This window comes from Monodon monoceros, unplaced genomic scaffold (genome assembly GCF_005190385.1).
Source record: "Monodon monoceros isolate NGI ecotype Baffin Bay Population unplaced genomic scaffold, NGI_Narwhal_1 Super_Scaffold_4, whole genome shotgun sequence".
NCBI classification, from domain to species: Eukaryota; Metazoa; Chordata; class Mammalia; order Artiodactyla; family Monodontidae; genus Monodon; species Monodon monoceros.
The window spans coordinates 79,787,474-79,859,346 of record NW_021703781.1 but is presented as its reverse complement, the minus strand read 5'-3'; the positions used below and the strand labels follow the sequence as shown (position 1 = coordinate 79,859,346).

General features: G+C 46.4%; 2 protein-coding genes and 1 pseudogene across 3 annotated transcripts in view; 1 reads left to right on the top strand and 2 right to left on the bottom strand.

Annotated features, from left to right (window-relative positions):
- Positions 1 to 662, bottom strand: part of LOC114908585 — a 943-nt pseudogene extending 281 nt beyond the window's left edge.
- A 13,224-nt stretch (positions 663 to 13,886) lies between these two features.
- GLRX3 (glutaredoxin 3) lies at positions 13,887 to 43,289 on the bottom strand. The gene is made up of 11 exons (XM_029245742.1): positions 43,175 to 43,289; positions 37,245 to 37,353; positions 29,139 to 29,213; positions 28,228 to 28,429; positions 23,215 to 23,387; positions 22,915 to 22,976; positions 20,700 to 20,757; positions 19,676 to 19,728; positions 18,117 to 18,156; positions 17,947 to 18,039; positions 13,887 to 14,558 (listed from the first exon to the last, which is right to left on the bottom strand). The coding sequence occupies exons 1-11, from the start codon at positions 43,261 to 43,263 to the stop codon at positions 14,508 to 14,510; spliced, it is 1,005 nt and encodes a 334-aa protein (XP_029101575.1). The 5' UTR covers positions 43,264 to 43,289; the 3' UTR covers positions 13,887 to 14,507.
- A 16,792-nt stretch (positions 43,290 to 60,081) lies between these two features.
- The window catches only part of CUNH10orf143 (chromosome unknown C10orf143 homolog), a 58,940-nt gene continuing 47,148 nt past the window's right edge, over positions 60,082 to 71,873 (top strand). For both annotated transcript variants that reach the window (XM_029245533.1, XM_029245534.1), the window contains exon 1: positions 60,082 to 60,229. In XM_029245533.1, coding sequence (XP_029101366.1) covers positions 60,161 to 60,229 — 69 coding nt within the window. In that variant the 5' untranslated portion in view covers positions 60,082 to 60,160. The remainder of the gene's footprint in view (positions 60,230 to 71,873) is intronic.

The following is a 71,873-nucleotide window of genomic DNA, read 5'->3' as shown; positions in this document are numbered from 1 at the left end:
CCCAGGGTGGTGGTGCAACCCCTGGCGGGATGTGGCAGTCGTCAATTCCAGCCATCAGCAGTAGCTCCCTGGGCACAGGGGCTGAGATGACGCCAGTGCCCCGGGGGCAGAGACGAGGTGCGCCAGCACAGAGCCACAGCGGCCAGTCACCTGGGAAGGGACGGTATGGGGCCTGCCGATCTCATTCCCCCCAGGAGCCTCGCCACACAGGCACGATGGGGAGCTTGGCCAGAATTATGGCCCCATGGAGAGCAGTGGCTACCTCCTTAGAGCACTTGATACCCAAACCGACATGTCCCTTGTAATCCCCGATGGAAGCGAATGCCTTGAACCCGATCCACTGGCCAGCACAGGTCTGCTTTTGACCAGGCATAATCTTCAAAACCTCGTCCTTCAGGGATGCCCCCAGGAAGAAGTCAATGATCTCAGATTCCTTGATGGGCAGAAGGAAGAGACAGATCTCCTCCAGGGACCTGATCTTCACGTCCTTGACCAGGCGGCCCAGCTTGGTGACAGGGAGCCACTCCTTAAGCTCCAGGGCCTCAGCCCCGGCCCTGAGCCCGGCCCCAGGTGCCGCTGCCAAAGCCTCCGAGGAAGCCACCGCAGCCTCTCACTCCAGGGGCCCCTGGGGCCTCTGGGCTCTCCCACAGCACCGGTGTCATCCGCCCTTCGGTGTTTTGACGGAGAAGCAGCGGAATTAGGCTTTTATGTTGATGTTTATGAAAAGAGCGCGCAGAACATGTCCCTAACTGGGAAAAAGCACGCACACAGTGTACCTTGTTTCTACCTAAATCTGTGATGCATCGTCTACATCAAAGTGGTGACACCGAAATGCTTTCACAATGGTCTGCAACTCGGACCTCAGTGAGAACCGTGAGGTGTTTATAGGAACTTGACCTTGGCAGGCATCTCTGTGGGAGAGATTTGTCACAGTGCACCCAGGTGTGCCCTGCAACCCCAGATGGAATTTCCTTCCCCACCTCCAGATGGAGGATAAGAGAGAACACAGTTCTCAGAGAACTCCAAGGGCTGCTTCTAGCAAGAAAATAACAAACTTCTATTAGCCAAAATTTTATTACATTTTCTGTTTGGAGCTATATTTGAAATCAATTATTCACATTCCTGCACAGGCAGCCAAACGTGTCCCCAGCAACTTGTCAACAGCCATTTGCCTTGGTCACTGTGTTGACTTGGGTGCTGAGGGACAAGGATGCCTGCCACGCGGGGCTTAAAAGAGGGAGCGAGCACCTGGTACCTTCGCAGGTGATGCTTCCCCGGCTTCCACTCAGCTCAGTAACACACAACACTCAGAAGGTCTCTCCCCGTTGCTGGGGTTTGTGGAGAAGCTGGTAGCATCGTTATCCCTTTCCCTGTTTTATGTCGAGGGTCTCAGCCGTAAGCACTAAAAGGAATCAGTTCCCAGTTCTTATTTCCTAATAAAAGAAAGGTTCTCCCTGCTCACACTACTTCTCTGTGCCGGCAGAAGGAAGCTCCGTCAAACCCGACTGATTCCAGCCGACACAGAGGATTCAGGGCGGACGGGGTTGTAGGGGCCAGGGGGCCTCCCCCGACATCAGGGCCCATGGGCCCCTCCACTTGGGAAGGGGCGGCCTGGTCAGCGTTGGCTGGAGCCCAGCCCACACCAGGCCACCACTGTCGGGAAGGCAGAGCCCAGATGCCCTGAGCCTCCAGTGGGATGGACGAGCCAGCCGGATGCTGCCCTGGCCCAAGTCAGACAAGTTGGCGCTTGGTGCCCCCCTGTAGCCTGCTGTGTCCACAGGGCCTCATAGGATCCTGTCATGGAAAACGTGCTCCCAGTGACACTCTGCAGCTGAGGGGGTGTGCGAGCATCCTCGGGGCTCCCGTGGGCAGCACAGAGGGACCACGCGCTGTCCAGGGCTGCAGACCCCAGGCTGGAGCTACCACCCGGGCCCGCATCTGGACGAAGATGCTGGCTCCACAAGACACGTCCCAGGGTTGTAGGCGGGAATGCTAAAGAGACGTGTCGAGAATGGGATGAATCTTCCCACACCCGTGCGCTCAACGCACCTCTGCAGCCCCCACTAAGAGGCAGAGTTTCCCCCTGCCCCTGGAACCCGGGCTGGCTTTGCAGCTGCAGAGGAAAGGACAGGGCACCAGCGCCTGCCTGAGCTCTGCACGTGTCCGCCCACTGTCTTGGACCCTGTGACTGCTGCGAGGACAGGCCCAGGCCAGCCGGGGGTGGCGGGGGGAAGGCGAGGGGGTCACTGGCGCACCAGCCAGCCCCGGCTGACCCCGCGCACCCCACCTGTGGGAGAGCCCCCGACCCCCGCCCCCACAGAGGCACCCAAGGGCCCAGAGGCACTGAGCGTGGGGGCGAGGAGGGGCGGGTTACAGCTACGGTGCGGGAGGTGACAGCAGCACTGTCCTATCTGCAGGATCGACACCGAGCGCTCCTAGCAAGGAGGAGTCTCATCAGATGGCCAGGCCCCCCAGAGTGGTGTCGCCCAGCTCCCCCGCTCTGCAAACCAGAGTCCCGCTGTGACGGTCAGGTCAGGGCTGCCCGTCCAGGTGCAGCTTTGCAACGAGAGATCAGAGGAGACCACACACGGGCCTGCTGAGAATCACACGGGTAAGGAGACCCTGCAACACTCCTCCCCCTCCGACCCCCGCCACTTCCGGCAGGGAGGTGGTTGGCAGGGGTCCTGACACTGATGCGCGACACGCCCTTGGCCCTGCATGGCTGTGAGGACTGCCGCCTGGGGCCTCCCCGGTGACCTGGGCTCACACCTAAACATGGCCTTTACCTCTTCCGTCGCCCGTCCACAGCCGCATCCAGCCCGCCTGCACCTGGACTCCCGCCACAGCCTCCTCGAGGCCAGCCTCCCCGGCACAGTTCCCCCCGCCTCCCCTCCCAGGCCAGGCTTCGTCAAGCAGAGTGTTTGTTCCCATCACCACCATCCAGGGGCCTGCTGGGGCTCCCCGTCCCCCTGCAGGCCGAGGTCCAGCCCCACACTTATGACAGGGGGGCCTTCAGCCGCTGCCCTGACTCCCCGAGTGGCCGAGGGACCCACGTGGATGCCAGATGCTGACAAGCAGGACGAGCCTTGTGCCTCCGTGAAGGAAGGGAGGCCCGGGGAGAGAAGGGGGAGGACGCTGGCGGGGGCAGTGGGCGCCACTCCAGCAAAGGCACAGGGGCAGGGGGCCGACTCCAGGACTCCCGTCTCCTCCCTGTCCCATCCTGTGGGCAAGTGCAGGGGCAAAGGAGGGCCAAAGAGACCCGCTGGGCAGCCTGGAGCCAGGAGCCGCATCCGGCACCATCACCAAGAGCCCACTGGCTGAGCCATGGAGGTTGAGGGTCAGGAGACAAGGGGAGAACCGGGGAGTGGCAGGGATCTGGTTAGAAAAGGTCTCACTGGCCAGGTGGGGGGACGGAGGCAGCTGAGGCCACAGAAGAGCAGCAGGGGCAAGGCTTGTGGGGGATGGGCTGTTCTGTGTCCTGACAGTGGAGCTGGGTACGTGAGTTTACACATGTGGTAAAGCTGCAGAGAACTAGACACACACGCTCCCACACGCACACACATGCATGCACACGGGGCACGCGCAAGAACGCACATGAGGACTGGTGGGATCTGATGGAGGTCGGGGACAGAGTCGCTGCTGTCAGTACCCTGCACGACGCTCCCTGGGGGAAACCGGGTGAGGGTGGCCAGGACTCCTCTGTTATTTCTTACAACTGCATGTGAGCCTACAATTATCTCAAGTTTTGTCAAAGTCCCGCTGGCTGGCACTCGGAGAGGAGGCTAGAAGGAGGTGGAACCCCATGAGGGGTGAGCAAATGGGGGCACATCGGGACCTGCTGGGGGTCAGGGGCCGCAGGAGGGGGTGACCTGGAGAAGCGAGGGTGGGATGGCTGCTGGGGCTTCAAAGGGAGGAGAGGGACCAGTTCCCCCAGGTGCCCCCCAAACAGACAGCAGAGGTCACTTGACAGGTCACTTGAGTTTGGGAACGAGGCTAGTTTGCCAGAATGATTCTTCCCTCTTTAATTAAAATCCTTTATTAACTGCCAAACTAATACCTTCCCCCAAGACAGACAAGATAATGAGCCCACATCCTTCAGCCCAGGCGGGCAGCCGTCCAAGCAGGCAGGGTGGGCTCAGGAGAGAGGCCAGGCCACCACAGACCTGCCTCACTGGGCTGTAGGCATGGCCCAAACCCAGGGTAGGGGTCCCATCTGGGGCAGAAATCACATCTGACCGGACCCTGAGTACGACAGGTTCTGGACGCCAAGGGATGTCCGGCCTGCGCCCCAGGAGCCCTGGCTGTGACCACAGACAGGGAGAAGGGGGAGGTACGGCCACCCTGCCATGGGGGCACCACGGGGGCAGTGACTGTCCACCAGCCTGGCTCAGGGCCTGGATATGGGCCCTAAATTCATCTTCTTTTCATTTGAAACATTCCAAACAGACAAGAACAGGGACCCATATAACAAAAGCCATGTGTACAGACCACCAGCCTTACCCAATGTGAAACCATACTCTCTCCTACCCTTTAAGTATAAAATAAATACCAGTGTCATGACTCCACGCTGATGTAAATGTTATTGCAAAAAATAAATACATGGGAAAAAGAGACAAATCTCCCCAAACTTCCGTGTAGAAGAACCCCAAGTAGTTAGTTAGATACTCTCCCTAACGATGTCCCTTAAGTGTGGGCCGTGCACAGTGACTTCCTCCCAGAGGACACTATGAACAGGGGGAAAACAATGACCTGACAGGGGAGGCACCTGACAGACAGACCCCAGGCAGGTGATCAAGGTCACCATCAGCAGCCATAAGTCATGTGGCAAGTACAGCCCACACCCTGGGTAGGACGTGATGAGAAGGGCACTTACCTCTGCGGGTTTCTTCTCCGAAAACCACTGTGCCCCTGTCTAATCACGACAAAAGCCTCAGCTGAATCCCAACAGAGACACGTCTTACAAAACGCCTGACCGGTACTCCTCAAACTGCCAAGTGGATGGAAAACAAGGAGAGTCTGAGAAACTGCCCCAGCCAGGAGGAGCCTCAGGAGACACTACCCCTAAGTGTCATGTGGGGTCCTGGGTAGGACCCTGGGACAATAAAAGGACATTAGGCAAAAACTACGGAAATCTCAATGAAGTATGGACTTCGGCTCATGATAATGTATCGATATTGGTTCATTAATTATAGCAAATCAGCCATACTGGCATAAGTTGTTAATAATATTGGAAACTGGGTGTTGAGGGGGATATGGAACCCTCTGGACTTTGTACCCCATTTTTCTGTAAATCTAAAACTAGTCTAAAAACTCAAGTCTATTAGTTTTTTAAAAAAACTAACCCCTGATTGTCCCCACTGTCCCCCAAGGTCCCTCAGCTCCTCCTTTGGAGAACACTGAAGGTTTATTGAGGCTAAAAAACAAAAGACTCAGGAGAGGAAGCTGGCCCCAAAGAGGCCAGAGGCCTGTGTGTGCTGAGGCCCGGGCGGACCTGTCTTTGCGTCCTTAGCACCAGGTACGGTCCCCTCTGCGCACGGGGAGGGGCGCACGGGGACACCCGCTCGGGAAGAGCGGGGCTCGACCCTCACCCCCGGGAGTCGTCAGCATCACCCGGGTGGGCTGCGAGATACACGCAAGCGCGATGGGGGTGCCGGCTGCTGCTCCCCGCTGGTAGCGAGGCCAGGAGGGGTCGCAGGCGTTCCCCCTCGCAGAACCGCAGACACCGGGGCGCGGGCTCCGCACCACACCCGGGCCCCCCGAGGACCGGGCAGGGCGAAGGTCTCGGGGTGCCCGCCCTGCTGGGGTCCCCTGCTCCCCAGACACTGCCGCCCGGACCACAGCGGCCTTCGAGGGCCCAGATCCCCGGACGGGCCCCGAAGGGCCGCCTTGCCACGGGGGCCGCGGGGGTGGGGGGCGCCCCGAGCCAGGCTCTGGGTCCCAGTCCCGACTCCCTCGGCACCGGGGCCTCCGTGTCCCGGGCGGGAAAATGAGGCCCACGGTCGGGCCCAGGGCGGAACCTGAACACGGGTAACGCGGCCAAGCGGTGCGCCGGGCACTCTCTGGGGAAGTTTCCGGCTTCTGGTTCCTCCCCCCGCGCGCGCACACGGCAGGACGCGCGCTCCGGGATCCGCAAGCCGGCTCCCGCGCGCTCCTCGGTCCTCGCGCGCCCCCTGGCGCCCGGCGGCCGCCCCTGCAGGCGGTACGGGCCGGCCGCCAGCGCAGTGAGCAGCGCCCTCGCGTGGACACGCGCCGTCTCCGCCCGCCCGGAGGTCCGCGGCCAGCGTGGAGGCCACTCCGGGGCTGGCCGCGCGCCAAGTCCGAACGGACCTCTACAATCCAGCAGGGGTCGGAAAACGAGCGCACAGGCCTGGGTCGTTCTACATTCGACAGAACTGACGCTTGAGAACCCCTGGGGGACCTCTTTCCGTTTATGACAGCCGTGGGGGGTGGAAAGCTCAGCGTCACGCGGGGCCCTGGGCATCGCCTGCCGTCACCCGGCCCTGTGGCTGGGGGGAAAGGGGCGCCCCTGTAGGTCCCACGACCGCGACACACGGGGGAACCCAGCCAGTCAGGGCTGGCCACCGGCTCTGACCTCCGGTTCCGGGGCTGGTATCTGAGCGCGTCCTCCACAGCAGTGCGGCCCCTGGCCAGGCTCAGGGGCTGCACGTCTCCCGGGGCGAGGCGACCCCGCGCCAGCGCAGACGCGCCCAGGCCGGCCCTTCCAGAAAGGGGGCGCACCGGGACCCACCCCCCCAGAAGGGGGGCGCACCGGGACTTACCTCCCCAGAAGCGGGGTGCACTGGGATCGACCCCTCCAGAAAGTGGCGCGCAGGGACCGAGCCTTCCAGGAGGGGAAAGACGCAGAGCCTGCGCAGCCCCTCCCCGCACGTGCCCGGCGCGCCCCTCCCCCAGCCCGGCCCCGAGGGCGCACACCTGCTCCCGCGGTGGCGCCGGCCGGGCCTGCGCACGTCCTGCCCGGCACCCGGGCCCTCGCGGAGGGCGAGGGAAACTGAGGGTGGGGAGAGAGGGACGGGCCGCGGGCAATCTGCAGCCACCCAGAACAGCCCTCCATGGGCTGACCGTGCTCAATTCAAATGCAGTCCTCCGGGTCATTAGCAGGGTGTATTTGTCATGATAAGAGGACAGCACACATTGTAACGTTTTGTTCGCTTGATTTAGAACTTCACTGTTTGCACAGAGGGTGAGAGGCTTGCTCCGTGAGCGCCGGGCTGTCCCCCAGGATGCCCAGGGGTGACAGCAACCACCCGGGACCCACGGGGCGAGGACCCGAGCAGAGGCGCTGCCCTGCCGACCGCACCGAGTGGCTGCTGTCCTCCACCCCAGCCAGAACACAGCGCTTGCTGAGAATGACCATTCGCCGCGTCCAGAAGGTGCAGGGATTGGGAGCTCAACCACCCCCTTAGGCGAGTGACCGGAAAATTTCTGAACCTGTTCCCCCCACGCCAAAAAATGGCACCTGTGACACCCACCGTGCTTGGGTCCTTGGCAGTTTCTACCTAACAAGCGCGGGGCTTCCAGCAGAGCCTGGCCTTCAGCAGAGGGCAGCTCCCGTGATCGTCAGTCTTCTCCCCACCCCACCTCCTGCACCAGCCCTCTGCCCCATTAGGGCCAGTTGGGGCCCCATCCACAAGCCAGCCCTCCGCCCTGTGCTCAGTGCCCTCTGGCCACCGGGAACTTGAATGGCCTCCCTCCAAGTCACCAGGGAAGGAGCTCTAGAGCCAGGTGACCCAGGACCAAATCCCAGCTCCACCTGGTACTGTGTGACCTGGAGCAAGTGGCTTAACCTCTCTGTGCTCAGTTTCCCCATCTATAAAATGGGGTTGATAATGCCCACCTTATAGATTGTTGTGAGAAGTAAGCGATTCACTGTGTCAAATATACAGGACAGTACTTGACACGTCATCAGCACCAGGTAGGTAGGTGTTGCTGTTGTTATACCACGTCACTAACAGGAATGCATGAAGAGCAAGGACTCAGGACACTGATTGTGTTGAGGGTAATGTGCACATTTCCCTAGTGAACAGTTTTGGTCAAGTTCAAAAAGAAGACTCATTAGCGGGACAGCAGTTACACTAAGTGGCTCTTCAACAGGACCTCTAGCAAAGAACAGGGTCAGGGCTGGACCTCCCCCCACACCCCCGTCCCCCCTCAGACCACACCCCCAAGGCTTCATGGGCCTGCACAGTCCCACTGGCAGGGCCCTCACTCAGGGAACCCACGCTGTTCAACACTCTGCTGTCACCTTGAAATGCATCATCGTATCTTTGGACTTGTGTTTGCTAGGTGAAGTCTAAGGGGACAACGTGCGTGCCCACCTGTCCCCCGCCACCCCGTTCACACACAGCGTGGAGTCCCAGTGCCCCTGTGCATGGGAGGTCCCTGAGCCTCAGAGCAAGTACAGGTGAGCCTGTTACATCTATGAGCCCGCAGCCCTGAGAGGCCATGCTTTCCATTCAAACCACAACTTGCTCCGTACACAGAAAGAAGGCAACAGCGTTCCAAGAGCCACGCGTGACCAGGAACCCTGTCTGTCCCTCTGCCCGGTATCCCTCGTGCTGGCCGACCGCTCACAGTGAACTGACAGGAGGCAAAGATGGTACCCAGACCCCCCCTCACCACCACCCCGGGCCCTTCCTCCTGCATCAGCCAGGGCAGTGTTGAGAGAATGCGCACCCATCAAGAAGGGGAATAAAAGGTAAGAGTTTTGTGCAGCATTTCCAACGTCTGGTAACAAAATACACATGCACGCCCAAACTATAAAAACTGTCATTTCACATCCTCCATGTACAGGTAAATGCTCTCGTATTTGCATTTAAAGTTGTCATTGCACAATACAAAGAAAAGCAGACTCCTGCTAATAATTTAAATTTTTAATTTTTCTTTACTAGGGCATTAAACAGCAAAACTTTAAAACCATGACATAGAGAATGTGGAAGAAAAAAGCTTTATGTTTTAGCACCTCTAAGGGCACTTCTTCCTGCTCTATGAACAAAGGGCCAGAGTTTTCATTTTGCACTGGGCCCAGCACTCAGGCCCCACCGAGGTGATGCAGGAGGCTGCTTCCCAGGAGAGGCAAGTGCCCTGAGGAGCGCTCTCCTGGAACAGGACACACTTAGGGAACGGAGGGCCCGACACAGAGCCCGGCGCGGTGCTTGTGAGCCACCTGCTCGGCTGCCCCACCTCCAGAGCCTGACAGCCAGACCCACACACCCTGCCCAGCAGGACGCAATGACGCTGGAGTGAGACCCTCAGGACACACGAGGGACAAGTGCCCTGGACTGCATCAATCCTGGCCAGATCTCCACTGTGGGCCCAGAAACAGCTGGGGCCTCTTCCCTGCCTGCACCAGATGGCCTGGAACCTTCCTCTAGAGGGAGGGGCTCTCTGAGGGCATCCAAGCTCCTGTCATCATGGCCCTTTTTTAAAACACAAAACACAGAGCAATAGCATAAAAAACTATGTAAACGCCCGTAAAAGTACCAAGCTTCTCTTCTTCCTGAATAGACTCCATATCCAGGTTTCAGGACTGGGTTTGAAGGCTGGGCTGTACTTGGTTCCTGGAGACAGGAACCCTAACCCGCTAACTCCAGGCCACGTGGCAGGCATCCCCCGGGCGACCCCACAAAGGGTCAGGCCCTCCCTCTAGGGGTTCATACAGGAAACTTATAACTTAAACAAAACGCGTCGTTTTAGGAGATGGTTAAAAATTATCTACAAGAGAAAACCATTTAGATGAAGGTGGGGGAGCACACGAAAGGCCTTTTTGGTCATAAGGGCTGAGTCCTGGCACCTAATTTTTACACAGCCACGGTACTCCTGACGGATTTCGGAAGCCCAAGACCTCTGGCTGTAGCCGTCGTGCCACGATGCCCACAGCACAGTGCTCAGGGCTGGAGTTGGTGTCCCTCCTGGCTCAGACCCCCGCGGCTAGCCCTGGACCCCTGCGAAGTAACTTAGATGCACCGGAGCCTTCCTTGGGGGATGCTGCGGCCTCAGCGAGGCGGCGCGCGGGGAGCCCGGGCACACACCCGACACACGCCCTCCCTGTTGGGCCTGAATGCCCCGAAGCCGGCCGAACTCACATCTTCCGGATCTGTACATCTGTGAACATCAGACAAAGCCCCTAGCATTCTGAAACCAGAGTGGGGTTACTAACTATAAAACCCTGTCTTTGAAATTACCCATTTTGGTGAATGAGGCACCAACTTCTATCCATTCCTACAACTCAACGTCTGAAATGGGGTATAAAAAAAATGAATTTATCTGCAAAGAACCAAATTACTTTTATTTTGGAAAAAAATATGTGAATCGTGGTAACAAGTACCTATTGTCACATTTAAGAAAACTGACTTTAGGGGCTTCCCTGGTGGCACAGTGGTTGAGAGTCCGCCTGCCGATGCAAGGGGACACGGGCTCATGCCCCGGTCCGGGAGGATCCCACACGCCGCGGAGTGGCTGGGCCCGTGAGCCATGGCCGCTGGGCCTGCGCGTCCGGAGCCTGTGCTCCGCAATGGGAGAGGCCACAGCAGTGAGAGGCCCACGTACCGCAAAAAAACAAAAACAAAAATTGACTTTAATTAAAACCTAAATCGAAAATCATGCTTCATATTTCAGTCTTAAGCTTTGAACTTCTGATTTGGCCACGGGATAGGTCTTACTTTCGTAATTCCCTCCAATGAGGCAGGTAATGATTACCTACATCAAGTCATTCAAATGTATTACAGCTGTTTCAGAGGTCAATTAAACTTCTTAGCATGACTAGAAACGCAGCTTTCTTTAAAAATAAGTTAATACAATGAGATTTTCTAATTATAAACATATGCTTCCTATTTTTAAAAATTTGTCTCTATCTCAAACTCATCAGGAGGTTTTCTGTAAAGTCTGCAAATGGAAAATCATTTTTTTCTTCCTTCTTGAGCAAGTTACCCATCAGTCAAGACGGGCGGCCTGAAGTTCCCGACCGAGGCCAGGAACAGCACGGCCGCCCTGCAAGGCTCAGCTGTCCCACAGGATGACACAAGGTCCCCGTCATCACCAGGGCAAGGCCAACCGCCCCCCCATCCTTTTCCGTTCCAAGGGCCATTTACATTATTTTAGCAAGTCTCAACACATTTACCTCCTAGGCCTTCTTCAAATCAATCCTTGGACTACAAAGTAACAACAGGTGGTAAGAAAGAGGAAGGATGAACTGCCCTCCCCAGTGCTCAGGAGAGGGACAGACTTCAGCCAGAGCCCAGAGTCCCGGCCAGTCACCCAGCATTTCCCATTACAGGTACAAAGGCAACTTAATTCCATACACCGTGATGGGGTGGCCGCGTGGAGGAGGCGAGCCTCAGGTCTAGGGAGTCATATAATCCCGGACGGAAATCTCAGCCCAAGCCTGCAGCTGAGCCTTTGTGCTAACAACTCACTTATCTCCCTAAGTTCCTCACCCAAATTCCCAACTCCTTTCATTGGTTTCATTTTTTCTTTCCACTTCTGGTTACAAAGCAAAATCAGAGTTTTTTGCGTTTTTTGTTTTGTTTTTTTTTAGTCCCTTCCTGCAAACTATTTCCCCAAGTGGATACCAATTCCCGAAAAACCCTTCCCTCACGAGGAAGTTGCCTCCAGGCTCGACACACGAGCCTTGGGGAGCTGCCTGCTTCCTCAGTGAGCCCTCCCGGTTCCCATGGAACAGTCACTTTCTTGAAGAGCAACCTGGGGGTTAAAAGACGAAGTCGTAACGGCAGCCAATGCCAGCATCCCCAGCACCCTGCACGGTGACCTGCCGCTCCCCAGCCCCAGGCCCACCACGAGCCCCATGTCACAAGCGAACTCAAGCACAGGGAACCACGTAGGCGAGGAGCTGGCAGGGCTGGGCCGTGCAGAGGTCCCTGGCTCCCCAGCAGACAACAGTGCTGCCCAGCCCTTCTATCCACAGGCACGCCCCTACTCCCCCAAACCAGACAAACTCGCTAAAACCCTCACACAGCCCCTGCCCCAAGTCTGCTCCCAAAAAAGTTCAAACTTGCAACTTCCAAACGACACCCTGTCACCTTCCCTGCCAACGGTCTCTCGGGTGCTGAGAACGACTTTGTCTCCAGGATTTATGGATCCCAGAGAAGATGACCATTTTGACAGAAAGTTATGACTAGGACAGGCTTGCTGGTTACGAAATCTGATCGGGGATAACCTATGGAATGTGACATTCCACCAGGCACAAGAATCACCTGCCTTACTCCTACAATATACCCAGAAAAGTCAATGAGGAAGGGCTATCAGTTTGCATGGAGGCATCTTGGCCTTCCCAACGTCTAGCTGGAAACACCTGCAAAACAGAAACCTGCGCCACTGTCACTCCAATATACCTAGAGCCAACTGACCCAAAAACTAACAGAATTCAAGAGGACAACCTCACGTTCAACACAGGGACAACTCCCCAAAAACTCTGAACACTCATCCCAACCCAAACCATGATGCTCAAACAAGGACGATACCGTCAAAGTTTTTCATCATGCAAGAGTCACCTGAAGGAAGGGAAGGCTGTCCTAAAATGCACGTAGCATCTTACATTATCAGAGCAACACCTCTGGCCAGAAGGGTGGTTCCCAAATTGGAGGTCAGCGTGTTTGTTATATATTTGTTATATATTTTGTTATATATATATTATATATTATATATATATATTTTGTTTATCTGAATGGGCAAGAGGGAAAAAGAAAAAAAACTAGTAAAGGTACTGTTGTGATTGCAAAGACACTGTTGCCTGGGATAAGGTGAGGTTAAAATTTGACTTAGTAGAAAATATACCACGGCAGGTAGCACTCGTGGAGAGAGCAGAAATCATGAAAGCGGCGTGCAGACGATTTAGGTTTAGGATAAAAGCACACAAGGAAATTAGGGACCCCTCTGTGAGCCACACACATCCCTGAAGCCAATGGCTTAATAAAATTTCAGTCAAAATTCCATTTCCATCTGCATTTTAAAGGTTTGCTTATACAGTTATTTTCATTTTAAGTGGAAAAATGTAGTTCATAGACTAATGCCCAGAAGAGACCCACCTGATTACACACAGCGGCAGGAATACCCACCATGATGGGTGTCCTCCTCCCGGCAGGAAGCAAGGCCACGTTCACCTTTATGATCTCGTGCAGATGTCTCTGTAACACACACCAGGGCATCAGCTCCCTCCTCTCCACACAACCAAGAAGCAGAGAAATGGCCTGCCGCTCAAAAGACAGGAAAAGCCAGCGCCCTGGTGAAGGGCTAACCTGCATTTCCTCCTGTTTCTCTTACCTAAATTGCTGGCCTCTGCACCCCTTTCCTTACAACCACCAGACAGTTTTCAGATGGACAGGCTGGGAAAACTCAATGAGGCTAACATGTGCCACGGGTACCAGAAAAGTCTAAGAACCATGACAGTGGATTCAACCATCTGTTTAAGGCATGCACAGCACAGGCCTACTGGAGCAACTGTTTTTTCAATACGTTGGATTCAGGATCAAAAATACTATTGAGGGCTTCCCTGGTGGCGCAGTGGTTGAGAGTCCGCCTGCCGATGCAGGGGACACGGGTTCGTGCCCCGGTCCGGGAGGATCGCACAAGCCACAGAGCGGCTGGGCCCGTGAGCCATGGCCGCTGAGCCTGCGCGTCCGGAGCCTGTGCTCCGCGGCGGGAGACCACAACAGTGAGAGGCCCATGTACCACAAAAAAAAAAAAAAAAAAAAAAAAAAACTATTGAAATTTTCATGGAATTCTGGACGTTCTCCACATACTTAAGGGCTAAATCAATACTTTCAATACAATGATTAAAATAAGTTGTGATGTGTAACGCACAACTCGACAACACCATTCTGCTGCCAGGCTACCATCCTTGTACAAGTTACGAAAGAAGCCTTGCTGACACACCCACTGAGAAGTCACCTTCCTCTCAAACGTTTCTTGGTACTACGCTGCTGGGGCTTTCTGAGACGGGTCCTCAATCTGCAGACGCCTGACACTGCCACTGCGACTTCACCAGGCCCAGCTCAGTGATGCTGTCAGGACACGGTCTGCAGCGGAATTTTCTGAGCTGTAAAGAGATCTTCGGCCAGTGAGGGGAGCCACTGGTTTGGTCTATGAGTGGCTCTAAATACTGCTGTGGTTCAGACTCTCACAGTTCTTCACTCTCTGAAGACTGTCTATTTCTTAACTGCTTCAAGATGCCCCCATGTGATGAAAAAGAGATGAAAAGTGGGTTAATTACAGTAACTATATGTCTAACACCACTGTAAAGACACACTTTTTTACACAATTATTTTTAACTGGACTTGAAAGTGTTTATTGCATTCTATTTTTGGTGGAAAAAACGTCACATACGTGTGTTTAGCCCAACCTTGTGAAATACACAAAGCGCAGCTGGGGACGAGCATTTTCTACAGCTAGTCCTCTCCTGAGGACTCAGTCGTGAACTGCTCCACTGGAGTGAAGTCTTTCTTGCAGCAGCTGGGCACCAAGTCTAACGTTTATTAATTTTCTCCTTTCAGTATAGGCAGCAACTCACCATTTTCTTTCAGTTCCTAAAAATAAAAAAGGAAACAATAATATCATGCATACGTATATATAAAAGATGAAAACATCTGAACAATGAAAGATCGCATCTGTATCAGAGAACCCAAAGAAACACCTTATTGGATGAAAACTCCAGTCCACCAACACACTTGAACAAAGGATCATGCCATAAAAACTGGGTACACTATCACAGTACAAAATTAAAGTTAAAAGTCATTCTAAAACGAACACCAACAGATTTTTTAGCATTAGCGAATACAGCAATGAGAGCAACATGATGAAGCTTCCTATTTAAACAATAGCAATAAACACGGAAAACGAACTTTGAGTGACTGAAAAAAGAAACGCTGTGATATTAAGGTCCACTCAGATACAATGCACATGACACCTGCGGCCCTACAGGTGGTAAACAGACTTCACTATTTCAACCAGACTTGGAAAAGCCATGGTACTAGTACGTAAATGTAAAGGCCAGAAACTGTTAAAGAGATGAAGTAATTCAGAAAGTTTTTTGTGCCTATCTTTCAGATCTAAAATATGGAATACAGCCATCAAGTTTAAAACATGACCATGGAGGATAAATAAGATTTTCTAGTTTAAGGTAAACACTTAATTTGATAGAACATTTCAGGTTCTTCCTAAGCTGCATGAACATCAATGAATAAAACCACTAAAATCCACTCGCACTGCTCTCTGCACTGAACCCAAACAGGCATGATCCTGTCACACAAACTCAGACAGCAAGGTCTTGGGATCTTCTACCCATTTAACAAGCAGACCGTCCAGCTACACCAGAAGGCCAAACAGGGCCTCTCAGAGCACACGACTCAAAAGCAGCAGCAGGCCACGCGGCAAGGTGGGTGGGCCGGGTGGCTCTCAGGTGGAATCTGGCCACGGCTCCCTGGCTGCGACAGGGCAGACAGCTCCCCTAACTTCTGTCCATTTCCTCACCCGCTGGAGGAGGAGACGCGGCGGCCTACACGAAGAGCCAGAGGGGCCTGCCCGGCGTGGCGCAGGCCCTTCGGATGCCGCTGTGACTGTGAGCCAGTGGGTTAAACGGCAACGGATCTAAATATTCTGCCTCTCAACTGTTTCTGCATCCGAACAGTCTGCAGTGATGAACCGTGTGCCCTTTGGAGGTAACGGTAACACACTGTGTGCGTGTTAACCAGCAGATGTTTTCCTCAGGACAGTGGCCTGTGGAGTCACTGAGTCTCCGAGCCGTTCATGCTTTCAGTAGCCACTCAACCACCAAAACGGCGTTCACGGCTCCTGCTGAGCGCAGTCAGGATTAACCCGCTGGCAACACAGCTGAGGCTTGAAGTTGGGGGTCTCCAACCCCTGGGCCACAGACCGGTACCGGTACAAGGCCTGTTAGGAACCGGGCCGCACAGCAGGAGGCGAGCGGCGGACGAGTGAGCAAAGCCTCACCTGCTGCTCCCCATCGCTCGCGTCACCGCCTGAGCCACCCAGCCCCGCCCCCGGTCCGTGGAAAAACTGTCTTCCACGAGACCAGCCCCTGGTGCCAAAAAGGTTGGGGACCGCTGCTTTAAGTGACCTAAAGGTGAAGAACTGCCCTCTGCCAGAAACAGACCAAAATGGCAACCTAACAACTATTCCCAGTTATCTTCTCAAAGAAAAATGTTAACACTATCGCACATTTCCAAATGTGTAAGTTCTTAGCAGGTGAACACAGAAAGTCATATAACGAACACCCTGTTATATACCTAAGAAGAAGTTGCCCACGCAGCTCAGCTTTAGAATTAAATGAGATTTATTGATTGTATCTCCCCAAGAGCTACCAGTGGCTGAGGTACAGGCCATCAAACATTCAGACAAGAACAGGCTCAAGGGTATTCTGGTCGGAAGACAGTTTGTGTCTTACAAAAATAAAAAATAGATATAAAGTAACGAATGCAGATCTATTTTTGTTGCCTCAGGGCTATTCAAAAGCCACTGCGTTAAACCTTTTTTTTTCCCTCCAGGAATGAGACAGTTTATTGGGGAAATGCCTCACTGGCTTGCTCAAGAAGTGTGATGTCAAACCTGGAACTGGACAGGAGACAAAATCTGGGCAGATGAAACCGTGGCCCTGTGTTCAGAAAACCTACCGGCACTCAGGGCTGGCCAGAGGTCTTTCACGGTACGAAAGCATGAGTTAAAAACTTTCATTTTAACTAGAGACAGCAGTACTTACCACTTGCTTTCCACTTAAAATACCAGGGATCTGACCTCAGGGAAAATCCTCAAACCGGCGAGGCCGAGGAGGGCCTGAGCCCTGGCAGCTCCACCACCCGCCTTTTGTGAAGGCTGGCACTTCTGGAGCAGAGCCCTGCATTCCTGCCCAGGCCCTCCTGTGCCCACCCACTGCCACCCTCCTCCCACACCATGACGCCCAGGGTGGGCCTGGGTCGGGGGTAGGGTTTGAGGACGTGAAAGCTGCAGCAGCCCTCTGGGGTCCTGGGCTAATCAGGAGAGCACCAGAGCACACAGGTGCTACCAGGTAAGGGTGCCCTAAGTTCTGGACTTGAAATTCTATAAGAAAAGTCATGTTCGTTTAAAACTCAGTTAGAATTTACTTAAAGCAAACCAAAGAAGGGAATTCATCATTAAAGACATGTAAGAAACAGCGTCCCTGAAACATGCTTACGATCTGACAGAGCTCTCCAGTGTTCTAGCATCTGAGAATCAAAGGGGGACTTGGAGATGACCTCAGGCCTCGGGGACACAGCCAGCAGGGCCAGGCCGACACTAGGTCTCAGGCCCTCAGGCCCTCAGCCCGGTGCTCTTCACGCCATCACCAAAGTGCATGTGAGTAAAGCAAAATAAAATGACACCAGAAAACAACATAATTACAATAATATAAATAGAAAAGGACAGGAGAACTTCAGGAGCAGGGGCAGAGCGAACACTTCTGGCCGGAAAGACTCTGTAAGTGACTCACAGAGAAAGGCCCTGAAGGGTACAGAAAGCATACTTCAGTATGAGATATGCAAGGAAATCCAAAGCAGAGACAGGGTGAAGGAAAGCTGAAAACATGGAAGAACTTAGTACAGTGTGAATAAATCAAGTTCTGAGCTCAGCCACACCCGGAGCTGCTCTGAATGCCCAGTCACACTTCAGACCCTGGTCAGCAGTCCCTCAAGAGCTGGAGGAGGTTGTGGAAGGAACCAGCGTGGCAGGAAAGGCCACACAGTAAGGGGGCTGATTTGCCCGGATGAGGTGAGAGCTGAGAGAACGACAGATATTATGGTCGTAAAGATGGTAATGCTGGTCTAGAAGTGATTAGATATGAGGCCAGGAAAGAACATCGAGGACAACCCCAATGAAGTAATTTTCAAATGCGCCCGGGTTTTCAGTTCTCTGGGCTCCCAGACGAACGAATCCCAACCTCACCTTAACGATGTCCAATCCTCCAACAAGCTCCCCTTTCACATACAGCTGAGGGTATGTCGGCCAATTGGAGTAAGTTTTTAATCCTTGCCGAACCTACGGAAACAACAGGGACCCTGAAACCTTCCTGTCAGATTAGCATTAAATGATAAAGGACAAAACATAGAACTTACTTCTTCATCCTCCAAGATATCAAATGTCTCATATTCAACACTACAAAAAAGGAGAAAACATTTTAACAAGAAATACAGTTTTAGACAAAAATTATAATAACTATTTGGTGTTCCAAAAAGTCAAGAAAAGTGAAACTATTTTGTTGCTAACAAAATTTACTGTGGAAACATAGAAATGATTTTACTTCTTAATCTGTCAGGTACTACACAAAATAAGTCATCCCAAGACACGAATTTATCTGGAGTTTTCTCTACACAGTGTCAGGTCAGACAGGGGTCGGCGACCTTTCTGTAAAGGGTGACGCAGTAAACATCTCGGCCCTGCGAGCCATACAGCCCCTGCTCCAACCACTCACCTCTGCTGTGAAACACAGAAGCAGCCAGACAAGGCAGAGAAGACAGGACAGTGTTTCAATAAAACTCGATGTACGTAAATAGGCGGCCGGCTGCAGTTGGCCAAGCTCCGGCTAGACGCGGCGTTCACGCGGGCCTGTCGTAACACCCTGGCTCCATCTCCAGCCCCTCGGCACTGTGCTTCCTAACCTACTGGCAGCTCCTGAGGCTGCAGCAGAGAGCAGCCCTGCTGGTGCCCATGGATGCAGGCTGGGGGCTCACCAGCTGGGAAAAAACATGGCCAACCAACTCTACCCTCTGCAGACGTGCTTTCCACACAGCAATAAACTTTATCACAGAACACACACGCTACACTTTCTTTTTCTTTTTAATTATTTATTTTTGGCTGCGTTGGGTCTTCGTTGCTGCGCGCGGGCTTTCTCTAGCTGCGGCGAGCGGGGGCTACTCTTCGTTGCGGTGCGCGGGCTTCTCATTGCTGTGGCTTCTCTTGTTGCGGAGCACAGGCTCTAGGCGTGTGGTCTTCAGCAGTTGTGGCACGTGGGCTCAGTAGCTGTGGCACACGGCGGGCTCTAGAGCGCAGGCTCAGTAGTTGTGGCTCACGGGCTTAGCTGCTCCGCGGCCTGTGAGATCTTCCCAGACCACGGATCAAACCCATGTCCCCTGCACTGGCAGGCGGATTCTTAACCACTGCGCCACCAGGGAAGTACCAAGTGGTCTGGTTTTTAACCACAAAACTCAATTACAATTTTCTTACCCGGCAGCTCCATCATCATGCAAAAGCATGAGCTCTGCAATTTAATTTACCCTATTTCTCAGATCCAGACAATGGATCTTAATATGTATCCTACCAGTTTCATGAACTATTTGGAAACTAGAATAGTTTTTTAAAGAAAATTAAAAACCTATAATACACTTTCCCTAAAATATCTTTATGCATGGTAAGAACTCAGTTATCAAGTTTCCTCTGGGAAAGTAGACAAAGAGTTATTCTGACGACTGCCAGAATACCTCCTTTATGTTACCGATAGGTTGGACACTGGCCAGAAAATTCTACTGTGGTCTAAGCTAAAGCATTCGCAAAATGTTAGAGCAAAAATAAATAGATAAAAATATATGAACAGATATAACAACTGAAAAGCATCAGTGGCAGAACTGAAAAGTTAGCATTTCTTAAAACATACCATTTGAAAACAAGATTTACTTACCCAGTACTATTTAGTATTTCCAGAATCTGTCTGCTGAAGCCACACTTAGCTTCCTAAATTTAGAAAAAAACCAATTTTAGGATGCACTGCATTTCCCACACAGCCCACTAGCATGGTTGTATCTAATGCTCTGTCAAGGGGGACAGCACCTGCAGAAGGCAGCCACCTCCCAGGGCCTCTTCACATCAAGAGCCGTCAGAGGAATAAGACCTGCACCTTCAGGACTGACCCATCCAGACGTCGTCCGAGGCGCACAGCCCCTAGACTTACCTCGGTTTGTAACCACTGGAGATGACCCGTGCTCTAACATTATAACCTTTGTGGTCAGAAAGGTCCTGAGTTAAACCCTGAGGCTTCTGCTGCCCCTTCTCTATTTCACTCAGACGGCCTCAACTCCACCTTTCTGCAATGATTAGGGTCATTGTTTTCCTACTCCCAACTGGACTTCTACTCCCACTTTTTAAATCTACCTTTACACTATAGAGCACCAAACTTTTCTGAGGTTATGGAAAAATCTTACAGTTTTTATCACGCCCCAGGATTCCAACTCCCAATCCTTTGGGAAAGACCTGGCACCACATAAACACCTTAACTGCACTAATGATTCTGTTCCCAGAATTTATGCATACTTCCTGGGCTTCCAGGAAAAAAAGGATAAAAATCTGCTTTAAATAACCACCAAGAAGAAAAGAAAAAGGTATAACGCGGGAAGTAGAGAACCAAACTGCACACTCCAGGAGTCGACAGCAGCTAACAGAACCAGTCCAGTGTTAACAGTGCTGACCACGTTAGCTGACAAAGTTTGGCAGCAGGAAGAAATGCACCCCACTGAGATTTGATGATAAAGTCAAGCAAAATGTAGATCACTTTGTTTTATCTCCATAAGCACCAACTGAGGCCTGGATAACTTCCTGCTACCACTACAGCTTCATTAGCTAAAGCCAGGAAAAAAAGATTTAAGTGTCCCCTTGCTGCAGATAACATCAAAAGAAATTTAAAATAAAACCATTTTTGAGTTCTTTACCTGTTTGTTTCCTTTCATAAAGAGCATCACAGAAGCTTTATTTGTCAGTACTTTGAGCCTGAAGAGAGAAAATGGATATAAAACGGCTCAGCTAAATTACTAAACAGCACTGTCACTCCGCTTCATGAGCAGCGAACATCTTTGAGGGAGAGCAGGATGAGGGTCCACAGCTTTGAGTGGCATTAAACAAGCAAACGCACTGACATTTTCCTTTATTTCACTGTCTCCCTGAGCCACTGTAAAACACAATATGGCTTTTTAAGGCAATGAGTGTGCCTTCGAGTTGCAAGTTAAGCCCATCAACTCACAGAACTAAAAAAATAATAATAACCAACTCAGTAAGGAATTGTTCAGTAAGGGACCTACAGGCTGAGCCCACCCAGAATTTCCAGAACTAGACCTGTGTGTCCCTTTCCCATCATAAGGCCCGCATGGCTCTACACTCTTCACGCCCACAAGGTCCCACCTGGAGGGAGAAGCGCTAAATCTTGGAGCACCAACCAACACCAGCGGCTAAAATCAAATGCTCTCGTCTTGACTTTATGTTTGGTACTTTATACCATCTTTCAAACCTCATGATCTAACTGCTGTCAGGAATGCTAACCATCTACATGCAGCCTAGAGCCCAGTAACGACTCTCAGCAACAGCCCGCAGCAGGACAACGGGCTGCTGAAGGGCCTCTGGGCCCCAGTGGACAATGGTGGTCCCAGCACCGTGTTCTCCTCCTTCCACGTGCTCTGGATCATTCATGGCTCCAGATCTCCTCAGAGAAAAAAGGTATCACAAACGAGACACACCAATCATGCACAAAGCTACGTCACATACACGTTCATGTGGTACAATCAGCTAATTCTCAGAAAGACCCCAATCACGCACCTGGAGACCCAACTACCGGGATCCAGGGAACCAAACAGGTCCCTCTGTCCCACCCACAGAGACATGGCCAAGCCCAGGAACTCAGGCTCCTGCACTCTGCTTTCCAGGAGCCCTTTAAATTTTTACTCAAAATATACTGGATATTACTTTCTATGTAATTCTAGCCAGTTATCTTCTGGTGTCTGAAACCACAGGAGATACAAATGCAGCACATCAGGAAAAGAGAGAGAAGGTCTGATGAAGACAGGGACAAAAACAACAGCAAAAGTGTATTCAACACAGAGGAAAATAAACGGAAAGCAAATACAAGTGTATCTGTAAAAAGAAATTAGAAAAAGCACAGCAGTCTTCTGAAGTCACACAGCCTCCATGGCCGCCAGGCCGCACAGCAGAAACCCAACTGGAGACACCAGAGCATCAAAGGAACCAGGGGCAGCACTTTCTACCCACAAGGCAGTAAAGGCGCCAATCATGTGAGAAAATGTGGCACTTAAAGGTCAGCTCGACATATATCCAAACTATGAGGACTACTTCATGAATCAGAAACAGATAAATGAGGTGTTTATTATTAAACACTTTTAGAAAATCTCAAAATGTTAAATGATAAGAAAATTACAACAGGAAGTTTTACCTTACAAAGTCAAGCCCTGACTAGGAATGGCTGATATGCTGCTGTATTTCAAAATAAATTGCTTTTTAATCCTCTACATTAATTAATATTTATTACATTTAAAATCCTAACTTTAAGTCTTCCTACTGGCCAAAGCCCAAACTTTCTATAAGATAAAGTCTCTGAAAGCAGATTGAGATCCTTCATAAAACTAAGAGATTTTACAGCTCTAAAATCTCCTCGAATTTTTAAATTACCACAGTTCTTCAAAAGGCAGTGAGAAATCCCCCAAGTGTTTACACACGAACATCTGCTTTCCACACTCAACCACTTTTCACAGCGTTCTACCAGGATAGTGACAGCAACAGAAGAAAACACAAGTAAGCCAGCTTTAGGCTGTGAGCAGGAACCGCAACTAAAACCTGAACGCCAAGACAACTGGACCCCAGCTCCGAAATGGAGAGAACTAAAATTTGGTCGTTCCATGGTGACAATGACATTTCTATCAAACAAAGACTATCCTCCACATAATCATTAAATCGGTACAAAATTTTCTCCATCCAAATCAGACCTTCCCAAGTCTGCATGACTAGTTTGCAAATGACACAATTATGACTTTGGCATACAAAAGCAAATCTCTGATTTCTACATAGAAAGAGTAATGCAAAAACTGAAAATTTAAAAATGTTTTTAAAATAATAGCAGACTGAAACTTTTAAAACACTTACCTTTCCTCTAACTTGGGGGCTTTGGGGCAAATTGTATCTAGTTCTTTAGATGCTTCTAGCTCCTAAAATAAACATACATGTAAGTTTAAGAAACATTTATTATAACATAAATCTCCTTGGTCATGCCATAATATAAAATATTAATGAATCACCTCATCAGAAATACTTTGTATTTATTTCAGATTCGTATTCATAAAGGTAGAGCCTTAAGAAATTTATACTTTAGATTTAATACAGCACTTCTAAAAGTATGCTTAAATATGAAAATTCTTTATAAGGTCTAGTCTTCTCAAGTCTAACCTTAATTATATCAAGTCCTCCTATGAGCTCTCCAGAAACATAGAGCTGGGGATAGGTGGGCCAATTGGAATAGGTTTTGAGGCCCTGACGAACTTCTTCATCTGAGAAGACATCGAAGCTGCTAAACTGAATATTATGTTTGTTAAGAATTTCCACCATCTGCTTGCTGAAACCTGCATACAGAAAAAGAAAATCAAGAACTTAACTTCTCTCTCAAATACACACAATTTTAAATTAATTCAGATTACATGTTATCTACTGAACATAGATGCCTGCCTCTATTTTACCAATGATTTAATTGGCATGGCTGAATAGTATGTAATGAGGAAGTAAACTCCAAGAACCCCTTCTCTGACGTTGAACCACATCACATGTTCAGGTATGGCTTAACTTTTTAAAGTATCATGAGTTTAAACAAACAAACAAAAACAAAGTATGCTTATTTATCAAAGTTCCTCTTCAATATTAGGTATTTTTGTTGTAGGAAAAACAGTACTGGCCAAAAAGCAGAGACCTCAAGCCCCAGCACCAGCTCCATTCACCAAGGGGAGGCACAGTTCAGGCCTGGACAGCCACCTCTGCCCCCTGCACTTTCCCATCAATCAGGGGACTGACGTGGATGCCCAGACAGTCCCTCCCAGCTCTGCTGTTCTGTGAATCTATGAGAATCAACACTGGGTGGAGGAAAAAACTCTACAATTGTTATTTTTAACTAGTACTTGACCATACTCGGAAACCCAATTCTGTTTGTTTTCTACTGCCCTTTTACTACTTCCTGTGTACCCATTTCAATAGTTCTCAATTTTCATCATCCCTAAACAGAATAAATTAACAATCAAGAAGCAGTGTGTTCTCTTTTAGTCTAGAATGGATATAGCACATTGAATTTCAGAGCTATCTTCTCTGTTGTTATACATGAACTGCCAGTAGACTGCTGGTATCCTTTCTCATCTGATGTCATAACTTGACCGTTTCTTTTCTAAAACTATTTATATTCCCCAAAGTATGTAATGTGATTTTTTTTTACCTCACTGTAGTGACAATCTTATGTTCCATGATTTGATTATACTTTTTTTTTGTTCTGTACTTTTTTGACATCATTTTCTTATTATGACATTAGTACTGAAGAATAAGTGTGAATATCAGTCTTTTATAAACCTATTAGTCTTGTCTGAAAAGAGAGTATTTTCCTTTCTATAAGCTAGTTCTTCCCGATTGTTTTTCAATACTCTGTACTCTACTCTTTCACATTCCATCATTCTTCTTTTCAAACAGTCGTAATCCGCTGGAAAATAACCTTCAGATTCAAAATTCCTGGAAGATTTAACAGCATCTGCAATTATTTTCAAATAAAATCAAACCATGAAATTCAGTATAAAATTAATTGTATGAATAGGCTTTACCTGATGTCATGCAAAAAGCACTTTTACTATTAAACCATGGATCTATTACTGGCTCCAGACATTTTTAGATTGCTGTTCATTGAGATGAAGTAGCAGTATTTATTTGTATAGCACATAAGTCGCTTTTTCTACAACTGCAGTGTTAAGTTCATGTAAAACACTGATTCTGAATTTTCATTCACCTGGGAGCTCATTAGTAAACAGCTAACGGCTGACTGCTGACAGTTATTCTGTTGCCAACACATTAACTCACTTCTACTGTAACTGGCTGAGAAAAAGCTTTATTTTTGCTTTAGGCAATTACATGCAGACTAGAAGGACTGATTGGTAGAGTTGCATTTTTCAGGATTAAAGAGGCAGACTGGAATGTTACGCTTCAGGATAAAATAGTGAGAAGGCCTTATTCTAATAACAAAATGTTTACACCCACGTTTTTTAGGAAAAATGCACGCATGCAATAAAAATATTTAAAAGTAGAAAAACCACGTTTAACTGTCCCAGAACCACCATTTCTACCCACAATCATTTCTGCTCATGACAGAAGACATGAATAAGGAGCCTAACTGTCCCACTACGTAACAACAACGAGACCCTAAAGAACACTGTGGAACCTGCAATGTTTTTGTGTCTGATTTAAAAAGTAAAACAGTTAGATGACTCTCACTGCAGGAGAAATTTTTGCACTGTGGTTCAAATACCTTTTGCTTTGCTAAAAGCTTTATTAGTAGAAATAGATACAAGAATTCCCAAATAACTCGATTAACCTGCATGTTGAAGGATTTATCATTCTGTTTAAAAAGATGTACATCTCAGCTCTTCCTGAAAATCATCCTAAAACATGAGAGCCCTCTCTTTCCTGTCCTCCTGAGCAGCACAGAATAAGGATAATCTAATTCTTTGACGACTGAGACCCTATCAGCATGTCAGGCTCCCAATACACCATACCATTCTCTAGGTAGAGCCCAAAAGTGAAGGTCGAGAAGAGAGATGTGCAATGTGCAGGGGCTGGGCTGAGTCCAAGTAGATTCCAGGGCAGACCCCGAAACGGCTTTCAAGGTTTCCTTGATGCAAAATTTAAATGTTATTCATGTTTTTCTGATTAACTGAAAGCAAGGTGGGGGCCCACTAATGAAAAATGAAGTGTAGCTCTACTCCACAAAGGGCGTCCAAAGGGAGTAATGCATGTTACTGACGGTAGTGCTTTCAAAGTGAATTCTGTGCAAAATATGGAAATACCAGCCACTTGAGCTCATAAGCACTGATGGCCATTCTTTTATAGAGGAGGCTTTGCCTACGCCTCATCTCTAACATACCACCAGAAAAGCAAAAACAATTGTCCACTAAACAGGCTCAGAAAGGAAGAGGGTGAAAGTCGTGTATATTCCTGTAAAAGAACAGTTTGAAGATAAAGACAGTTTGTGCAGCAGTGCACACAGAAAAGGACAAACAGAATCAGAGCAGCCTCAGTGAAGGAAGCAGCAGGGCACAGTCACAATAAAAGACTCCCAATTAATCCTTAAGTAGATGTTTTTTCAAAGAATACCAAAACTCTAAAATAATCTATTTACTATATGTGATAGAAAGACATGATGTAACAGAAACCAACATACTGGGAAACAGAAAAGCCTATTAAAGTGTAGTTATAAAAATTATGAACAATAAAGTAAGTACTTGTACGGAATGAAACTGTTTATAATATGTATCTAAAAATATTTTTTTAATTCCCCAAGTATTTATCTAAATGTCTATAATACAGCGTTTTTTCCTATTGCTCTGAAATGTTTCAGTTTTTTATTCTACCTCGTTATTTGTACAGTCTTCCAAATGTCACTCAGTTAATATAAAAATGGCTAGAAATACATCTTAAATCCAGTCTAATGAAAAGGTAAGCAGAAAAATGATTATTTCTAAGTATAATTCTAATTTATTTGAATAATCATATAACATCTGAATTGAAAAGGCTCTCCAAGACTGGCTCCAACCCCCAACACCCAAAGAAGAAGTGAAGTCACACGGAAGGTAACTGATTTGTACCTCAAGTTATCAAGGCAGGTGGCAGGCATAGGGGCAGTTAGGACTGCAGCTCACCTGTAGTGACATCTAGTCTGCGAGGCTTTCCAGTATATCTATCACCTTCCCCTCTGCTGCCTCAGAATACCTTCCCTAAGCTTCAGTTTTTACCACCTGCCAATTTCATTAGGTTATTATTCAGAAACGATTAAGAGAACACTACTGTTCATTCCCAAAGGAAATAATACTCTACTGGTTTTACTGTAGGTTTCCTGTGTATAACCTGTCCCACCAGTTCCTCCACATCTTACAACCAGTTCTACAGCACTTCAGGCTTCAATGAAGGTATTAAATAAAATCCACTGGACTGATTTAAGTCCCTGTTATTAGGTCACCACATAAAGTACCAGAAGTGATTTTCATGCCTGATGGGAGAAATTGAACCAGCTGCAACATCCATTAAAAACAAACAACCAAAACACAGAGACTATCTGTTGCTATCTTTGGTTAACTCTCGTATAGACTAAGTTAGCCTTTCAATACACAAACAGCAGGCATCTGACATGGAAATACTGGCAAGGAAAATTTTCAAGCATAACTGAGAGAAAAAGGAACCATTTCTTTATCTTCCTAAGATAGAATTCATCATGAAACTTTACGTTTAAAACTAGACTGTTTCATACTTTAATATGTAATTTGCTAACTATACAGGGAAAAATTTACAATTAACTTTATATTGGAAGCTTGGCTATATTATAAAGTCACACTGGACATGCAGTAATCACATCAATAACACACTCAACTTTCCTGCCACCTGTCTTAATAAATCCCTCCTGTGCAGTTGAAACAAACATGCATCACCAAAAGGCATTAAATGCTCCATTATGCAGCATAATAATGTTGTACAAGGCACAGTAAAAAGAAAACAACGTAACCCCAATACCAGAGGGGCCAAATAACTCTGAGACTTACTCAAGGACAAAATTCCAAGCATACCTGTGGTAAAACAATAAGAGTGACTATAAGCCACAGAAGTGGGAATGTTTAAATTATGAGCAGCTACAAACTGGAATTGACATCAATGGTGAATAATACAGTCATGAGACGTTGAGAGAAAACAGGGAAAACAGAAGTACACCGGGTAGACACAGGAACACTACTGCAATTCTGTACATTTTCAAACTGCTGAATCTGGACTATGTGAATAAAAGGAGGCTGCCAAGAAAGGGAGGTAAGTGTTAAGAGCAAAATTAACTGAACAGCCCAAAAGCCCATTAATGGAGACAGCAGTCTGGCAGCCGGAACCTAATCCCAACCCTGCTACCCAGCGACCCGAGCAAGTCACCTTCACTGGGACTTAGGTAGTAGACAGCAAAGATTTTGAATCAGATTTCCAAGATGCCTTTTGGTTCCAACATTCTCTGAGTCTGCGCTGCAAACGAGTTCTCACACCTAATTATAGAATCTCCTGGGAGTTATAACGTTTCCCGCTCTTCTAAGGGTGTCTGAACACAAGTATCAGATATATGGCGCAGCCTGTACAGAGCGCATCGCCTCAACTGCGCCCCTCCCGGTGAGTATCCTCCGAGCAGCCCCTTACCGCAGCGCGGCTCCTGAGGAGTTCCCTTCATGAACAACATGCAGCGGGCAGCGTGAGTTAACTTCTTCAGGCGAAGGCTGAGGTCTTCCTTCGGGTGCTCATTACCACTGGGTGGGAAGGAGCCGCTAGACGCATGTCGTTGAACCTTTTTAGTCAACTCTGGGGCATGGGCACCATCTAATCGGTCCATTTTCTGAGAATTCTAAAGTTAAAAAAGTCATTTAGAGCATGTGTGCATTTCTTCATCATCTCTATATTTTAGGCTCTAAAATTACAACAAGCACAAATCCATAGCTCTAGCCAGTTTTTAAAGAGGTCAACATTATCACTGGAAAAGTTTTTTAAACTCTGATTACAGATTACCTGCTATGCATCTCAATTTTAGAAATAAATAATTGTTTTCTTTTTTCCTTTTTAGGAACACACTAGGAAAACGGCACTACTTCTCAAACCAGGTCAGAAAGGATTTCCCCACCCTCGCTGGGATCAAATCTACTCTTAAGTATAAATGAGGTACCTGGGGGACCATGCTAACACCCAGAGGTACCCTGAAGCACTGATTTGCACCCACTTCCTAAAGGAGTCATTAATCAAACCAGAACCAGCCAGATGTTTCATTACGTCCAGGCACATGCCCCAAACAACCAACTTATGACCCAACTCAGGGAACATTCTGGGTTTACAACCACGTATCTAGAATTTTTCTCCAATCCTGGTGGCTGGACCTCCACAGTCCATGCCCCTTTTCCAGGACCCCTAAGGGCAAGCAAACGATGAGACTACAAGAAGGGCAAAGCCAGGAGCAAGCAAATGCCTAATGTTTAGGGAGCAGGGGAGAGGGCAAAGGAACCAGCACAGACAGCCCGTGGCCCACTGCAGACAGACGACCTCTTCTGCCATCTTATCCTTACCTTGAAAAACAGAAAGGTGGGAACAGAACTAATTTCATATTTTTCAGATACTTCAGGAACAGCTTCAGCTTCCAACTTTAAAATAAAAGAATTTAAGCGTGATTATAAAAAGATCCTTTTTTACTACTTCAATATGTAAATCAGTTTCACATGCATTATCCAAGTAGTTGATGTTTTGTAAAGAGTATGGTACAAAAGTTTATGACACATTTACATTTAAATGAGACTCACTGGGCTGGCATGTCATCCACTGAGTCTGCAGTATCAAAACAGGTTCAGAGGTTTTTATTTTGTTGCACATTTCAAAAGATGCCTGGAGGCTGTGAATAAAATTTTTGGTGCACTAGTGACCTAGTAAATTTTCAATCATATGCAGCTACGACTATATTGAAATCCATAAATCACTGACCCCAGTTATGTCATGATTACAGTGCTTATTTTCTGCCCACAGCAATTCTTGCTGTTTGCTCTATTGACTAATTTCAAGAGGCAGTACATCATGACTGACAGTTGCAGCCTTCTGCAAATTATGAAGCAAAAAGGAGTATTTCTTCAATAAACTATTGATGTCTGATAAATTTTACTTTTAACTCCTGCAAGGCTGTTGAACCCAAAGCAGATACCTTGCTAGGTTACTTGCTTCTGGGTCTATTCATACATTTAAATGCATTTTAAATAAGATGACCACATTGTATTCGACAACTTCCTTGAAGCCCTTCAACAAGATCTGATGTGGTATCTGATACATAAACTTAAACAGTATTTAGTAACGCCCTTTCTAAACAATTAAAACACAATTACCTCAAGCTTTTTACTTGGACTTTCTAAACTGTATACTTTGAGAAAGACTGAGATACATTCTATCTTTCCCTCAGGGGACTGTCAATGTAATATAAACTCTGAAAACCAATAAAAATCTAAATTCACACTACACCTGTAAGAAATAAAATTTACTGATAAATTCTACTGCTAAAGAGTTTAAACTATATACACTGCATTCTTTCAGGAGTGAAAGACCCCCACCGGGCTGGAGAAACTATTTTTGTCTGGAGCCCTAGCCCATCAAACGGTCAGCAGTGACAAAGCGGGAAGCAGCCGTCTGTCTTTAGTGTGTGTCTCCAGCCCATGTGCCCTTGGGTGCTCTCTTATCACCTTAATTCTCGTTTCTTTACAACGCCCTTCTGAAACAATATTTTAAATTATTTTCATTCTCCATTGTGAAAAATTATATACATTTTAAAGTCGATGTCAAATGTACAATAAAACAAAAAACAAAGAGAAGGTAAAGCATTCAGAGACAGCTATTTAGAAGAGACTCTTTCTAAAATATAAGAAACTTCTGTGCCATATTCCTTCATACAGTTCCACACTCAGACCAAAGAAGAGCACAAAGGTGATGACAAAGGCAGTGCATCACTGTCTGTCTTTCGGCTAACATCTGGTGAGTGCCCACCACACACTGGGCACTGATTGGGCCGGGCTCAGTGAAGATCCCCATCGCTGGCACTCCTGGATTCTAACAGAAAAGTAATACAAATCAAAAACCAGGCAACACTAAGTAGAAACAAGATAATAGAGTTTTAAACCAGAACAAAACAAGCAGCATCCTGACTCATACAACCAAATTCCTATATGCCTTTGAAACTTGATCTCTTCTCATATTCCCGCTGGTTTCCAGTAGGGTCCCTTACTGACAACTCTTCTGGGAAGCAAATGATGCTCTTGAAATTCCTGCTGAAGCCAGGAGGATCGCTACACGTGCCTCCCTTAAATGAGCTCCCAGAAGACGAGATCTTAATAAGACACAGGCAACGGTGACAGGCAAATCCTCCTGAGCCTGGGCCAGGAGCACCATTAAAGGCAAAGCCGTTCCCCAGAATATCGAGGGCACCTGAAGTCCGAAACCTTCACAACACTAAAACTCTTTAGAAATACTTCCATTGGATATAAGACAACATAACCGTTAGTAACAATGGAAGCAGAAGATAAATGTATAAATACCAAAAATTTTAATTTTCTTCTGCATTCCGAAGAGACCAAAGATGGCCAATAAGAGCTAATACCTTCCTTGGAGGCCTGCTCTGTGCCATAAACCACGACATGCCTTTACATGAGAGCACCTAGACCTGTCACAGCCTGGGAAGTATGGGGCATGTAATCATCTCAGCTTCACAGGGAGCCAGGTAAAGAGGTCACTCCAGACACAGTTAATAAGCAGCAGGGCTGAGAAACAAACCCATGTTTGTTTGACTACAAAGCCTGTGCTTTTTTCACTATACTAGGTTAACTTTTCTACTACAATAATCAAACAAGAAAAAGTCGAATTTCAAAGATAGGACTTATACATGACTTCAGGACAAAACAGACACGAATACTTCCAGAATGGATTCCCAGCCGGAAGGCCTTTGGGAGAACCACGTGCTTCCTATACCGTGAATCTCAAATGTGGACCCTCCCCACGCAGCGTGCTTTGTGTCTGTGGAGAAGGGGGAGGAGGGCAGGGAGGTGTTACTAAAGCAAGATGAGTCCAGAGGAAGGGAATTCTGCATCATCTCCTTCAATTTACCAGGGTCACCACTGACCATTGTGATGATAATGGCTAACACCGTTCTAAGTACGTTCAGGCACTGAGTTCACTTAACCGTCACAGTAGGTACTGTCTTAAGGAAGAAACTGGAACTTCAAGAGGCTAGGTAACATGGTCGAGAGCACACCACCGTTGGGCGGTGGAGCAAGGCAGTCTGGCTCCAGCCTCACTCCACTCTCCGCGGCCCTGCTGCCACTTCACCAGATCCAATGGTTATGCCTTTTTTCTTCACTTTACTGACCTTTCAGTATCATTCAGTAAGGATGACCACACCCACTTTCTCTGATACCCTTCCCTTGGCTTTCTGTGGTTTCTTTTCCTCCAACTCTCAGACTGAATTCCTGGCTTCTTCCTTCACCTCTGGCCAACCACTACATGGCTGCACATCCCAGGACTTGGTTCTGAGTCGGCTTCTCTCACCTACACTCATTTTCCTAGAGCAGTCTCATACAACCCCCCGCTCTAAGGAGCACCAATATGGTACTGCCACCCAAGTTCTCTCCAGGCCAGACCACTCTTCTCGCCTCCAAGCCACACACTCGACATCTGCACTCAGATCCCTACTGGATATCTCCCACTAAACCTGTTCCTCCCCAGGGTATCCCTATCTCATTTAAGCCATCTACTTGCTCAAATCAAAAAGGAGACAACCTTGACGAATCTTATTTCCTTCACCCCTGACATCCAATCCATCAACAGGTCTCCTGGGTGCCCCCCTCCAAAATACAAGCCGACTCAGACCACGACATTACTTCAACATTCTCCCCACTAGTGTCCAAGGCATCTCTCACCTGGCCCAGTGAAACAGCCTCCTAACTAGTATACCTGCTTCTATGCTGCACCCTTACCCCCTTCAAACCATTCTCCACATGGCAGCCACAGTAATCGACTTAGGAATCAGACTATGTCACTTCCACTGTAGTTGGAATAAAACCAAAACTTGACCACTGCCCACAAGGCCACTCGGCCCTTGCCTACCTCTCAACTTCATGTCAGAGCCTCTCCTCCTTCACCATCCTCCAGCCCCACTGGCCAACTGCTGATCCTCTGAAGTCTGCACTTGCTAAGCCTCTACCTAAAAGCTCTCTCCCAGCTCTTCCAATGACTGCCACCTTCTCATTTTTTTAACTCTCACTTATTAGATACACCTTTTCAGCCCAACCTAAATAAAGCACCCCACCCACCCAAGTCCCCACCCTTTCATAACCTGCCTATTCATTTCTTTTGCTGAACTTACTACCACCTGAAATTACCTTGGTACTATGTGTTACCCATTTACTGTCTGTACCTTTACTGTTCCACATTCCCAGCAACTAGCATACTGTGTGGCATATAATTAAGTGTTCAAGAAATAAATTTTGAACAGAATATTGAACTAACAGTGGTCACTATTCCTAAGCCAAAATGGGAATGACTACTTGCCAGTGGTGGCAATGAGCCTCCAAGGTTAAGGCCAGAATGATGAAACTCGACATTCCAGTATAAATCAGCTGTATTTCAATAAAACAAGCAAACAAACAAAACCACCTGACATTCCGGGACATTCTGTCATACCTCCTACAGGGCTTCCTTCTGCCCTGTGACAAGATACAAAAGGAAAAATTTTCAAAATCAAATTCTTTATTTGTCAGATAGTCACATATAAATTTCAAAATAGTATTTAAATTAACATTTTGGTAACTTTTTTTAACACTTTACCAAACTTAGCCCAGTAACAGCTAATAAACTATGTTAATTGTGGTATTATTTTATTACCAAGACAGCATCGATTAAAACTAGGATATTTTTAAGATGTAACAATTCTACTAGAATTATCTGAGAGACATCTTAGAGTTCCTAAAAAATGGAATCCTACACATGCTCTCTTAAGATGCCGAATAAACTAATCAGTATTCTCTGCTCCCATCTGCAAAGGAAAGCAATTTAAAACAAAAACAAAAACAAACAACAACAAAAAAAAAAACATGGTAAGGTAAAGGTCCCTACCTCAAGTATCCCACCATCTAGTCAAGAAACCAACAAAACGGGAATAAAATGACAGAGCAGATGAAGATACAAGATATTCCCCGACTAACAGTCCAAACAATGGCACAGACTAAGTTCGGAGAGAGAGGAAAGAGGGAGGAAAAAAAAAAGCCACGGAGGTACACAAGAAAGACTTCACACAAAATGGATTTGATTTAAATCACCATGCTGTACACCTTAAATACACAAAATCTTTACTTAAAAAATAAAATAATAAAATCAACTACAAAGTTTTTAAAATAAATTGCTACTCCTATTAAAAGATGGATTTGAGGGCTTCCCTGGTGGCGCAGTGGTTGAGAGTCCGCCTGCCGATGCAGGGGACGCGGGTTCGTGCCCCGGTCTGGGAAGATCCCACAGGCCGCGGAGCGGCTTGGCCTGTGAGCCATGGCCGCTAAGCCTGCGCGTCCGGAGCCTGTGCTCCGCAATGGGAGAGGCCACAACAGTGAGAGGCCCGCGTACCGCAAAAAAAAGAAAAAAAAAAAAAGATGGATTTGACTTGGACCATGAATATGACTAGTGGTACCCAATTTCATGACCCAATACTATTCTTCCTCCTTCTCACCCCCTACCAGAAACTATCCTGAAATAGTCTATCTACCAAACAATTTGATTTAATGATAAACATGTATTCCCATTTTAATTATGTAAACTGAGTTTACATAATTTGAAAAGCAAAGGCACTTGATATTTTAATTAGCTGGTTAATTTTATTCTGAACAAACGAAGGTTTCTGTGAGACTTCCAGCAACAGAAATAACTCATGGATCTCCTCCATGCCCCTGAAGGTGTGAGAACATCAGGGTGGGACACAGCCCCAGGACCTGCCTGGACATGACAGCCGATGCAAGTGAGTGCAACCAGCACACGGCCTAAACATGGCACCAGGAAGGAGCACAGGTACTTTATTACCATATCATCAGTCCAGGAAGTGAAGGGATTCAGATGCAATACATGTGAAAATCTTGCCTTTCAGCAACCTATTCCAATGAGCACAAACTACTGGGACCAAAAATGTATGCTAGCTTTTCTCCGGTATTATTTTACCATCTTCTACAGAATAAGGAATTGTTGATGATCACAAACTGTGATTAAAACCATCTATATAATGATTCTGTAAATCTAAGTCATAGAATGAACTAACCTCTTATACGTCAAAGTCAAAAATGCTGAATGATGGCTGTCATTTAAAAAAAAAAAAAAAAAGACCAAGAAATCAAAAGAAACAGAGGGTAGTAGAACATCAATTCTATACCCTAGAAGTTTCACAAAGCTCTCACTGAGAAAGCTGTTTTGAAATGAACCACATGCCTCTGTTACTGGGAAATGCCAAGAGATCTCTCAAATATTTTACCTCTCCTGGGCTGACTATTGTTCAGCACTGTGGCCTTTAAAAGTACCTACCTTCCAAATTCCACGCACATGATCTTTACCTTTGAGGATGTCTAAGCAAGAAAAACTATGCCACAGAATGAATTTGCAGAAAGTAACGACCTGGGCAAACTACACACCTAGCCCTGTCACCCTCTCTGTGAATGGCAGGTGCAGTTGGGTTCAGGTATCCCCAACAGATAAGGGCTTCCCAACCCTTGGCGTGCTGAGACACTTAAGCACTTGAACAACTTAAAGTCTCACTGCCAAGTCTGGTACCAGTGTGAGAAGTAATTCTATAGTCACTTTAAATAAATCATTCAAATGGCAGCTAAGAACAATGTGCTACTTCAACCAGTAACATTACACACGTAAAAGCAGACTTACAACAATTACCATCATCTTGATTAATCTTATGATTGAATGTTTAATCATTCATTTCACTTGTAATCATTATCTTTTATCACTGACCAAACATGCAGTTTTAATGTTCCCCTCCATTATTTATATTGAACATTTTAGGGTTACATTCTAAGGTTTCATTACACATTTCATTGGAATTTTAAATAAGTTCTTAAATTTTAAAAAGCTAACCATTATATTCATACTTGCTCTATCTGCATAAAGAAACACTGGAAGGATTCATGCAAAATTAATGCAAGCAGCTACTTACGGGATGGGACAACAGGGCTGACAGGGGAAGGAGTGGGGCGGACCTTCTCAAAGTACATCTCTGTATACTGTTTTGATTTCTGAACCATCTAAGTGCAATACTTATTCAAAGCACACTTATTTATATAGAAACTGTCTGAAAATTATATCACTCACTATACAAATGGATTAGTATGTCGGAATTCTGGGTCTTCAGTTTACATAAAAAGCGGCATACAAGCAATACAGTTGACGTCACTTTTAACCCCATATACAGGTATACTTGCCAACATATCCTCTGAACTCACAAACCCTGGTTTTAAAAAATAAGGCTTTGGGCTTCCCTGGTGGCACAGTGATTAAGAATCCGCCTGCCAATCCAGGGAAAACTGGTTCGAGCCCTGGTCCGGGAAGATCCCACATGCCGCGGAGCAACTAAGCCCACGTGCCACAACTACTGAGCCTGCGCTCTAGAGCCCACGAGCCACAACTACTGAGCCCCGCGTGCCACAACTACCGAAGCCCACAGCCTAGAGCCCGTGCTCTGCAACAAGAGAAGCCACCGCAATGAGAAGCCCACGCACCCAACGAAGAGTAGCCCCTGCTCGCCACAACGAGAGGAAAGCCTGCATGTAGCAGCAAAGACCCAACGCAGCCAAAAATAAATAAATAAATTTATTTTTAAAAAATAAAAATAAAGCTTTGGTTTCCTGTCTGCTTTTTTAAATACTAAGGATTCAGCTTTCTCCCTTCCCAAAATTTCATTTCTAAGATATTCAGCTCTTATTTTGGCCCTGCTGCTTAAATGAGTACTAAGTCCTGATTGATAACGTTAAATGTGCTTAAACCTAGTGAGCTAATCCAGTCACAACTCTCACTTTCCTAGTACTGCCTCTACCCAAGAAAGATACCAGGAATGCAGAGCATGCACAACAGGGTAAAAAAACAAAGGCAGCAAGGGAGAGACTGGCTTCCTTTTCCTCTGCTTCCTGGCAGGTCAGAAGAACTCAGTTTCTCCTGCAGGTCTGCACCTCCCCGGCCCCGACAGCAACCTCTTCCTACTGCCCCGGTCCCTACAGCAGCCTTCACACACTCTTTCTTGAATCACTTTCCATGTCACACCTAGCTTTTCAATGAAGTAAGTCTTGTTACTATCTTTACTATATTAAAACCACAATTCCCCAAAATGAATGATCTCATCTGCTTTTTGCCCACGTAGACACTCCCCCGACTGCCATCCTGTCCTCCCAACTAAGCATGTGTCAGGGGAAGTGTGGTGAGTTTTACACCACTCGGTACTTGAAAAATGCAAAAACATTTTAAGATGTTTAAGAATAATCTACTGTGATCCCAACACCAGCTATAAACATGAGGAATCCCACACCAGTCCTCCCTTATATGTTAATAAAATGTAGTCTAACCCATAAATCAGAATTAAATTCTTAAAAGACATGACACTGAAAATACAGTACCTTCACAAATGAAACCTGGGGGTGTTCTCTGGCTAGCTCTGCCATCACGTCGTTCATCTGACCACACTGTGGAGCCCATGGTGCCCAGAAATGGACTACAAGGAGGGACCTGTAAATCCATAAAATGCAGTTTTTAAAAATACAGTAGCTTTAGAAATAAGCAAATACTGATGCAGATCAAATTCTATTAGCAAAGAAACCTGTACAGGGACCGCCTGAATTGTTTTTGTACTGCTAGAATCTTGTTATATTAAACACAGACGGAAATATAACAACTTGCAAGGTCTTGAGAACCTTTTGGATGAATTTCCAAGTTAATGATATTTCTTGAGTCAATACTTAGCTCACATGAAGTGGTTCTGAATATTCATCCACCTCAACTACTAGCCACGTAAATTAACTCTATTTTGAGACCCTTAGGAAAGAAAGATGGAAACTAGATTTCTGTAGTCAAGGCACAACGTTTGTGAAAAATGACTGCATATGCATTACTACTACTCATGTTAGTATTTACTTTTTAGACATGGTACTGTGATGAAGTGACCATAGGAATAGAAATAAAATGTTGCAGGGCTTCCCTGGTGGCGCAGTGGTTGAGAGTCCGCCTGCCGATACAGGGTACGCGGGTTCGTGCCCCGGTCCGGGAAGATCCCACATGCCGCGGAGCGGCTGGGCCCGTGAGCCATGGCCGCTGAGCCTGCACATCTGGAGCCTGTGCTCCGCAACGGGAGAGGCCACAACAGTGAGAGGCTCGCGTAGCGAAAAAAAAAAAAAAAAAAAAAAATGTTGCAAATGAAGGTATATAAGCAGAAAACAAAGGGAAAAAAAGGGAGCTGCTTTTCACATACTTTTATTATGCTACAGAAGATTTTCTAAAAATTGATAGTATGGACAGAATAGCGATTAATAACTTGTCAATGAAATTCTCAAGAATCTCAGTATGTATCTATCAACTATTTCCATATAAAATTATCTTGGCAAAGATATATTTAATTCTATCCTCATACCCAACTGAAAAACCCTTCAGTTTTACAGAATTCCAAATTCAAATATAATCCCCCTTGACTACAAAAAAATCTGAAAACCCAGGAAGAAAATACATTGAAAAATATGTTACACGGAGAAAGGAAACAAAGGACAACTAACCTTGGGCAAGGAAAGGAATAGAATACTTGGCTCATGTGAGCTAAGTATTGAGAGAAGGAGGAGCCTACCATGCAGTGTTGGGGGCTGGAAGCCGAGGGAGGCACTGGGGACTTCAGGGAGCTGGGGGCAGGATTTGGTGGCACTGGAGCACAGTCTAAATTTCAGTACCTCCAAGTTCCTGGCTTAGTGACTGATGGCTAGTGATAGCACTAGCCACGAATCACAGTACAGAAGCTGCCAACCTGAGAGGAAAGGAAGTCTAGTGGGCTGTGATAGTCTGCAGCTCAGGAAAGAAGTCCATGCCTGATCTGCAGATCTGGGAATCAAGAAACAGCGCCAGCAGCATGCTCATCCATGCAGGAGGATAAAGAGGAGGCCGAGGGCAGAGCCTCTGGGGCTCATCAACACTAAGTTAGGACAGATGGCGGTAAAGGAGCCCTGGTGGTAGACCAGAGAAGGGACCTAAAAGGCACACAGCAAGGTTCTAGGGTCTCCCAGAAGTCAAGAAGGAAGGAGAGACAATCATCAAATGCAGCAGGAAGGGCAACCAGCAACAGTGAGCGTTAAGTCCAGTGGACGACAGAAGCAGCGTGTAGACCACTGGACTGAGGATGAGGAGCAGAGATGGCGAGAAACCTACTCTGTAGGAGACTGGGCTGTAAGCAGAGAGCGAGCAAGGATGAAGGCAAGATCAAGGAATGGGCTTTTTTCAATACAAGAGAATTTTCATCGTTTATTTTGCGAGGGGACAGAGTGCAAATGGGGAGGGAGAGGCTGAAGACACGAGAGACAGCTAAGGATTCAAGGTCTCAAAGGTGGCAGGAGAGGGAAACTGAGAGCAGAGAAGAATTCGCCTTGAGAAGAGGGACAATCTCCTCCGGGTCAAGAGCAAAGGAATCAAGAATGGGTGAAGCTACAAGTAAATGTGTAGGTGTCGGGGGAGGGGCAAGTCGAAGAAGAGCTCTGGAAGATGCTTCTGGAAGTCCTGTTTTCCAGGTAGGAAGCAAGGTCATGTGCTGAAACGAAGGAAAATGGAGGACAGGGGTCACAGACAGGACCGAGGAAGACGGGAGGGCTGCCCAGGGGCACACAAGAGTAAAGCAGGAGGCTCTAAAGGCAGAGCCGCCTAAGGCGGGAAAGGACACATGGCAGGGCCCCTACTCCATGGGTTCCAAGTGCAGCAGCAGAAGGCAGGAGCTTCAACATGTGGGTAGGTGGGCAGAGACTATGGAGGAAGTATTTCACCAATTCCTGCTGCCTCTTCCTCTCGGGCATGCAGCTAGACTACACCTCTCAGTCTCGCTTGTGTCCCGGGCTGGGGCCCTGGAACTGAGCTGTGGCCAGTGGGATGCAGGGCAGAAGTGAGCTACCTGGCCCTGCAAGGCCTCCCGCGTGAGCCTCGGCCTACTCCAGCCTCCTCTCGCAGAGCTTCTGCACAGCGTGGCGGGGGGCCTCTGGGGCCTAAGGGATGGTGGGAAGGAAGACAGGCCCACGAAACGACTGCACAGGAATGTTCACAGCAGCCTGGCGCATAACAGCCGACACCTGCAAGTAACCCAATGTCCACAAACTGGAGAAACTGCTGTATATTAACACAACGGAATACCACTCAGCAATAAAAAAGGAACCAACTACAGATACACGGCAGCATGGATGAATCCCAAAAACACACTGAGCACAACAACCCAGACATGAAAGACCAGGAGTTCTGTGACTCCATTTACATAAAGTAAAAGAAGAGGCACAACTCATCTACAGTGACAGAAAGCAGATCACTGGTGGGGGATTACTGGAAAGAGCCTGAAGAGCATTCTGGGGCTCTATATTCTTGTCCTGAATGATGGTTACTTGTGTTAATACAAATGTCAAAATTCATCACACCCAGCAATTAAGATCTGTGCATTTTACTACAGTATATAATACCTCAATCTTTTAGAAGTTAGATACCACTTTTTACCAAACTGAAAAAAGATTTTTAAAATCATAATATTCAATGAAAAAAAGGATAAAGTGAGATGGCACTTTCATATCCTACCAGTAAAAATTAAATTGGAACCTTCCTGAAATTTCAAGATACTTACACACTTCCAAGTATCTATCCTACAGAAGTCATTAAAGAGACAAAAATGTACGTATATGAATATTTTCCCAGTATTTTACACAGCAAATAACTGTAAAAATCTATTGTTCAACAAGATAGTTTTCTTAATGGTCATACAATAAAATATCATAAAGCCATTAAAAATCGTGTGTCAAAGAATGTTTAATGACATGGGAAAATGCTCACGAGTACATTTTTAAAAAATTAAAATAAGTTACCAAACTTTGTAACAGTATGTGCCAACGTAAGTAAAAAAGAAAAGAAAAAAGTACACGTACACAACTTAACTTCCATTACTCCTAATGTGGCTTGGAAGAGTAATTTAACTTAACTTCCACATCTGTAAAACAGCAGTAACACCCTGGGAGGTTGGGAAGATCAAACAAAACTATGCACGCACTTTGAAAACATTAAAGAATGGTATTAACGCTGTTATTTTACATTATCCACAATATTCTCATATTTAGATGCTTAACTTCCACTTTCCAATTAGGTACACGATCCCTAACATCATAAGGACATAAACCTGAAACAAACAAACGCTGTCACCCTCTCTTGGATTATATATATGTAAGTTTTCTCTCCACCTTCATGGACAGCCCAATATGCAGGGTGCATTGTTGAAGGAAAACCTTTAGAGAAAGACGAGATTCAAATCCTAACTACTGTGATGTTAAACAATGTAATGAACCTTGGTTCTTTTTCAGTAAGATAATTAGTGATTGATAAATGGTTGTTTCTCTGTTATTACAGGTGTTCTCTTATAGTTATTCCTCTGCAGGTAACACCAGCCACCATCTATTAAGATCATATAATATTAGACTCTGTTAAATATTTTACAAATGGGTAAAAACCTTAATTACTCTGTAAATGGATATTAATATCCATTAATATGAGGTATATAATATAATATACCTTATAATATAATTATACATTATATTATATAATATAATAATAAATTATAATATATATATAATATAATATATAATAATATCCATTATATGAGGTCTCAGTAACATATAAACATCTAATTATTTGACTTACGCAAAAAAATTTTCAATTCACATGAAATTTTAATACTGGGAAATGAAGATTTGTTAAGTAACTACATTAACAAGTACTATTTAATATTCTGAAATGCTGCCAATTTCACCAAAAGTAGCAGAGATTTGTTCCTTCCGCAGATGCCAGGCATCACTTCCTTCCCATGTGCCCATTTAAACTCATCACCACGAAAAAGGTATATTGGTTTCCGGATCATTTCAAGTACGGGCCCATGGCAAGAATTAACATTTAAACTTTTTCAACTGTGATGTCTTAATGACTTTTTTCTTTAAAAAACGATACATAAAATCAAAAATGTGAAACACACAAAAAGCAAAATAGTCCTCCAGGTGATCGTGAACTGAACACTTACGAAGGGCAGGTCCAACCGAGCCCTGCTCCTTTCACGACGCCGCCTCTGGGGCACTCCATAAGTGGGCCGCCGTAAGATGGGGGGAGCGCTGGATGAATCACCTTTCATCAATGAGTCCACGTCATTCCCTTCGCGCCCCCCCCGCCCCGCCCCACTCGCCCGTTTCTGGCAGTTTCCCAGCAAGACCGGAAATGCCGCAAGAGCGGCTCTGGTGAACACCTTTAACTTCAGCACGGCGGCGAAGCCAGACGGGAACTCTCCCATCGCCGGCAACTCTCCCATCGCACCCGCACTCCGCAGCTCAGCCGCTCGCCAGCGTACTCACTACCCGCTTCCAACCGCGATCCGCTCCTGCACTCGTGCCGATACGCTTCCACTGCCAGCGAGCCCGCGCAGCCGCGCCGCCGCACGCAGAAGAGCCCGGGCGCGAAGGCGCCGCGAGGACAGGCAGCACGCGTGTCCGCTCCCACACCCCCGGGTGGGCACTATCCTACCCCTCTCACCGCAGAGGACACTCCTGAGACCTGGTTATGAAACGTGCGCAGCGGCTCTGGGGCTCGCTCCCTGGCAATCGGCTGGCGCTCCGCCGCCCCCACCGGCCATGCCCCGAGACACCGCCCAGCCCCCGAGAGCTCGGCCAGCGGAAGCCGCGAGACCGCTGCGGAGGCCCCGTGCCCGCCCGCCGGCGCCGACTCGCAAGCTCCGGGTTTCCATGTGTTCCCCCAAGCCCGGCCTCTGCATCCCGGTGGGTCTCCTTCAGACACCGTCCCAAGGGCGAGGGGCACGTGGGCCAAGCCAGAACGGACCGCGGCTGAGCCCGTCCAGGAAACAGGAGACCCGCGTCCTCAGCCCGGACAGCGCCACACAGTGCGCTCTGCCCCATCACCAACACCCTTAAACGCCCCTCGGAAAGGAGGCAGGACCGCCGACCCAGCTAGGCCTTCCTCCGCCTCCCGCCCGCGACGAAGCGGGCGGGGGCCGGGGTCTCCGTGCCCACCCCCGACCCGCGGCTGAGTCCCCGCGTCGCCGCGCCCCGGGAGGCCGGGCCGGGCGGCAGGGCGGGACCCGGGCCTCGGAGCGCCCGGAGGGCCGGGGCCGGGGGTCTGCGGTAGACCCCGCTCCCCTTCCGGGGCGGGGACCTGTCCTCGGGGTCCGGGCCGCGCCGGCCGCTCCGCCCAGGCCGGGCCGGGTGCGAGGGAGCCGGGCAGCCGTCGCGGCCGGCCGCCGCCGCGTCCCCTCATCCCTGCCGCCCGCCGCCCCGCTCACTTGGCTCTGAGGCGCAGCAGCTCCTCAAACTGCCCGGCTGAGCCGACCTCCACAACAGCAGCCGCCACCTCAACCGCCCCCGCCGCCATGCTGCCGCCGCCAGACAAGAGCAATCGAACGCGGGCGGTCGATGGGGGAGGGGCTCGGGCGGCGGCACTCGGAAGCCCCGCCCCGCCTCCGGCCCGCGCGGAAGCCCCGCCCCCCGCGCCCGCCCCGCCCTGTAGGCCCGCGCGGAAGCCGGGAGCTGGTGAAACGCGGGAGGCTGGGGTTTACCGGCGGGCCAAGTGAGAGCCCCAGGCTCCTGACCCCCGGGGCTCCGGACTGTCAGGAATCCTGGCCTCTGGGGTTCCTGGATGTCGGGGCGCCGTACGTTCCTTGCAACTCCTACGGCAGCTGGGTGAATGGTGTGTGTGATGTGAGTGTATGTTTAACAAAGTGAAATTTTAAGCTAAAAGGAAATTATGTAAAGGTGGGGATGGAATGGGAAGTTAGGGAAAGGGAGGTTGCGCCCTCTCCGAACCTCAACACTGACAAGGGGCTTCGAACTCGGTCCTGAAGAGCCCGAACCCGCGCCACCGCGTGGCCCGCCACCTACCCGCCGGCGGGGCCATCCCTGGGCGCAGCCAGGGCACAGCCCATCACCCACTGTGACCTCCGAGCAGCACGGCCTGGGCAGCTGGGCCGCCTCCGGCACCACGGGCCCAGCCCCAGGACCTTCTCACTCAGGCCCGCAGGCCCCACGCTCCTCTAACCTCGGGTCTTCCCTGGCTCTCCTTGGCATCGCCTAATGTTGACGCCCCAGGTAGTGTCCGCTCACCACCTTTCCACCTCCCCTGCCTATAACTCCCACACACTCTCCGTACTGGGTAAAATTGTCCATGGTCCTAGTATCCTCAATAACCAGGGAAACCTCAGCCGCCAGCCAAGCGCCCTCCCCTGCCTCCGGAGCCCAGCATCCATCTGCCCTGGGGCCGGGGGAGTCTTTTTGGTTCTCCCCAAACTGCACCCCGCCTGCTCTCCAAAGAGCCACTCCTGGAGCTCCCATCTTACTGAAGCCATCGCTTCCACCCAGACACATGAGGCTCCTCCTGGGGGTCCTGGGGCTCTGCACTGAGTTTGAGGGCAGGCCCCATGGATCCTCCCGTGGGTGTTAGGGCACCTATGTGCCTTCTACCACGTGCACATCTCACCGGGTTAGGACTGCACCTGTAGTCTCCACCAGCCCCGGTTCTCATCAAGGGCGGGAACTGTGTCTCTGTCCCAGTGCCTAAGTTAGAGCCAAGAACGTGGCAGGTGCTCAGTACATGCTCTCTACCTGCAGCTGGTGGAGAAGTGGGCTTGTGGAGTTTCAAAGACTTATTACAAAAAAAAAAAAAAATTATGTAATATATTTCATTAATAATGTTTACATTGATTGCATGTTGAAATACTACTTCTGATATACTGGGTTTTGTGAAACATATTATTAGAATTAAATTTACCTCTTTCTACCTTTTAAATGTGGTTACTAGAAATGTTTAAATTACATAGGTGACTTTCATTTGTGGCTCACCTTGTATTTTCTCTTGGGCAGCTCTGCTCCAGTGATTGAAAGTGGTCTTTAGTTACATATGTGCCTCATCCTGAGAAGTGGGTGTTCCTGAAGATGGTAAATTCCATTATCTAAAATGCAATAAGAGAGTGGTGAGGAACTGTTTTGTATCCTGACTTTGGTGGTAGGTACACAAACCTAAACGCACGAAATACACACAAAGAGTACAAGTAAAACTGGAGAAATGGAAGAAGATGGACAGATCGTATGAATATCATCATGCTAGTTGTGGTATTGTACTACAGTGTTTCAAGATGCTATCTTTGGGGAAAAGCATAGGCAGAATCTCTCTCTGTTATTTCTTGTGACTGCATGTGACCCTACAATCATTTTAAAATAAAAAGGTTAGTTTTTTTAAAAACCGTAAATAAAATCTAGAGACTACTATGAAAAAATGCACCGGGAAGGGAGAAAACAGCATGTTGCAAAACAAGATGTATGCTCTGATGACCATTTTTAAACAGAATTATATGTAAATAAAACACATAACTCCGTATAGCTAAATGTAGCATAGCAAAAGGTCTTCAGGAGGATGTTCTCCAAAGTGTTAGAAGAACTTGGGCCCAGAGAGTGAAAATAGGGAAGTTTTAAAGGGAGGACCTACACCTTTTACATTATATGCTTCCTAGTGTCACCTGCATTTTTTCTTTTTCTTTTTTTGTTTTTTAAACTTCTTTGGAGTCATTCATTGAAATGTTAGTATGTTTGGAAACACATCTGCACCAAATGTTGTACAAGAATTATATCTCTAATTTGAAGGAAGCTTACACATCAATACTAAAAACATTTCACTTGCATTTTTTTCAAAGAACATGGATGGGCTTTGTAATTTAAAAATAATGAAATTGTAATGCACTAGGGAAATGTGCAATAGTGAATCTTTTTCAAAAAATGCAAGAATCACCCATCTAATGTAACTGTTAAAAATCCTGATTTTTCCTTCTTTAAATGGAATTTGCTGAAAGCAGGATATACCAGCTAGAGAGCATGCTCCCTACCTTAAAAATAAAGTTTGGAAAACTCCCTAAAAATCTTTCCAGTTCTGCCTCCTGCCCTTTTTGCTGTTATCACTATTGATATCAACAGGCCTAATGTTCAGCAAGTGAATCTCTGAGATTTAAAATGCTCTGATTTCGCAACAAAGACCATTCCACTAAGCCCTGAGCCCAAGGCACATTTTGGGGGGCTGTCACATCTGAGTTACAGGTAGATAAGGGTGTACACAGCTATATAGTGCTTTTCAGCTTTCCAAAGTCCTTGCTGCTTCCAGATCATGATGCAAAAACATCACTGCCTGTGTTACCAAACCAAACTTAGGTCCTCTCACCCACCCACAGTAAAGCCAATCTACTGACCCCAGGTTGTGGTGAAGAAAAGTGCAGCATTTATTGCAGGAGCCAAGCAAGGAGTCCAGGCAGCTAGTACTTAAAAGGCCCAAACTCCCCGAAGGCTTTCAGGAAAAGGTTTTTAAAGACAGGGTAAGGGAGGAGGGTTGTGGGGCGCGTGATCAGCTCGTGGACATACTTCTGATTGCTTGGTGGTGAGGTCATCGAGAGTCAACATCATCAACCTTCTGGTTCCAGCTGGTCTGGGGTCTGCGTGCTTGTGGGCAGCGTGCAGTTAACTTCATCCACCTGGTAGGGGCTTCAGTATCTGCAAAACAGCTCCAAGGACGTGGCTCAGAATAGTATCTACAGCCCTTGAGGAGGAACTAAAGGCCCTGGACTTGGTTTAAACTATTATTTTGCCTTGCTTGACCATTTTCCTTTCTCTCTGCATTTTCTCACTTCTCTGATTAAATTTATTCTTTGGAACTCGGGCAAGGCCTAGGAGGCTAAAGTTTTTCTGCAGACAAGAGTCAGGCAGAGGACATGGGAGGCGGGGTGCAGTTCTGTCCTGGGAAGGCCCCATAGGGTCCTGCTCAGTTACACCTGCCCCATTTTATAGCTGAGGAAATTGCCCAAAGCCACAGCAGGGAAGGGGCAGTGCCGGGACTCATTCCACAGCCTTCCCTGTCCTGCCCCCACTGCACCCCATCCTGCACGCTGCTCATACTTTGGAGAGCCCAGTCCTCGATGTTTCTCTGAGCGTGTTCAGGCACAGAGGGGAAAACTCGTCATTATCATACAGAACTTAGTGCATGAAGACTCAAAACCACAGGAAAGCAAGATGCTGGGGCTGATTTTGGCCTTTGTCCCCAGTGTGGGTTAATCCCAGACACTGACATTCTGCTGACCCATATGTAAGCATCATTTAGCTACATCCTATACCCTCTTGGGGCAGAGGGCTCCCCCTAGGGAACCCAGTGACACTTGGTGGCCCTGGGCAGGGGCCTCTCCGGGCTCTCTGGCCCACTTGGTCAGGAACCAGGGACAGCTCTCCAAGCAGCACAGCCCTGCAAAGGATGGGGCGATTAGGTTTTGCTGAGAAGGCTGTGTGGCACTTCAGGGGCTGGGACCGTGGGGACCGGGAAGCTGAGGCTCTGGGTCCTGGCGGCTGAAGTCCTGGCCTGGCAGAGCACAAGCTTCAGAGAGGGCTGCAGGGGGCCTTCCTGGCAGCAAAGGTGCTGCACCCTGTGTCTGTGAATGGACCCCAGTTCAAAAGGGATGTGTTTGTGTGGCTGAGGTGTAATTATTTTTAATGACAGCTAACATTTCACCACTCCTGAATGGGTGAGGAAATATTTTAGCCATCCCACGTTTGGTGACACATCATTCCCTCCTGGGCCCCAGTGTTACTCCCCAACAGGGCACAGTGCTGAGTACTAGGTGGGCACAGATAACCCAGGTGGAGAAAAACACCTGGTCGTTATAGGGGAGGACTTGGAATCGAATTCCCACCTGGCTAGGTTTTTGTAAACACTCCCTCGAGGAGCCAAGAGACACACAGGGTTTTTAATGGGCAAAGCATGGCATTCAGAAGTGTTGTTACTCAAGGAAAATGGCCAATGCTTCCTCTCTTTTAAGAGAGACTCCTAAATCCCAATCACTCTGCCTCCAAAGGCCGGTTGAGAATAACCCCAACTGGAGGGAATTAATTTCCTTAGGAATTTCACTGTTACAAGATTAATGGAGCCCCCTGCTGAGAAACAGTAAAACTGTAAGTACAGTAGATTTGCACCTGAAGGATACATATTTTAATTTCCGTTCTCAAGCTGCGATAACATCTTCTCGAGCTACTATAAATGGCATAAATGAGCACCCGCACGTCTGCTGAGAACCTGCGGACACGGAGCTCCTGGGGAGGAGTCCGCGCGGAGCTCGGGTGGCCCCGGGTCCCAATGCTGCGGGCTCCATCCACGTGGGTGGCCCGGAGCAGGGGTCGTGGTCACGTGACCACGGCTGGGCGCAGGCCTGGAAAGGCCGAAACAAACGCCCCTCCCGGGAGCCCCAACGGGTTGACCAGAACCCCAGAGAAGAATCCCTGGACCAGATTCTCGGAAGTCGACCCCCATCGGCCCGCCCTAGCCCTGCCACCCACCCTGGCACAGTCCTGCTGAGGGACCACCGGCCTGGACCGACAGTGGGGTAACTAAGAAGTGAACAGTCTGTGTTCTGCCCCTCGGGAGCCCTCCAGGGAATTTCACCCCGCTGTCCATCAGCTTTGGCGGCCCCAAGAATGGGCCTTGGGAAGGTTGTCTCACAAACCACGTTGAGGTAAACTGGACACTGGGTCCAACCAAGTGACCAGCCCTGTTCTCCATGGCCCAAGGGCCTCCCTGGCAACTGGGGTGCTACAAATGTCACCCTGATAACCAAGAACTAGTCTGGGATAGGGAAGTGGGAATGGGCTGTGATGTTTCCTCTGTCAACCCTTAGGAGCCCCGCACTTGATCTTGGCAAAGTCTGGCCAATTTTTTGTTCCCTTCCTTACCAGAAACTGCTGTTATTGGAAGAACTCTATGTATATGCTGGCTATAAAGGTTGTTTATGCTGCCATAGCGAGATTTTTATTGGTTGTATTTTTGCTGCACTTGCTTGAAAAATAATTATTTTCAAAGAAAAGAAGAATTACATATCCAGTAAACTAAATAAGACTTGTGTTTGTTAGGGACCTCTGACAGCTCCTCAAATGTGAAAAAAGGTTTCGAAGCAGTGACTGGACAATTTATGAGCAAGCTTATTTGTAAAACACATTTCAAGACATACTTCATCTTGGCTCCACCGATAAAAATACATTTCATTTCTTTTCAGAAGTGTGTGTTATCTGATGGTTTCACAGTAATCTCTTTTCCCCTAAAATAAGACAATGTGGATAAGCGTGTACCCACTAACCCAATCTAGCACTGAGTTGAACGTTTTTGGGTTGCTATAGGGCAAAAAAAAAATGTGACCACATCCCATAAGGTGCTCTCTAGAAGAAATATATTTATAGGAAATGTAGTTCAAAAATCTTGATCTAATTGCTACAATCTTCAAAAGCTCTTTGGTCAAAATAATTTTTAAACATGTTTCTAGTTGTTGACAATTTATCAGGGAAAATTCATCTTGAGAGCTGACTACCCATTTTCCATCCCCTGCATCAACTCTAATCTGTCTTCCACGGAAGACCAGCCAGGGCGGCAGGGAGGATTGTAGAGCCAGTTTCCAAGCTGTAGGTGGCACCAGCCGCTTCTTCAGGCTGGGGAAGGAGCATCCTTTGTTGAGTGGTTTCTTTATTCAACCTGGAGACGTCACAATTCAGAATTAACACAAACTGATGCTCTATCTATAGAGGTTCTTCTGATCCACCAAAAACGTGCTTTACCCTGACTTGCCAATTTTTAACACCTCCTGCCTTCTCAGTTCGATTGGCAGTGTATTTGAGGTCCTATAAGATGTACCAAGTCTGTGCTGTACATATGAAAGCCGCTAGTATGGGGTTGGAGGGAAGGGTCATGTGCAGAGAGAGAGAAGGAAAAACTTACACATACACTGCCACATACATCTTTGCCTACCTGAAGTTTCAGTTTTCCATGTGATCACCCAGATGAAGATTCCATGGCACTTTGCTGATCGTGAGTGTACATAGTCACTGTGTATGTTTGTATGCAGCTGTGTGTTGTCTTGAGTCAAACGTTTTACATATAAACAGTGTTGTGTGTGTGTGTGTGTGTGTGTATGCATGTGTGTCTATGTATTTATTCTCCGGGTCCATTTGGAGTCAATTTTCTGCTTGTATTTGTAATTCTTGTTTCAAATTTGAGAAACTGAGGATACAAATGAGTTTGCCTTGGTGTCACAAACAAGATCACTTGTAAAATGAGAGGTAATTCTTAAGAGAACTAAGAAGTTCTAACCAGGCAAGCTCCTTTGGGCCGTGTGGCTCCAAGATGTCACGTCTCAAAGAGAATCCTTCCACCTACGCTTTTGAGTTCACAGGTCCCCTGTCCCGCTGCTTTTGCCTGGAGATGTCACCTCACAGAGTGGATGTCTGGAGTGTCCAGCAAACACCGTGAGCAGAGCTGGCCCTTCCTTGCCAACTTTAAATTCTTTCCTCTAGAACCAAACAAGAAAGGAAAAAAGAAAACCACTGATTTTTAAATGATGCATAGGCGCTATTGCCCTGTAGTACGTATACAAAATAAATGGGTCAGTCTTTCATGTTCTCTTGATGAAGTAGCTAAACTTCCATGGTTGTGTCTCTTCGCCAGAGTAAAGTAAAGTAATGTAAAAAACTCGGTGGTGACTCCATTATTAGCCTAAGTTTAAGTTAGTATCTATTATTTGCTCATTTGTATGAAATACACTTCACTATTTTAATCAGAACAAATATCTCATGTAAAAATGTCGATGCCAACATGACCTTTAGACCTTCCAGCTATGACATACATTCTTTTCTCAGTTCATATCTGTTGAACTAAGAAATGAATAACAGGAGATTCAGGGGGGAAAAGTCTCCTTCCTATGATAAGAGGCAGAAGTGGGGGACCTTAAACTGGCTAACCCTTTATGGCGTGGACCTGAAGGAGAAAGCAGCACGTCTGGCCGATTCTGCAGGGACACGACACACCAGCTCTGCCAGGCACTGAGCCGTCAGAAGTCAGGCTGCGGCTGCCCTGAGGGCTGAGATGGAAGAGGCAAAGCTCCCGGGGCGTCAGGTAGGTCTTCAGTCTCAGCCTGCTACCCTCACACCCCCAGCCCCTCTACACGGGAGGCCCCAGCTCCTAAACTGCTGTGTTTATTCCTATTGCCCCAAACTCCCAGGCCTTTCTCCCCAACGGGTAAGGACCAGGAAGAGGCTCTCGCCCATTTGGATGAAATGCTGCTTCTCTGGTTTCCACATGTTCTCTGTCACTGCATCACAGCTAGAAATGACTGGGTACACTTCACATGGATTCTGGGCCCTGTTTTTTTTTCTCCCATTGAATCAGGTTATTATATCATTCCTTACCCAGGACAGAGTTATTATCAGGCATAACTGTATTTACCCTACAGATATATGTCCTTTTATGATGGGACATAAATATTAATAAGAGTGTTCTGGAATTCCTGTCCACTAACACAGCAGGGGGGAGCCACATTCTGAAGAATCCCGAGGCCTACTCCTATCCTTAAATGAAATGTTCTGTTTTAAGGGATGGCTATAAAAATCTTTCACACTATTTAGCAATCTCTTTGGAGGGGTTTGTCTCTTATTTACCGGAAGATATAGTATGTGAGTTTGTGTGCCTTTGCTTTTGTTTTATAATTTCAAATAGTCAGAAAATATGGCATCTGCTGGCAATCAGTTTATTTTGATAGATAAAAAGGGGTTAATAAAAACCCCTTAGAAATAAAAAGAAGGTGACTAGTAATATATCTTTCATGGTGCTTTCTTCCAGCTGTGCATGAAGAGAGCAAGCAACCCAGTAAGTCTTCTCCCCTTATTTTCTCTACCTACCGAGTCATTTATAATCATTATTTCCAACCCACATACTAACACGGCCTCAGTCATATTTCCACATCCTGGGGGTTTCTCCTTACTATGTTGTGAGAGCTGAGAGGCAAAAACACCTTATAGTTTATATGAAAATACATGCCAAAAATGGATTCTCAAACATAGCCAGTGTGACTTCATATACCTGCAAATAAAAAAATCTTAGGATGAAATATAAAACATCATGCTAAAATTTTAATCTATTGTTGAAACATAGTGTCTCATAGAAAGTACACTGGTGTCTGGCATTTAACAATCATTACCCAGCGATTAGAAGCAGGGGTAAGTTAAAATGAAATACAGTTACTACTTTCTGTCCGAACCTAAAGCTATTGCTTTTAGAAGGCACGTTTGTGGTTTATTAGTATTTCAAGTTTTCTACAGAACCTATTTAGAAAATGCAAAATGGTAGACTATAAAATCCCGGCCTGCGGTATAAAGCACGTGTTTACAGTTCCATTATGGGATGGATGGGGGCACATATGTTATACTGTATCATACAAATCTCTAACTTGCACTGGTCATAACGTCTTTCAAATAATTATCTATTTTTGATCATCCCTGAAGAGCATATTTACAATGTCAGGAAATAATGTAGGGAAATGGCTCAGATCACAAAGGTCTCCATGTAGAGATATCACTTTGAAAGTTGAAAATGATGGGTTATTATTATTGTTATTCTTATTTGCCTTAATGAAATATTCCTGGATCATTATAAGGATTGCATTTAGAAAAGTCTTATACTGAGTCTTGCCATAAAAAAAATAATAACCTGAGCTAAAATGATGTGGGAACAAAACCATGAGCCTTAGGAAGATGAACATGCGCTGACTTTCTGGAGAGACAGGCATCCTTCAGATTACCCCGCTTGGGATGGAGCAGCTGTCCACGGCACGTGAGCCTTCAAGTCACCTGTGTACCGTTGAGCTGAAGACCAAGGCAGGAGATGCAGGCAGAGCGTGGGGACCTGCAGGCAGTCCTGACCAGCCACTCTTCAGTAACACTTTGACTGTGGCCCAGAAGCATAAGATGTAATCACTGAGACAAGAGGTGGACTAGTGCACGGCTTGTGCACTCTGTTCTTCCTTGTCCCATTTAAAATCCCAGCGATGTTAGATGTCTTTAACTAAAAACAGCCCAGAGGGGCCAGGAGGGCAGGGGCACCTGTCTTGAGGCCTCCCTGGGCTGTGGCTGGAGCTGATGCCACACAGCTACTTCTGCTGAACTCATTCATTCACTGGCCTAGCTCTGAGTACTCACGCTGGCTCCCGCCTGTGCTGGGCGCTGGGGACACAGATTCTCAAGAGGAGAAGCCCTTGGCCACACACTCCCGTTCATGAACCACTTCGAATGCAAAGGTGGGTGATCAGAATAAAGATTATTCATGTCCGGGTGCAGCAGAGACTCACCTTGAGGAAGCCGACTGGGACTCTGTACCTGCCAGCAGCGTCTGGAAAATTGTGTGGTGAAATTAAGGCCCTTGGGGCAACTAGCAGAGCCGTTTTGTTTGTTGAACTGTTGTTGTTTGTTTGTTTGATCAAACTCACAGGGTTTGCAGCTTAACAAGGAGGCTTTCCACCGGAACCAAAGGCAAGGCGCGCAGAAGGGTAAGAAATCCGGACAGAGTTGTGTCTGAATTCAGGTCTGCCCTTCAACCTTTTGCAGCCCTGGGCACCGCAGGCAACATCTCTGAGCCTGACGTTTCTCTGCTCCTTTATCTGAACATGAAGACAGCCCGAGCCCTGCTGTGTTGCTGGGAGGATGAAGTGAGATCAATGTTGCAAAATTGACCACTAAAGTCTGTTAACGCCCAGTGTATGGTTATTTCCTGAGTGTCAACTGCAGGCCTGCAACTGCCCAGTGGAGAACAGTCCTCCTGGAGGGGATATGGAACATCAATGGATAAAAAAAGAAAGCTTCCCACCATCCAGGCATGAGTGCCCTGAGGGACCTGAATCAGGCAGATGGGGTGGGGGCGGGGTGGGCTCGGCTTCTCTCCGGAGGGACGGTTCCCTCGGCCTCTGAAAAACAAGAAGGAGAGCTGTTGCAGTTTAGGGAGAAGTGTTTCCAGGCAAAGACGATAACCGACATTGTCATATAATGTCTAAAGAAACTGTGAATTTCAAAGGAAAAAAATAACCTATTCTAGTGCCCAAAGTAGTTCTGGGAATTTTCTTAAAATAAGAGGGCAAGAAGGAAGGGGAAGAGCATTTATTAAACACTTATTATGTGCCAGGCTATGTGTTTCTGGAGATATGCATGTATATAGATACACTATATATATTCTCTGTTACATGCCAACAAGATAAGCAGAGGTAGTCATCTTTTAGAGAGGTCACTAAAGATTTAAAGGAGGAAGGTTAAGTCAATGGAAGAGTAGAAGTAATGACTTTGCAACAGTTGAATCAAAACTGTTTCTGGCCCCCTCCTCACAACACATACACAGACACAGACGCGCAAGACACACGCGCATGGGCACACCCCATCTGAGGGAAGCTGAGCTGAGCATGTTATTAAAGACAACCCCCAGCTACTCCATGAAGCTCTGACTTCCCTGGAAGGCTTTATTCCTATTTTACAGATGAGGAAACTGAGGCTCAGGAATGAACACTCCCCCCAGCACACCTCACTAGTTAAGCAAACAAAACCTCTCCACAAACTTCCTGGACTCTGATTGGTCGGTCCAGTGCTCGGCTGGGAAAGACTAGAGATTCCTCATTCCAGCTACAGTGAACTGCGAGCGTGCCAAGTACCACACATCACGCTGGGCACTATACAGATGGTGTCTCACTGTAAACTCGGAGCACTCCACTGTAGGAGGCACTGTTTATATATATATATATATTTAAAGCTGAGGAATCAAAGCAGCTTGCCCAGGTGCTGGAAATTGGCCAGGTGGAATCGGAGCTCAGGTGCCTTCCTCTGAGAGCTGCTTTCCCCGTAGGTGGTGTGCAAGGTGACTGGAAGTGGTGCACAGAGAAACAACTTTTCTTTTAATAGTTAACTTTTATTTATTTTTATTGTGTTAAAATACACATAACATAAGATGACCATTTTAATCATTTTTAACTGTACAGTTCAGTGGCATTAAGCACAGTCACATTGCTGTACAACCATCACCACCACCGGTGTCCATAAGTCTTTTCATCTTCCTAGTTGAAACTCTGCCCCCATTAAACACCAACTCTTCATTCCTCTCCCCCAGCCCCCAGGAGCCACCCTGCTGCTGCCTGTCTGTGAGTCTGACTAGTCTGCTATTTAATAGAAGTGGAATTGTATTGTGCTTGTCCTTTTGTGACCCACTTATTTCATTTCACATAATGTCCTCAGGGTTCATCCATGTTGTAACCTGTGTCAGAGACTGAATAATATTCCATTGTATGGATGGACCGCATTTTGCTTATCCATTCACCCATCTATGGTCACTTGGGTTGTTTCCACCTTTTGGCCATTGTGAATAGTACTGCTATGAACATAGGTGGTCAAATCCCTTCTTTCCATTATTTAGTGTGTATACTCAAAAGTGGAATTGCAGGATCATATCATAATTTTATGTTTAACTTTTTGAGGAAATACCATAACTTTTTGAGGAAATACCATACAGTTTTTAATAGTGACTGCACCATTTTACCTTCTTGCCTTCTCCCCTCGAACAGGGGTCCCAGTTCCCCCACATCCTAGCTAACACTTGTTTGTTTGTTTGTGTTATAATAGCCCTCCTAATACAGGGGTCCCCAATCCCCAGGTCATGGACCGGTGCTGGTCCGTGGCCTGTTAGGAACTGGGCCACTCAGCAGGAGGGGAGCGGTGGACAAGTGAGCAAAGCTTCATCTGTATTTACAGCCGCTCCCCATCACTTGCATTACCTCCTGAGCTCCACCTTTTGTCAGATCAGCAGCAGCAGTAGATTCTCATAGGAGTAGGAGCTCAAACACTACTGTGAACTGCAAATGCAAGGCATCTAGGTTGCATGCTCTCATGAGAATCTAATGCCTGATGATCTGAGGTGGAACTGAGGCAGTGATGCTAGCACTGGGGAGCGGCTGCAAATACAGATCATCATTAGCGGAGAGGTTTGACTGCACAGACACCATAATAAATCAACTGCTTGCAGACTCATATCAAAACCCTATCAGTGAGTGGCAAGTGACAATTAAGCTGCATCTTACAGAGTAGACTGGATATAAGCAACACACTTCGGGTGTCACTGTCTCCCATCACCCCCAGATGGGACCATCTAATTGTAGGACAACAAGCTAAGGGTTCCCACTGATTCTGCATTATGGTGAGTTGTATAATTATTTCATTATATATTACAATGTAATGATAATATAAATAAAGTGCATAATAAATGTAATGTGCTTGAATCATCCCCAAACCATCCCCCACCTCCCTGGTCCATGGAAAAATTGTCTTCCATGAAACCGGTCCCTGGTGCCAAAAAAGTTGGGGACCGCTGTCCTAATGGATATGAAGAGGCATTTCATTTGGTTTTTAAAGAGTTTTTTTTAATTAATTGATTTGTTTATTTTTATTTTTGGCTGCCTTGGGTCTTTGTTGCTGCACACAGGCTTTCTCTAGTTGCAGTGAGCAGGGGCTACTCTTTGTTGCAGTGCACAGGCTTCTCATTTTGATGGCTTCTCTCGTTGGCTTCTCTTGTTGCGGAGCACGGGCTCTAGGCACGCAGGCTTCAGTAGTTGTGGCTCGCAGGCTTAGTTGCTCTGCAGCATGTGGGATCTTCCCAGACCAGGGCTTGAACCTGTGTGCTCTGCATTGGAAGGCAGATTCTTAATAGCTGCACCACCAGAGAAGTCTCTCTCATTTGGTTCTGATTTGCATTTCCCTAATGATTAGTGATGTTGGGCACCTTTTCATGGCCATTTGTATGTCATCTTTGGAGAAACGCCTATTCCAGTCCTTTGTTTTTTAAACAAGTTGTTTGTTTTTTGTTGTTGAGTTGTAGGTGTTCCTTTTTTTAAATTTTTTTCTAAAATTTTATTTATCAATTTTTGGATATGCTGGGTCTTCGCTGCTGCACACGGGCTTTCTCTAGCTGTGGCGAGCAGGGGCTACTCTTGGTTGCAGTGTGTGGGCTTCTCATCGCAGTGGCTTCTTTTGTTGCAGTGCACAAGCTCTAGGCATGTGGGCATCAGTAGTTGCGGGGCACGGGCTTAGTTGCTCTGCGGCATGTGGGATCTTCCCGGACCAGGGATCAAACCCATGTCCCCTGCATTGGCAGGCAAATTCTTATCCACTACGCCTCCAGGGAAGCCCCTGTAGGTGTTCTTTATGTGTTGTGGATGTTAACTCCTTATCAGATATATAATTTGCAAATATTTACTCCATTTCTTGGGTTGCATTTCACTGTGTTAATAGTGTCCTTTGATGCACAAAGGTTTTACATTTTTATACAGTTCAGTTTATCTAATTTTTCTTTTGTTGACTGTGTTTTTGGCATCATATGCAAGAATCCAATGTCATGAAGCTTTCTCCTGTTTTCTTCTGTTAATGTATTTAACATATTAGAATAACAAGTCCTTTAAACTATCATTTTATAGATATTTTGTATTATTTTTAAAGTCTTAAATTTTAAGATATTAAGAATTTAAATATACTAGGTAAATAATAGGAGAGGTTTAGTATACCTCTTTTGGTTGGTACCCAAATGACTGATGTTTGGTAAATAGTGTGATAAGCTAAACTGCGTCCTTCTAAATATACCAATTGTGTTAAAGAAAAAAGTAATCATGACACTTGTTAGAGAATGATAAGGCAGACTTTATTCAGGGGGACCACTGTGACAGGTATAGTGACTAATGAAATGGGCTTTTGCAGGAGTGGAGAGAGATTGGGCTCAACTCTAAATACAAGGGAAAGTGGTAACTTATAGCCAAGGAGCATGGCGGGATGGGTGAGTGGGGTCAGTGGATGGAAAATTTCTACGAGGAAACATCAGGGGTAAGGGGAGATTCTAGCTAAACTAACCTAGCAGCATTCTTGCTGAAAGCAGGCCACCATGACCAGACAACCCCTGGGGGATGCTGGAGGATGAGAAGCCCAATCAGACACCAAGGCTGGGGGCTTCTGGCTAAGTTGCCTTAGCAAGATTCTTGCTGAAACTGGAAAATGCAGGGATGAACACGGGAGCCCAAAGGTCAGAGCCTAGTTGATAAGAGATTTCAGAGGAACCTGAGTAGAGTTTGGTCAAGGAGACCATCTGTCACTACTTCAGGGACTAAGCGTTTGTACCCCCATAACCCAATGGTTGGCTCAAGCATCTGAAAAAGCAGCCCTAGGTGCAAAGAACAGTGAAATTGAAACTGGACGACAAAGCAGGTCATTTAATCTCAACTGCAAGACACATACATGCAAAGTTTTTAAAGTAGAAGTAGTAATACAGGTCCACAGTAGTACTTTATTTTCAATTCTGAAATGCAAAAAGTTCTAAAACTTATAAGTTTCCCCCTAAGTTTGGAGCAAACTCATTGGAACTAACATAAGACTATAGCCTTTATATATCCCATTTCGGGTTAATATTTGTGAATATTCACACATTTTTGCTACAGAAATATTGTCTTTGATTATATGCTGTTCCAGACCCCGCTGAAGGTGTTTCATGCAGTATGCATACTGCCCTTTAGCACAGAATCCAAAAAATTTTGAACTCCAAAACATCTGGCCCCAAGGTCCCCCACCCCCATCTTTATTGAGCTATAACTGATATTTGTCATTTAAGTTTACTGTGTACAATGTAATGATCTGATATATGTATATACTGCAAAATGATTACTACAGTCAGGTAAGTTAACACATCCATCACATAGTTACATTTTGTGTGTGTGTGTGTTGTGAGAACTTTTAAAATCTACTCTCTGATCATCTTTCAAATATATAAAGAAAACAAGATTGCTAACTATAATCACTATGCTGTGTATTACACGCCCAGAACTTAATCACCTTGTAACTGGAAGGTCCCAAGGGTTTTTGATACAGGATTAACTAGTAGTCCTAGAAGTACTAGTAGTAGAATTGAGCACTTAGTTTGTGTCAGACATTGTTCTAAGCACTTTACATTTAATCCTCCCAATACCAGAAGAGTCATCATCTTTTATAAATGAGAAAACTGACGTGATTAGCTACTTAATTTGCTGAATACCCTGCAGAAAGTAGCCCAACTGAGTAGGGATTCATGCTTTTCACCACAACGGGTAAGGACAAGTCTTTGTGACAAAAGATGCCTCCAACCGAAGCAAAATGGTAAATTTACAGTGACTCAAATAACAGAGACAAGACAAGACGTCTGGAGATTGGTGGTCAGCTGGTTTGGGGTTGGTTCAGAAGCTCACATTGTTAGAGCCTGGATGCCTTCCTACTTTTCACTAAATTTCCAACCAGCTGCCCTCATGGTGATAAGAAGGCTGCAGCAGCTCCAGGGAGCTTCCACTGGCAACAACAGCAGGAAACAACTAAGCCCCCAACCATCCAGCCCCTTTTTTAAACAGTAAGGAACATCTGTCCCAGAGCCAGCCATGCCCCTAACAGACCCACTAGCCAATCACTGTCAAAGGACTGGCTTATACTAATTTTAGTTAACCAGAAAGGATCTCGGGCTCGGCGCTTTGGTGCAGAAGCCGGTGGGGCTCTGCGGTGGGGTACGGGGGCCGGCCGAGCCTGAGCACGCTCCAGCCTGGACAGGTCCCTCGGCTCCCTGAGATGAGGGCAGTGCAGCTCCGCACAGCACTGGGTCGGGGGTGCGATGCCCACGGTTTGGAGACTGCTCACAGAGGGAATCCCACCCCACGACGGCGCGGACAGCAAGGCCTCGGTTTCCCCTTCCGCACAGCCCAAAGGCCCCGGCAGCTCAGGCCTGCTGCCTCAGAGAAGCGGGTGCTCCCGGGGCCTCCAGACGAGAAGCTACAGCACAACGAGCAAACCCGGCAGGAGGCAACTGCGCGGTCTCGCAGCAACCGGGCGCCCACTCCCGCCCGGAAGTTGAAGCTGCATCCCCGGGACTACATCTCCCAGAGACGCCAGAGCTTCTCCCATGCTGATAAGGCCCGCTGCGCCTTCCATCAGCCAACCAGCCACAGGAAGACGGCCGCAGACTGGGCTCGGAGACCAATCACAAGAAAGGAGGCGGGCGCTCCTCCAGCCGGTCCAGGGTCTGTAGTCGAAACGTGACGAAACCCTAAGAGTAGGTTCTTTGGAGCCCCACGGCCGACTCAGTGATCGGAGAAGTGACGTTCAGCCCTCTTCCCGAATCAATGACCTGAGGCAAACGTCCCCTCGTCTCCTCAAGGCTCTGGCCTCCGCTACTCCGGCCTGTCGCCTGGGCCCGCCGGGTCTCGAGGGTTCCTTGCGGCGCCCCGCCCCCAGCCCCTCATTGGCTCCCTCGGGGCACGTGGGCGAAGAGGGCGTGCTCGCGGCGGCGTGGTCCGGCGGCGGCACCTTGCAGCCTGTGGGGATGAGAGGCTGGGCGGACTCGGGCCTGGGCCCGCATGGACCCCCTGGCGCTTGGCCGGTGGCGACGGCGGAGGCCAGAGGAGCTGCAGGTTCCGGGGGACGCGGTGAGTCCCCCGGGGTCTGGGCCTTAGGAACGGGAAGGCGGCGGCTCTCGGCGGGCCCCCACTGGGCCGCGCGTCTCCTGGCGCCCTGCCTAGGAGGAGGCCCGGCCGGAGCGGGGCACGCGCACCTGCTGGGGCGGAGCGTAGTGGGCGGGGCCGCCCCCTCAGACCGCGCCTGCGCAGAGATGCGAACCCGGGCGCTCAGGAGCATTGGTGACGTAGGGTCCCTCAGATGTGCGCGGGGCTCCCTGCAAGGTCTCGATGTCTAGGTCAGGGGGGTGTCCTGCGTTCTGCACGCCGCTGTTCCTAAGTCACGCCTGCACGTGCAGGCGCTGGACTGGGTGTGGTATGGGTGCCAGGTGAGTAGACACGCCAGTCCTTTGCTGTGAGAGAGCAGGGTAAGAGGTGATCAGTAAGGGGGGCCAGGGCCTAATCAAGCTGGGGTGGGTGGGTAATCGGGGCTGTGTGAGGCTTGAAGGGGAAACTGTGGGTAGGAAGCGCGTAGGCTTTTAGGGAACTGAAAGAAGTCTTGTGGGACTGGAGCAGGAGTGCAGGGCCTCTGAGCTGCGCTCTTGTCTAACACCTCTGCCTGCTAATTGCTGTTTCTCACTTCATCTCGTTTATTTCCTTCTAAGAGCAGCAAGGATGTGCCACCATACCGAGCTTCTTAATTGTTTGTCTGCTTCTTCTGGACCTACGGGCTCCATAAGCACGGGGTGTGCCTTCTGAGTTAATGCAGGCAACGTTTTTCTCAAATGTTTTGCACAGCATAGCAGGAGTGACGAGCTTTCTACTCTGCAGCATGTTTCCTCACCACCCCACTGCCTGACCACGAGCCAGTATCACTTATGTTCTGTCACAGTGGCGCCCCACTCCCTTGTGCCATATTACAGGGCATAGGTTAAGCTTCTGGAACAGAGGGACTTCAAACCACATTGGCTCAAACCGGATGGAAGTTTGATTCTCCCGTACATTACAGTATGGAGGTGAGCCCAGGGCCGTGGAACACAGAGCCGCTAAATATAAGTATGGGACTGGTGGTACCCAGATCAAAGACATCCAGGGACCCAGTTTCCTTTTGTCCGTGGCTTCACCACTCCCTGGGTGTTGTCCTCCAGACAGTGGGAAGTAAATAGTAGAATGACACGATCATACTGACATTTAAAGAGCTAACTCTTTCCACAGAGCAGCTTTGTGGGAAATGTAAGGGATAATGGTCAGAGGGGTGGCCAGGAGTAAATAGATCGTGAGAGGCGTCAGAGGTGCAGACAGAGGGCAGTGAGATGGTGACAGTACACAGACTTGGCTGTATATTTTGGAGGAAGAACTGTCAGGTCTTGCTGGTGGAGTAGATGTGGGAGGAAATGTAAAGGGAGGAGTCCAGGTGACTCCCAGGGTTGTGACTTGAGCACCCAGATATGCAGTGGTGCCGTCATTGAGGAAAGATTGACGTGTGACTGCAGGAGAAAATGAGGAATTCCTGTTAGGCCACACTGAGTTGTGTGTCTTAGAGACATTTAGCAGAGATGTGGCAGATACCGGCAGTCCTTGAGCGGCTACCATGTGGGTTATCAGTTTCACAACAATCCGTTATTATACCCGTATTGCTAATGAGGAAACTCAGGTACAGAGAGGTTAATCAACTGGCCTAAGGGTACACAGCTAGCAAGTGGTGGCAGTAGGTCTTAAACCCCGCTGTCTGCCTCCAGAGCCTGTGTTCTTAACCACTGGGCTATACAGCTTCCCATGGGGGGCTTGTGGAACTAAAACATGGGACTTCAAAACGAAGTCCTAAATTGGCCGTAAAATGATGAAAAGTGTGATGCCATGGGCTGTCAGGGGTGGGGAGCCGGAGGTCACTATTGATCAGAGAGAACAGGAAGGGCTTAATGGAAGAGACCTTGAGTGATCTTTCAGGCTGGAATTGCTGAAATTAAACGCCCAGGTTGAGGCTACAACACTTCCTGATTGTGACCAAAGAAGGATGAGGTGGTATCTTATTGCTGTGGTGTATATTGCCTCCTAATTTGATAAAGTTCTTGTTTATGTTGTATTGTGTCCTAGTCTTTGATCTAATAATCCAGATTGAGTTCAATTAAGTAGCCAAGCTCTTGTCCCAAGTTTTCCATTCTCCCTCTCACACACACACCCCCCCTTCAGAATTTGGTCACTCAGGAAGTGCAGCTCCTTTCCTACCTCTGTGACAGCCTAGTGGCCCTACACCCTGTGCGTTAAAACCAGCCGTGGAGTTAGGAGCTACAGCCACCAGGACCCATCTCTGGAATGAGTGAGTCTCATGAACCAGAGTCAGGTGCCTCTCCTGTAATCTTGTTAGTGTCCTGATCATGGTAAGGTTGGCTAATGTGGTAACACGTGTAGCAGTTAAATATCAGTAGTGTTTATCGTCTCCGTTGGGTAGCCGTTTTTTGAGCATCTATTGTGTATCAGGAACTGTTCTAGGCTCTGGAAGAAGAGACGTGAGGTCCTTGCCTAGGTTGACCCCGTGACTCGGGGCATCCAGTGCCTGGCTCCTTTCAGTCCCTGCCCACCACACTCACCATTCCTTTAAGAATAGAAGTTTCTGCCTAGAACACCTGAAGATTCATGTCTACTCAGCCTTTCATCTCCCTGAAGACTCTCCTTCCATAAAAGCTCTGTAAAGAGCAAGTTCTCTAGGCAGAGCATACCTGAGATGCCTGGGCTCACGTTGACTTGATATTTTTTTCTAGTTTAATCTGAGGTGATCCAAGATCCCTTTTCCCAGCTTTTGGTTCCTAGGGATAAGTGGCCATTTCCTGTGTTGTAATTTCTTTCCATTCTTTGTCACTGTCCTTTAGAAATAAAATAGAAGGATACATTAATTGATTGGCTATTACAGGGTTTTTTGCCTATCATTTTTCTTTCTTTTTATTTATTTTTTAACAACATTATTGGGGTATAACAAACTACAAGTACTTGAAGTGTACAATTTGGCTTTTTGGCTATTATAAATAATGCTTTTATGAACATGTTCAAGTTTTTGTATAGACATATATTTTTATTTCTCTTGGGTATATACCTAGTGGTGGAATTTCTGGGTCATATGGTAACTCTCTAACCATTTGAGGAACTGCTAAATTGTTTTCCAAAGTGGCTGCCACATTTTACATTCCCACCGGCAGTGTATGAGGGTTTCAGTTTCTCTGCATCATCACCAACACTTAATCTGCTTTCTAAATTGTAACCATTCTAAGTGGATATGAAGTAATACCTCTTTGTAGTTTTGATTTGCATTTTCTTGATAACTAATGATGTTGAGCATCTTTTCATGTGTTTCTTTGGCTATTTGTATATCTTCTTTGGAGAAATGTCTGTCAGATCCTTTGCGCATTTTTAAATTGGGTTGTCTTTTTATTATTAAGTTGTAATAGTTCTTTGTATATTTTAATACCACTCCCTTATTGGATACATGATTTTCAAAATTATTCTATTTCATACCCCAGTATTTTTCCTAAAAGTCATAGTTTTAGCTTTTACATTTAGATCTACATTCCATTTCAAGTTAATTTTTATATATGGTGTGAGGTAAGGTTCCAACTTCATTCATTTGCGTGTAGGTATTAAGCTGTCCAAGCACCATTTGTTGAAAAGACTATTCTTTCCCCCCATTTAGTTGTCTTGGCACCTTTGCTGAAAACCAACCCACTGTAAATGTGAGGGTTTTTTCCTGGATTCTCAGTTCTGTTCCATTGATCAGTATGTCTGTCCTTATATCAGTACCATATTGTCTTGATTACTGTAGCTTTATAATAAGTTTTGAAACCTGGAAGTGAGAGTCCCCCAACTTTGTTCTTTTTCAACATCGTTTTTGCTATTCTGGGTTCCTTGAATTTCCATAGGAATTTTAGGATCAGCTTCTCAATTTCTGCAAAGAAGTCAGCTGGAATTCTGATAGGGATTGTATTGAATCTATAGATTAATTTGAGGAATATTATCTCTTAATATCGTAACAATATTAAGTCTCTGATCTATGTACATGTGATGTCTTTCTAAGTTTCACTGATTTTTCTCTATTGCTTTTCTATTTACTTTGTCAATAATTTTCACTCTCATCTTCTTTATTTCCCTTTTTCTTCTCATGTTGGGTTCACTGGTTCTTTTGTTTCTTGTGACTGAAGGTGGATTCTGAGGTCACTAGGTGGAGGCCTTTCATGTTTTCTAACGTAGGCACTGACTGCTATACATTTCTTCTTTAGTGCATGTAATGTTTTGTTTTTTATTTTTTCAGTTCAAAATGCTTTATAATTTTCCAGTTGATTTTTTCTTTGATGCATTTGTTATTTAGAAGTGTGTTATTTAGTTTCCAGATATTTGGGGATTTTCTAGAGATCTTTGTTACTGCTTTCTAGTTTAATTCCACTGTGGTCCAAGAACATACGTGGTGTGACTTGAATCCTTTGAAGTTTACTGACACTTTTTTCTTTTTCTGAAAGTTAATTTAATTTAATTTTAAAATTTTATTGTAGGAAGAATGCTTAACATGAGATCTGTCCTCTTAACAAATCATAGGTGTACAGTCAGTTACTGTTGACTGTAGGTACAGTGTTGTGCAGCGGGTCTCTGCTGATGAATAGCTCTCCATTTCCTCCTCTCCACAGCCCCTGGTAGTTAGCATTCCAGTCTTCGTTTTGTGAATTTGACTATTTTAGATACCTCGTATAAATGGAATCATGCAGTACTCGTCTTTCATTATCTTGCATATTTTGCTTAGCATAATGTCCTCAATGCCCCTCCATGTTGTTGCATATTGCAAAATTTCCTTCTTTTTAAGGGCTGAATGGTATTCATTGTTTGAATATACCACATTTTCTCTATCCATTCATTTGAAATGGACATTTAGGTTGTTTCTACATCTTGGCCATCGTGCATAGTGCTGCAGTGAACATGGACATGCTAAATATCTCTTTGAGATGTTGGTTTCAATTCTTTTTGATAAATGTCCAGAAGTAGGATTGCCAGATCATATGGTATTTTTAATTTTTTTGAGGAACCTCCATACTGTTTTTCCTATGAGATGACTTCTTTTATGACTCAAAATATGGTTAGTCTTGGAAAATGTGTATTCTGCTGTTGAGTGAAGTGTTCTATAAGTGTCAGTTAAGTCAAGTTGGTTGATAGTTTGGTGTATATCTTCTGTATCCTTAACAATTTTTTTCATGTCCTATAATATTTTTAATGTTGTAACAGTTTTTGTGAGATGGTATTGAAACCTTTGAATATAATTGTAGATCTGTCTTTTCTCCTTGCAAACAACTTGCAAAAACTCCTTGCAAAAACTTCTATAAGTTTTTGTTTCATGTACTGTGAAACTCTTATGTGCATATACATTTATGAATTGTATGTCATCTTGATTAAATGACTCCTTTGTCATTATGAAATCACCTTTTATATCCCTGGTAACATTCTCCATTCTGAAATTTATTTTGTCTGATATTAGTATAGCCACCTTAGCTTTCTTTAGATTAGTGTTAGCATTGTATATCTTATTTTACCTTTTTACTTTTAATCTATTTGTATCTTTGTATTAAAGTGAGTTTCTTGTAGACAGTCTATAATTGGGGGTTTTTGGTACTTAGTCTGACAATCTCTGCCTTTTCATTAGAGTATTTAGTCTATTTACTTTTAATGTGACTGTTGATATAATTAGATTAAAGTCTGTCATCTTTTTGTTTTTTATTTGTTTTATTTCTTTTTGGTTTAGTAAGATATTTTTTATGAGTTCATGTTATTTCCTTCATTGACTTAACTGTAACTTTGTTTTTTGCTTTATGATTTAGAATGTGCATCTTCAAATTGTACAGTCTGTCATCAGGTGGTACCATACCACTGTACATGTAAGAACCTTACAATATACACTTCATCCCTCTCCTCTCTGCTTTTCTGCTCTTGTCCTACAGTTTACCTTGATATATGTTGTAAACCATATATATTATTACTATTTCTGCTTAAACAGTCATCTTTTAAAGAAGTTTCAGTAACAAGAGCAAAAACTTACTGTTTGCCCACAGAGTTACCATTTCCAGTGCACTTCATTCTTTTGTGTAGATTCGTATTTCCATCTGGTTTTATATTTTGGTTTTCTTCCTGAAGGAGTTCTTTTAACATTTCTTATAGGACAAACCTACTGGTGATAAAAATTTTGACCTTTTGTATGTCTTTACTTCACCCTCATTTTTGAAAGATATTTCTACCACATATGGAATTCTAAGTTGGTAGTTTTTTCTTTCAGTACTTTAAAGATGTTGCTGCGCTGTCTTCCTAATTGGTTTGTTTCTAATGAGAAATTTGCCGTCACCCCATCTCTGTTCCTCAGAATGTAAAATCTTTGGCCTCTGTGTCCTTTTCGTTTTCTCTTTATCAGTGGCCTTGAGCAATTTGCCCATGATGTTCTTTGGTATAATTGTCTCCATGTTTTTGTGTGTTTGGTGTTACTGAAATTCTTGGATCTGTGGGTTTATAGTTTTCCTCAAACTTGGGACATTTTCAGCCATTATATCTTGAAATATTTTTTTCTGTTTCCCCTCTCTTCTCTCCTACTGGAACTCCAATTATACATCATTTAAGCTTCTTGAGGTCATACCACTGATGCTCTGTTCATTTTTAAAAATCTCTTTTCTTTATTTTCAGGTAGTTTCTATTGCTGTGCCTTCAAGTCCACTAACCTTTTCTTCCGCAGTGTCTAATCTGCTGTTGATTATATCCGTTACTTTTTTTTAAATCTCAGACATTGTAGATTTCAACTTATAACGTTTGATTGGGATTTAAAATATCTTCCATATCTCTGTGTAGCATTCCAAACATATAGAATACAGTCAAAATAACTTTCTAAATGTCCTTCTCTGCTAATTCTTACATCTGTGTCAGTTTGGGGCTAGCTTTGATAGGTTGTTCTCTTCACTGTGCATCATATTTTTCTGCTGCTTTGCTGGTCAGATATTGTGAATTTTACCATATGGGGTGCTGGATATTTTTAGATTCCTGTAAACATGCTTGAACTTTGTTCTGGGTCACAGATAAGTTACTTGGAAAAAGTTTGAGCCTTTGGATCATGCTTTTAAGATTTGTTAGGTGAGACCAGAATAGGGTTTGGTCTAGGGCTAATAACTCCCTACTCCTGAAGCAAGATCTGTGTAGTCTGCCCTCTGCGTCATGAGTCATGAGGTTTTCCAGGTTTGGTGGCAGGATCAGACAGTATTCCCAGCCATGTCTGAGCACCAGGCACTACTGCTTCTAATCCTTCCGGGTGGCTCTTTTCCTGCCCTTGGGTACTTCCTTTACACATGTATGCTGATCAGCACTCAGCTGTATGTGTGTGCATCACCCTGTTTCTTGCTCTAGGCCACTGTCTTTTCTCCAGGGCTCTTTCCTGTGAGCCCCCAACATGCTCAGGAATGTGTTATGAACTCAGGGAATCCCCCAGGCTCTGCCTCGGTTCCCCTTGCCATGCCGCAGCCTGGAAACTCAAGGCAGTGAGGGAGGGCAGGTATAGGGCTCAGCCCGTTTGTGTCCCTCTCTCAGGGGTCACTGTTCTTTGTTACTTGTTGGTCAGTGTCTTGAAATCTGTTGTTTCATTTATTTTGTCCATTTTTGGTTGTTTCATGTAGGAGGGTGAATCTGGTCCCTGTTGCTCCATCTTGGCCTGAAGAGCTACTTGCATTATTGATTCAAAGCTTATAGAAAGAAGTTGCAACACACACACATATACTCAGTAAAGTTAAGTTTGAGGCACTCCTTAAACAGTGCAAGAATGTCAATTGTGAATGCTTTCTATCTGTTTTGACTTAGAATATTTAAAAGTTTGTGTAGGTTGTGCACTGCAGCAGTGAAGTCACTGCTAGCTAAAACCGCTAACAATGTGAATGTTTTCTGCACAGCATTTAGCTTGTCAGCCCTGGTGTGACTTTATTTAGCTGTGCTGTGTGGGCTCTTCTGCAGGTTGAAGATGCTCAGGTGCACATGCTGTTGGCAGACATGTTTTTCCTTGTGGGCACACCTGCACCTGGGTCATGTCTTCAGTCCAGGGATGAACAAGCTTGAGCTTTGTGAGAGGGCAGGTAATTGTGAGTTGCAGTCTAGAATGTTTTTGATGCAGCTGTTGAAATTTAGATGTGAGTAAATTGTAAACTTCCAATCTGCCGTTTTCACCAATCTTGGTATTATGAATAGCTGCCCCTAAATTAGAGGGCCGAGGATATTTTATATCCACTCTTTCTCTGGATAACTTTTAGATCTGCCTTTATTAACACTTGAAAAGTTATCCAGTAAAGCTAGTAGTCCTTGTAGGCAAAACCACTTAGACATATTGATGGCTTTAACTCCATCCAGGTTGTCCTATGGGGTTGAACTTACAAAGTGAGAAAATTCAGAGTTAAATTTGCTTGTTTCGTCCTGTAGGATGTAGGTTTTATGGCTCATCTGCTGAATGAGATCCCCACTGTGAAAATCTAATGAACAGGGACTTCCCTGGTGGCGCAGTGGTTAAGAATCTGCCTGCCAATGCAGGGGACATGGGTTTGAGCCCTGGTCCGGGAAGATCCCACATGCCACGGAGCAACTAAGCCCGTGCGCCACAACTGCTAAGCCTGTGCTCTAGAGCCCACGAACCACAACTACTGAATCCCATGTGCCTAGAGCCCATGCTCTGCAACAAGGAAAGCCACTGCAATGAGAAGCCCATGCACTGTAGCGAAGAATAGACCCCGCTCACCGCAACTAGAGGAAGCCCACGTGCAGCAACGAAGGCCCAACCCAGCCAAAAATAAATTAAAAAGCAAAACTAAACAAAACCCTAATGTATAGTAGCTGATGATGGGGGCCCCTGACAAAGCCCTTTTGTTTTGCCTTTCTGTGGCCACTCTTATTCTAAATAATTGTTACCCACTCTTCAAGAAACAAGTTAGTTATTTCTCTCACCTGTCTTTTAGTTTAGACGTCATCTGTTGAGCTACTTCGTATTGTCTGGTCTACTCAGTTTAATTGTATTCAGCCATTCTTCCATCTTGAAAAAGGAAATTTATCAATCATAATTCACCTTCAGTTATAACTCTAATACAGATACTCATACTGCCAGCTACACATAGCCTCAATCATTTCTAGTTTTCAGCAGATTTCTTTGTACACGACACAGAAAAGTCAAAATGAGGTTAGGTCAGTCAGGAGGTAGTTTTCCATGGTTTGGGCCCTTGTAGGTGTCTGTTGTGTTCAGCAGTGGCCCATGGAGGACCATGACCTGGCGTCTGCTTCTCTAATTACCAGGTGCCCAGAGCCAAGCGAGGCACCCAGTAGGTGTTCAGCACCTACTTTGTGACTGCTTAACGTGGAAGAGCATGTGTGTATGTGTGTTTAACTGAAAAGAAATGAAGGGAGGATTACATTGATGCATAAAATTGTTGATATTTTCAAAGTTTCATTTATTTAGGGGAAATTATAAATCAGCTGAGTGCAGTGTTCCCCTTCAGAACCATGCCCGTGGCCCATGACTTCTCAGATTTCCCTTTTGCGCTTATCATCAAGACCACGTTGATTAGGGTTTTTAAAATATTAAGTGTACAATGAAGTGATTTTTCGTCACTTTAGTTGTGCAACCATCACCACCCAGTTTTAGACTGCTTCACCTCAGAAAGAACTCTTGTGCCCGTTTGCAGTGACTCCCGTTCCCACCCCCAGTTCCAGTCAAGTGCTGATCTACTTTCTGTTTCTCTAGATTTGCCTTTTCTGGACATTTCATGTAAACAGAATCATACAGTGTGTGGTTTTGCAGCTGACTTCTTTCACTCTCATAATGTTTTTTGAGGTTCATCCATGATGAAGCATATATTAGTATATTGTTTTTTGATTGCTAAATAATATTCCATTGTATAGATACCCCACATTTTGTTTATTCATCAGTGGATGGACGTTGGGGCTGCTTTTCCTTTTTGGCTATTATGCATAGTGCTGAGAACTCACAAGGGTCACATAGAGATCATTGTGTGGACATATATTTTCATTTCTGCTAGATAGATGTCCCTCACTGGAATGGCTGGTTCCAATGGTAAATTTATGTTTAACTTCCTAGAAACTGCCAGACTGTTTCCCAAAGTGGCAGTAGTATTTTGCACCTCCACTGGCATCCTGTGAGTATTCTGGTTTGTCCACATCCTCACGGTGTCTGTCGTTTTGATTATAGTTATCCTCGTAGGTGTGAAGTTAGGTATTCACAGCAATATAAATTTGCATTTCCCTAACGACGAACGATGTTGAAGATCTTTTTATGTGTTTATTAATCATTTATATCTTTCTTGGTGGACTGTCTATTCAGGTTTTTTGCCCATTAAAAAAAATAGCTTTATTTATGTATAATTTTAAATGGGTTCCTGGACCCAGTTCCAATGTGTGTGTGTTGGGGGAGAGGCTTGCCCACAGCAGTTCTTGGACACCAGTAGGATGTCCAAGGATTCAGCTCAATCCTGACACTAACTACCCAGGGACAGCATCAGATCCCACAGGTAAAGGGCTCCGTCCCCCAAGGCTGCCCTGCACTTCAGATGCCCATCGAAAGCTCAGGTTGTTACCAACTGGCTGTAAATCAGAGGGTCCCACGACCCCCTCCTTAGATTCAATTAACTTCCTAAAACAGCTCACAGAACTCAGGAAGCCCGTTTACTCACTAGATTACCAATTTATTGTAAAAGGACATTGAAGGATACGAATCAACAGCCAGATGGAGAAACACATAGGATGAGTTCCTGAACAAAGGAGGTTCTGTCTTCCTGGAGCTTGGGGCCTGGCACACTGGTTGTGGAAGCGTCTGGTTCCCCATACTGGAAGCTCTCCGAACCCCCTCCTTCTGGGTTTTGTGGCGGCTTTGTTATGTACACATGATTGAACACTGACTCTGCCCCCTCCCCACTCCCCGGAAATCAGGGGGTGGGACTGAAAGTTCCATCCATCTAGTTTTCTACCTTGTTCCTCAGGCAGCAAGTCCCCCCACCCCCCAGGTGCTTTTCAAAAGTCACTTCATTAGCATAAACCCAGTCGAGGTGGAAAGGGGCTTGTTATGAATAAGGAGACACCCACTTCACCTTTATGGCTGTGAAGTGGTTTCAGGAACTGAGGACTAGAGACCACGTCTTATGACGGAGAACACTCACATTGCTTTAATCGCGTGGCAAATTCCAAGGGTTTTGGGAGCTGTGATCTAGGAACCATGGACAAAGACCAAATATACCTGAAAAATACGTGTTGGTCACCGGAATGACCATATATATATTTCTTATAAATCACAGTATTGCAAATTTGTATACCGTTAAGTCCACTCTGTTAAAGTGCACGGATCCGTGGTTTTAGTGTATGTACAGAGTTGTGTAGACATCATCGTAATCTAATTTCAGAACATTTTCATCACCCCCAAAGAAACCTGGTACCCACTAGCAGCTCCCCCTCCCCCAGCTCTGTCTCTTGATTTGCCTGCTCTGGCCAGTTCATATACATGGAATCACACAGTATTTGGTCTCTTGTGACTGGCTTCTTTCACTTAGCGTAATAATGTTTTTAAGGTTCATCCATATTGAAGCATATATCAGTATTTTATTCCGTCTTGTTTCTAAATAATATTGCATTGTATAGA

Excerpts from the sequence above, each read along its gene's own strand:
- GLRX3 (XM_029245742.1), bottom strand. The coding sequence starts at position 43,263 with ATGGCGGCGGGGGCGGTTGAGGTGGCGGCTGCTGTTGTGGAGGTCGGC. Across the intron at positions 23,388-28,227 it reads TCCTCAGGAGCCGCGCTGCG|GTTTCAGCAAGCAGATGGTG; the intron begins GTAAGGGGCTGC and ends TTCTGTATGCAG. Across the intron at positions 18,157-19,675 it reads GAAATACTAAATAGTACTGG|TGTTGAATATGAGACATTTG; the intron begins GTAAGTAAATCT and ends CCTTTTTTGTAG.